This window comes from Amborella trichopoda, chromosome 4 (assembly GCF_054954075.1).
Source record: "Amborella trichopoda isolate Santa Cruz 75 chromosome 4, AtrichopodaSantaCruz75HAP2 v2.0, whole genome shotgun sequence".
Taxonomy (NCBI): Eukaryota; Viridiplantae; Streptophyta; class Magnoliopsida; order Amborellales; family Amborellaceae; genus Amborella; species Amborella trichopoda.
The window spans coordinates 7571384-7643472 of record NC_142339.1 but is presented as its reverse complement, the minus strand read 5'-3'; the positions used below and the strand labels follow the sequence as shown (position 1 = coordinate 7643472).

At 34.6% G+C, this 72089-nt stretch overlaps 3 protein-coding genes across 10 annotated transcripts; 2 read left to right on the top strand and 1 right to left on the bottom strand.

Annotated features, from left to right (window-relative positions):
- Positions 1-10786: 10786 nt before the first annotated feature.
- Positions 10787-19103, top strand: LOC18439574 (heat stress transcription factor A-1). The gene is made up of 2 exons (XM_006849722.4): positions 10787-11421; positions 17516-19103. The coding sequence occupies exons 1-2, from the start codon at positions 11206-11208 to the stop codon at positions 18833-18835; spliced, it is 1536 nt and encodes a 511-aa protein (XP_006849785.2). The 5' UTR covers positions 10787-11205; the 3' UTR covers positions 18836-19103.
- A 12815-nt stretch (positions 19104-31918) lies between these two features.
- VIT1 (vacuolar iron transporter 1) lies at positions 31919-36136 on the top strand. The gene is made up of 4 exons (XM_006849721.4): positions 31919-32315; positions 34145-34230; positions 34630-34744; positions 35574-36136. The coding sequence occupies exons 1-4, from the start codon at positions 32068-32070 to the stop codon at positions 35875-35877; spliced, it is 753 nt and encodes a 250-aa protein (XP_006849784.3). The 5' UTR covers positions 31919-32067; the 3' UTR covers positions 35878-36136.
- Positions 36137-37432: 1296 nt separating this feature from the next.
- LOC18439568 (Zn-dependent exopeptidases superfamily protein) lies at positions 37433-58954 on the bottom strand. 8 transcript variants are annotated; one of them, XM_088864725.1, is made up of 16 exons: positions 58625-58954; positions 55083-55196; positions 54508-54625; positions 52572-52651; positions 52362-52438; positions 52103-52250; positions 45813-45884; positions 45627-45700; positions 43502-43639; positions 43316-43387; positions 41281-41400; positions 40717-40788; positions 40289-40429; positions 39233-39317; positions 38461-38902; positions 37433-37806 (listed from the first exon to the last, which is right to left on the bottom strand). In XM_088864725.1, the coding sequence occupies exons 9-16, from the start codon at positions 43565-43567 to the stop codon at positions 37542-37544; spliced, it is 1263 nt and encodes a 420-aa protein (XP_088720851.1). In that variant the 5' UTR covers positions 43568-43639; positions 45627-45700; positions 45813-45884; positions 52103-52250; positions 52362-52438; positions 52572-52651; positions 54508-54625; positions 55083-55196; positions 58625-58954; the 3' UTR covers positions 37433-37541. The 8 variants fall into 8 exon arrangements, with proteins under 8 accessions (XP_088720851.1, XP_088720846.1, XP_088720850.1 ...); XM_088864720.1 differs by having other exon boundaries at positions 43502-43634; XM_088864724.1 differs by having other exon boundaries at positions 52159-52250.
- Between the last annotated feature and the right edge of the window lie 13135 nt (positions 58955-72089).

The window sequence follows — 72089 nt, the reverse complement described above, 5'->3', positions numbered from 1 at the left end:
ACCTATTTGCACCCATCTTTAAGATGGATGCTTTATACCTCGAGGATCGCAAATTTAGAAATGCGGCCCCCGCCACATGAAACAATTTTCCAATAAGTAAAATCAGGGCATGACAAAAGAAAGACGAACATGAGGTAGCACATATTGGAGTACATAATGGTCCCGTAGGACAAAATTATACATATGATCCCATAGCTGGTTCACCTAGTAAGGGGGTTTTCTGATTGTGATATCTTATTATTTAAAAAATTAATATTGAAGGCAAAATCCCCAAACCCGATATCCATTAAAAACTGATTATAATGTGCTTTTTTCCCTTTCTATTTTTAAGGATCATTGTGTTATATGAAGATGATTTGAGAGTTTTGGGGTCCAAAAAAATCTACTATGTGCTCAAGCTAGCTGACCAAATATATGATGTGTTCTTGTTGTACGCGTTAATATTGTCCCATTTTAATTTATTTTAATCTTTGTCTATGTAGATTTTTAAATATTTTTCAAGTTTGAAAATAATCTGGTACGTACTGAGATGAAACCTTCTTGTTCTTGGATGTACCTATGGTGTTGACCAGAAAGAAGTTGTACGGAGAAGAAAAGAGCAGGTTTAATTGAAGAAACCTGGCCTCGTTAATACATAGGTGTTGCTGGATCAAAAGTGCCCCTCCCAGCTGAATTACCATTCATTAAATAGAATAACTCACGTACAAGATATGAGCCAAAAACTCAGCTCCCACTAACAACTAACAACCCACTAAAACAAACTAACAACACATTAAAATAACTCACTAAATCAGCTCAAACTAACAACCCACGAAAGACTTCTAACATGACTCCATACTCATCCATGCGAGCCTTATTCATAACAACAAAAAGACACGTAACATTTTCTCCCCCCTTAACATTTTGGAAATTGCTTCATCATAGCTTTGAGGTCATCCCAGGTGGCTTATGCAAGTGACATTCCTTGACAATGGATAATAATTTGTTTCTTCCTCTTGTGTATTATTTGGTCAAGGACTGCTTGAGGCTTTGAATGGAGTGTCTTATTGTCTTCACGCACTGATAGAAGCTCAGTTTGGACCAAGGTGTCATCTCCCACCTTCTTCTTCAATAGGGACACATGGAACACCAGATGGATGCGTGATTCTTCTGGCAAGTCTAATTTGTATGCAACAACTCCTATCCTTTTCACAATTTGGTATGATCCATAATACCTTGGAGATAACTTGAAGTCTTTTATGAGTGACAATGTTGCGTGCCTATAGGGCTGAAGTTTGAGATAGACCCCGTCCCCTTCTTCAAATTCTCTCCCAATGATGACAGTCATACACCTTCTTCATGCGGCTCTGTGCTTCCTTGAGTGTGACCCTTAACTCCTTAATCTTTTGATCCCGGTCTAACAGCTGTCTTTCAACTGATTCAGCCTTAGTAGTGCCCGAAACATATGTCAACAATGATGGTGGTGGTCGACCATAAACCACCTCAAACAGAGTTGTCTTTACTGCTGAATGCCAACTGGTATTGTAGCAATAGTCTGCTCATGAAATCCACCTTCCCCACTCCTTAGGATTTGAACTAGTGAAGCACCTCAAATACATCTCCATTGTTCAATTCACCACTTCTCTTTACCCATCAATTTGGGGATAGTAAGCGGAACTATACTTGAAGTTTGTACCATTGAGGCAAAACAATTATGACTAAAAGTTATTGGTAAAAGTAGGATCTCGTTTACATACGATTGTTCTAGGCATACCATGCAACTTGAACACTTGATCAAAGAAGATTTGGGTAACTATGGTGGTGTACAGGTGAGATAGGGGAATGAAGTGCGCATACCCTAATAGTCGGTCCACCACTACAAGTACAACCGACTTGCCTTTTGAAACGGGCAACCCTTCTACAAAATCCATCGATCTATCTTCCCATACTTGTCGTGGAATAGGCAGAGATTGGAGTAGCCTAGCAGGAGAGACTTGCTCTGTCTTGTGATGCTAACATGTGTCACACTGAGCAATGAATTTTTTGATTTTATCTCTCATACCAGGCCAATAGAAGCTGGTTCGTATCCTCTGGAGGGTCTTATGATAACCCTCATGAGTGCTGCCGTGAAACTGATCAATGATATCGTCCATCAGCATGGAGTTCCCAGCAAGATAAACTCTATCTTTAAAGAAGATAAACCCTTATATTGCCATGGGCCCACTGCCTGATCCTCTTTAATACGTTGAATCAATACCTGTAGAATCAGATTTGCACTAGTCTCCTCTTTCACTGCTGCGACCCAGTTGGCGACAAGTTGAGAGACAGCGGCCAGTTTCCCCTTTGCAACTACATCCCAATCTTCATTTTCTTCCCTCTTGGACACGCGTCGGCTACTATATTCTCCTTCCCCTTTTTGTACTCCACAATGAAGTCATAACTCATCAACTTGTACAACCACATCCGTTGTGTTGAAGATGTAATTTTCTGAGCCCACAAATATTGTAAACTTCTTTGGTCTGTCCTCACTACAAACTGCCTTCCTAGTAAATATGAATGCCACTTCTGTACGACCAACATCAATGCCAACATCTCCTTCTCATAGGTAGACAATAGTAAGTTCCTCCATGGCAAAGCTTGACTATAAAAGGAAATTGGTCGTTCTTGCATCAATACAGTTCCTACCTGCGATCCACTTGCATCACATTCACCAATAAATTTCTTGGAGAAGTCTTGAAGAGTTAGAACGGGGGCCTTAATTATGGCTTCCTTCAATTTTTGGAATGCTTCTGCAGCTGATGGGGTCCACTTGTACGAATCATTTTTTAGCATGTGAGTGAGTGACCTAGCTATTTTTCCATAATTTTGAATGAACTTCAAGTAGTAACCCGTTAAATAAAGAAACCCTCTCATACCTTTGAGATCAACTGCCACTCCTGCCTTACAAATTATATGACCGAGGTAGTGAACCTCACTTTGGCCAAACTGACATTTCTCCTTCTTGACAAACAACTTGTTAGACTATAAGGTAGGCAATGCAATTTTTAAATGCTTGAAATGCTCTTCCCATGATGCAATATATATTAAGATATCATCAAAAAATACTAAGATGAATTTTCACAAGTAATTTTGGAATACCTGATTCATTAAGGACTGGAAGTTTGATAGTACATTGGTAAGTTCGAAAGGCATTACAAGAAATTTATAGTGGTTATGGTGCGTTTGAAATGCCATTTTCTTTGTGCTTTCCGGCACCACTTGAATTTAATGATATCCAAAACGCAAATCCAAATTTGAAAACACATGTGCTCCGTTCAACTCGTTCAGTAACTTGTCAATTATTAGAATTGAGAACCGATCCTTGATAGTGACCCTGTTAAAGGCACAATAATTTAAGCACATACGCCACGACCCATCATGCTTCTTAACTAGTATTACAGGTGAGAAATAAGGATAGCTGTTAGGGCGGATTTGCTTCGAAGTAAGTATTTCGGCCACCAACTTCTCAATCTCTACCTTCTGGTAATGTGGGTTCTGGTAAGCTTTGGTACACACCGGCTTGCTTCTTGCCTTCAATGGAATCCTATGATCATGTGATCGTGGAGGTGGTAGTCCTTTGGGCTCCTCGATCATGTCCTGAAATTCTTCCAAAATACGTTGCAACCGGGTAGGTTGATTTTCGTCATTAATCATAGGAAGTGGAGTCCCAATCGAATATAAGTGTAGCAACATCCCCTTCTTATTTTTCCTTGCTTCACGATTGAACTTGTGATCTTCAATTACCTCATCATTGAATGAGGTGACTCCCTCAAGAGTTACTTCTTTCCAGCCACCTTGAAGGTCTTCAATAACCTTGCAAAGTCCCACATAATGGGGCCAAATATTATTAACCACTAGGCATCTAAGACAACTTTATAGCATTCCAACATAAGTAAATAAAAATCCACGTTAACTGGGACACCTTGCAAAATTAACTTAATGTCTGAGAACTTACTGGGGCTAGGAAGTTTCTCCCCCTGATGCCACCATCACCTCAAAACGGCTACCACTTGTTGGTTGCAGACCCACCTTTTTTGCAAGCGTTTGACTCATAAAATTACGAGTGATTCCCGACTCTATCAAAACCATGACCACAATATGGCTTAAGCTGCCTTTCACACGCATGGTTTCAAGAGCTCGTATTTCGCAGATTACATGCAGACAGATCTCGGGAAGCTCACAAAACTCTTCTAGAACGTCTTCCGCCGGGCCTGGTTTATCATTGTCATCTTCCCTTCATAGCAGCCCTTGATCAAGAACAACTTCTTACAATGATGTTTAGGTACAAACTTCTCATTACAATTAAAGCACAATCCTTAGCTCGCCTCTCTTGCATCTCAACAAGTGACAATCACCAAACCGGAAGTACATGGCCATTATTGGTTGTTTCCCTTGCTGATTATAGGAGTTTTCTTTACGTCAGTCAGTGTGCCAGCTCGCCATTGAGAGAAGTTGTGGGCTTCATAAAGGCAGGCCAACCCAATAGCACTATAGAGGGCCGTAGGACGCCCAGCCAAAATGTTCGCTTTGATGTTGTCCTTCAACCCACTAATGAAGCAGCTAACCTGGCGATCGGGCAGGAGATACCCCACCTTAGTTAAAAGCTTCTCAAATTGGGTTTGGTAGTCTCAAACGTTCCCAGCTTGTTGCAACTTAGTCAATTCTCCAAAGAAATCTTGGAGTTGAGTGGGTTCATACCTGGTATGCACCCCATTACAAAAATTTTGCCAAGACGTCTCGCGTACTTTTTGTTTGAAGATTTAGTACCACAACTGGGCGTCACCATCCAGATGGAAGGATGCAAGAGCCACACGCTCTTCTTCCGGTATTTGATGAAACTGAAAAAATTGTTCCACCATGCAAGTCCAGCTCATCGTGTTCTCGTTGCCATTAAAGTGGGGAAAGTCGAGCTTAACAAGCTTTGGAACGAAGGACTGTTGCCTTACATGTTGACTGTTTCCATTGGTGTTCCCAGATTCTTCACCATGGTTCGAGAGTGGAGTTCTAGAGTTCTAGAGTTCTCTCCTTTCTCAGGTTTGGTAGTACCGAAATACGAACTAAGCTTTTTGAATAACTCATTAAACTTGTCTATGATCTACTGCTGACCAACGTTTAGAGAGCTCACCTTACCTTCCAACTTCTCCACTCGCTGATCCATGCCTTTGCTCTGGTACCACAATGGTATGTCCTGAGGTGAAACCTTCTTTTTCTTGGATATACCTATGGTGCTGACCACAAAAGAAGTTGTACAGAGAAGAAAAGAGCAAGTTTAATTGAGGAAACCTGGCCTCGTTAACACATAAGTGTTGCTGGTTCAAAAGTGCCCATCTCAACTGGATTACCATTCATTAAATAGAATAACGTGCTTACAAGATATGAGCCAAAAAATTCAGTTCCCACTAACAACTAACAATCCACTAAAACAAACTAACAACCTATTAAAACAACCCACTAAATCAGCTCAAACTAACAACCCATAAAAGACTTCCAACATGACTCCATAATCATCCATGCGAGCCTTATTCATAACAACAAAAAGACACACAACATAATCTTGGACATACGTAAATTTCTAATTTTAAAAAGAAATTACAAAAAATTATCAAACTACACCTATGAGGTTGAACCATTTCACGTCTTATTCATACATTTTTATCTATTTTCAAATTGCCCATCACACTTTTAATCAAATTTCAGATAGTCATCAAATGACACATCAAAATCATCATCGTCGTTTGCTATTTGGGATCGTCTATATGGATATTATTCTACCATTTCGCTCTTCACTCAATTTGTGAGTTACCATATCTCTTCTCACTACTTGCATCCATGCCCTTTTAGCCATTTGCCCTCTTAAAGTCTTCCACTTGAACTACATAACCTCTCATAAACGGTGTTGTTTTAGGTCGACACTGCACATGATCAGACCATCTAAGTCTACTTTTCTTCATTTTATTGCCTATTAGAGTTACCGTTTAAGTCTCATCAGATGTATTATTCCAAAAAATGACATATCAAAAATAATTCTTGAAATTTATCAAATAAACACATAGTAAATTGCTAAATAGCTCAAATATCAGGTATATTATGATAAATTTCCCAAAACTTTATGAGATTCTATATTATAGAACAATTTATCTTGAAAGTCACCCTCGTGGTAGTGCAAGAACAAGAAAGTCCAAATTTATAGTTTTAAGGTGAAAAGCCAAAGTTTCCCCTCTTAGCAACACTCACATGTCAATAGTCAAAATAAAAAACCATATAGCCACTTTTAACTGTTTTATCACCGTCGGATGGTGGTGAAGAGGGGGACCTCCACCTAAATGCTTTTGGTTATTCCAATTTTTCTCCATCACCATACGTCCCATGATTAAATGGTGATTAAACTCATGGCCATCAACTCTTCATACTTTATAGTCAATATGGATCATAATATACATGACACGGTTTCTATGAGTCCATGTAAAAATGAGTCACCTCTTAAAAATCTATTTTCGAGATGGATTTTTTAACTTAATTTTCAAGGACCTGTAATCTCTAACATGGAGATCATGGATATTAAAAAATAAATGAATTTTGAAAATAATAATTCTATTAAAAAACATTTAAACGGTTGGTTTCAATTATTTATATATGGACTGCATGAAACAATTTTTCTAATATACATCCATACTGCTCTATGTTGATGGTTGAAGGGTGCTCATAGTAATTTATTCAACTAAAAGGTAAAAACATGCATAAAATATCCATTCTATCATAAAATAGGGATAGCATAGCATAGTGTGGATGGTGGAAGGATGCTCAATAGACAACAATTCAGATTTTACTTAGCCCTATCAAAGTGTCAAAAAGTTATGAAATTGTCTACAAACCATTTACCTTTTGTATAGGGAGGTCACAAGTATTTTTGTCTCTTAGATTTCAAAATGGGTGGTTGTAAGAGTCTCATTGATTAGACATAAAATTTCAAAAAAAAATTATCAGACTTCATGACTCACCCCAAATCATCCAATTTGAAATCTAATGAGTGAGAATAGTTGTGATCTCCTGCTGCTTTTGTGAACAATCACAAAAGTTATTATGTTTTTATTTTTTTTTCATATTACAAATTGTATTAAGTTAAATATTAGAGGGTAGATAAATTCACACAAGGTGTACTCAACAAAAAAGGATTTTTTAACAAAAATTGACTAGAAACCCCTAAATATTTTAGGGTTATTCTGGTATATTTTTAATTCAAAATTATCTTTTACTGTTTTTATTGTTGAGCTCTATAAAAATAGATCTATGCCCAAATTTTTATGCTGAATAAATTTATAAAACTGAAAATAATAAATAAATAAATTCGTAGCTCTTGGACATGACCTAATTGACTATGAATGCTTAGAAAAGTGCTAGTGTTTTGAAATCAAAATTATCTTTTACTATTTTTATTGGTGAGCTCTATATCTATGCTCAAAATTTCATTATGAATAAATTTATAAAAAAATAAAAAATAAAATAAAATCTTAACACTTAGATATGATCTGATTGAATATGAATGGTTAGAAAAGTGCGTGTATCCTTCCATTCTCTACCTGCCATTCTCTACATCACGTAGACAAGGTACTTTCCCATATAATAACCTTCTAATACTAAATAGGAGTTATTACCATAGTTAGCAAGTTGGCGTATAAAACGCGACTTTTAAAAAAATACGGAGTTTTTTTTAAGAACGTTTAAAACTGTGACTTTTTTAAAAGGTTGGCAAAAATACACCATTTTTTCATGTAAACGTTTAAAACGCGCCTTATCGATCTTTATGAAAAATCGGTCCAAAACCACTTTGCCTTTTCACATGTATTCTTTTTCCCCTAAAAGATGAATTTTTTTTTCCTATTTTATGTAGTTTTTATTTCCATGCTTTCTAAAAAGTATATTATTTCCTAAAAAAAAAAAATTCCCTAAAAAAATAAATTTTTATCCCCAAGTATATTGTTAAGATTTATTATTTTAGGGTTTATGCTCAAATCTATTGAATCAAATTAGAATAAAATACCATAAAAACCATTGAATAAAAAATCTTCAAATTTTGACTTGGCAAAATTCCACCAAAACATCCATCCAAATTAGGGCTTAAAGATTATCACAATTTATACGTCTTAAATACCTAAAACAAAAGCTTAAAAAAAAAAAAAAAAAACAGATTAGAGCTCCACCCCCAAACTTATTTCTTGATTGGAAATCTTTGATTAGTAAATCCCTAAAACAAAATATTAAAAAAAAAAATCAGATTAGAGATCAATCCCCAAACCTAATTTATGACTGGAAATCTTGGATTACGGTTTATGTCAACCGTATTCTTCATCTTCTCTGAGATTTTATTTCATTTTGTTTCTATGTGCGTATGCATACTCTCTCTCTCACTCTGGGTTTCTTTATGGAATATTTTGTATTTGCTTCTTGTCTTCTTGTTCTGTGTTTCTTCTTGATCTACTATGTTTGTTGCTCATCTAACCAAAAAAGGTGTACATCTTCGCATTGCATAACTATGGTTATAAAGGGACAGTCACATACATAAAGAGAAATGAATATACCCAACTCAATTCTACTTATCTCACATTGTCGCCTTTTTTTTTTTTTTTTTTTTTTTTTGCGTTATGTACTAAGTATGTGTGGCGTTTGTTAAAGCATTTAATGAGAAAATTCATATCGTACATTTATCACCAACTTATCATTTTATTTTATTTTTTACTTAATTTTATTTTAATTTCTACTTAATTTTATTTTAAACATGTCCGTTTTTTTCACTCCAATTTTTTGAGCCTAGTCTGATATATTTGTGATATTTTTACATAAAGTATTTTTGTCGATCCGTATTTTTGACACAATTTTTTAATCCGAATTTTTAAAATAAAAAAGATTTATTTCTGATTTTATAGTGAGCCGATATATTAATCTTCCCCGACTTTCTAACTATGGTTATGACTAAAGTTTTTTCTATATGATTAGAAGCTCAGCTCTTCTTATTATAAAATAATAATTAAACAGTTCTAGAGTAGATCACAAAATTTGGGGTGCTCTCTTTTTTTTTTTTTTTTTGGTAATTCAGTGGGGAAGATACTTATCATGGGTACAAGGAGGTTAGAAGTGCTAGTGGCCGTGAGATTTAAAATCGTCCGATTAGGTATATGGCTATTGACCAAACCTAAAGTTTATATAGAAGCATCTATGCAACGCCTATGGGTGAAATGCTACAGTGATTTCGCCCATAGGCCAAGTGTGCGTTTTTCGACCGCCACGGACTTAGCATGTCTGTGGCGGTTAAAAAATTCACGCCGTACCGCAACGGATGGCGCCGTCCATTGCGTGTCCGTTCAATAAACCGCCACGGACATAGCAAGTCGTGCAGAGACGAAACATTGTAGCATTTTACCTATAGGCATTTTTTAGGTTTTTCCTATATATATATATATATATATATATATATATATATATATATATATATATATATATATATATATATATATATATATATATATATACTTTTGGTACATGGAGGACACCATTACTTATAACCATCTTATTTGAAATCTGATAGCTTAAGTGTTTCACAAAGTATGAGAAATTTTATTTTGAACTTTGAGCTTCGTCAATGAAAAAAATGCAGCCATCCAATTTTACATCCAATAGTCAAGATTATTTGTGACCACCTTGTACAAAAGGTAAATGGTCTCATTATATACTTTTCCATATATATCGATCTTTGTAATACATTTTAAGCATTAAGATGTGACATTGATGGTTTAAAGCAAAGTTTTAAAAATCAGTAATCTAGATCAAGATGGTTGATTAAGATCCTGCTAAGTATTAGGAACTAGCCAGTTTTCTTCATGAACTAGCCTTTTCTAACCATTTATTTGGCAGAACTAGCCAATTTCGTTATTCACTAATTTTTTTAAATTTTTTTGATTTGCTAGTTCAATAGTTTGCATAGCCTATCTACACTGCCGATTTGAACTGATTTTCTTAGGGGGCGATCTTGGTCACCGATATGTATTTTAAACATTAATTTAAGGGTGTGGTCTACACAAGGTTGCAACTTTAAACAATCAAATTAAGGTGTGCCTCTAAATTTTATCATAAGATGTAATTTTGATGCCAAAATTCTTAGGACAACTTTAAAATTTATTTTTATCTCTACTTACAAAATTTTAAACTCTAAAAATGTTTCAAATCAAGCACATATATATAAATACATGAAAATCTTGAAATTGAACGATCCAGATAATTTGTTGCAAAATGTACTACTTTTTAAACTCCATTTTTTTTTCTTTTTTCAAAACCATACATTTCGATATCGAGATAATCAATTAGAGAGTTTTTTAACATTAAAAACTGACATTTTTTTTTATGGAATTTTGAGATGCATCTTAATTCTATGTTTTCAAATTACAACCTTACATAAACTTTTTCCATAACTTAATGTGATTATGACCATGTACCAAATGAAAATGGTCTCATACTATAGAACAATTGTTTCATGCTGCCCAGAGCTATAAAACATCCATTTCAAAGATAGATAAAAATAGCCGTTCAAAAACAATTATAACTAACAAATGTTTTTTTTAAAATAATTATTATTTTATTTTTAATTATTTTTTTTCATATTCATAATCTTCATGCCGAAGATTATATATTCTCCAAAAATTAAAATCAAATTATATTTAACAATATATTTATTGCCAAGCTCGCATATTTACAATATGCGGCTGGCCGCATACCGACCACGTCCAATAATATACTATATCATCGTAACGGTATGAAGTGATCGCCCCGCGGGAGTACGTGAAAGACCCTCGAAACGCAACGCGAAGACTAGCATTCACGGATACGCGTCGCTTGAAAGGCCACGTTGCTTCTCTGTATCAGGTGCCGCCGACTCCTTCCCCACCCCCCCCTCTTCTCTCCTCTCTGAGCGGCTAGGGCTTCAAAACCTGAACCTCTTTTGCTTTGCCGCCAAATTTCAAACCCTAATTTGTAGCAGTTGTCTTTCTTTCTCTCTGAACTAGAGATCCGATGTGTGGTTAGTGGTCAATAATTCAAATTTCAATCTTCTGCTTTTCCCCTTTCTCTCTAAAAGAATAACCAAAATTCTCCTCTCTCTACATCCTCTAAATCTCCGGTTTTTGCCCTAGTTTGTGAGTGATGGGTATGGAAAAGCCAAACGACATTGCAATTCCTCCGTTTTTGACCAAGACCTATGATATGGTAGATGAACCAACTACAAATTCAATGGTGTCCTGGTCCCCAAGTGGCACTAGCTTCGTCATATGGGATCCACCTGCTTTTTCCCAAAACCTTCTACCAAAGCACTTCAAACACAGGAATTTCGCGAGTTTTGTCCGTCAATTGAACACATATGTAAGTGCTCCTTGTTTTTTTCAATTATTTGGGTAAATCACGTGTAAGTGCTCTCCCTCTTCATCGTTGTGGAAATTCGCACTGGATTTGTGATTATTGATAGGTGGATATTTTACCTGAATGTCTTTAGCTGTATTCGAGGTTTTATACGTGACTTGATTCGAATATGTTGTGTTTGTGAACAATAAAGAAAATTTCGTGGTTGTTGTGACTTGTGAATTATGTTAGTGGACACCAATGTATTTCTTGTATCTTACGCTTGAAAGCTTTATGCTAAAATTTGAAATTACAAGGGAGAAAGAAATATGAGAAAATATCTGTAAAAGAAAACTCGAAGTAAACTCTATTAATTTTAATCCAAGGCATAAAATGATATTTGTAGCAGAAAACCAGACATGAAAACGAAAAAACCGAAAAATTGAAAAGAAATCTAAAAACTTGTACCAAAATCACAATGAACAATAATGGCCGAACAATAGGAAACAGAAGAAACTAAAAGGGAAGCAATCAAAAGGAGAATCGAGAAAGGTGTAATAATAAATGAAAGAAAAATATTAACAATAAATATCAGAAATTTTTTAATTGAAGCTAAAAGGGAGAAATAGGGCGTACAGAACTTTGCACATTGACAAGCACAATTGCACTTGTGTGTAGCGTGGATTTATATTTATGTGCACAGGACTCTATCTCTCTCTCTCTCTCTCTCTCTCTCTCTCTCTCTCTTTCTCTGTGTGTCTCTCTCTAGACTGTCTTTTTAGATGTACAATTCTCCTTCCCTCTCATATGTTGATGCATAGATGTGGATACATGCATATACATAGGTCTAGATACATGTGACAACTACTTTGTTGATTACAAAGCTGCTTTTTTTTTTTTGAATCACCATTACATGGGATGGACTTTATATGAAGTTCTACTCTTTTAATATCCATCTTGACATGATTTGCGGGGACAAGTTCCTCTCATTAGATCTCTATTACGCAATATTGTTTAGGTGATACATTTAAATAGTTGCAGACAGTTGAGTTTGGTGAATCAATGTGGGATGCTTTTAATCTAATATGAGGGACTAATATGATGAGTGGAGAGATTATGGAATGACTATAGAGTGTGAAATAAATCAAATTGGGGGGCATGTCTTAGGACATAGATTGCCACAGTCACGCATTCGAGCAAGAGCCTTTCTTTGATATGGAAATATAGGGCCGGAATCTATGTGTTATCAGGAGATGTTTCTAATGCTATTATGAGGGACTGGATTGTTTTTCAATCTAGTTTCCATGTCTTTGACTGCAGTTTGCCTTCCTGAGCTCAAATGGGTATGGGCCAAATGGATTATCTTCTTGGATCACTCTTCCTACCTAAAAGGAGGTACAAATGCTATCATTCCCAACAAAGAAGTTTCATGTCCTGTATTTTCACATTTTTCGAAAAGTTCCATGTTCTATTCAAATGCCTAAGTGCCATTTGTTGATACTATTTAGGGGAAGACAAGTCCAAGACCTAGAAAAGGAGTCTATTTGAAAAAAACTTAATGACATTATTTTCTCTGGGATGTGTTTGCATACAAATCCCCATAATGCTACTTTCCATAAGGACATTAGGCATTTGAAATGATAGAAAAATTTCAAACCATTGATGAACTCATGTTGACAAACGCATTAGGTAACATTGGATCACCAGATAGGGATGTGCAACACCAAGGAGAAGTGCTCACTAAGATTCTACTCCAGATCCAAGTGCTTCTCTTGTTTTTTCCATTACTTGGCTAAGAGAAAAAAAGCTGTGCACCTTATGGAGTGCTCTTCTAAATAAGGTGCTCTTCTAAATAAAATTCAAACTAGTTGAGTTGATTGAGAGGACAAGTCAATGATAGCTGAGTAATTGATCCAAATGCATGGGAGATACTTATAAGAACACATTTGCTCTAGCTGCTTAATAAATGCTATGTGATGCAAGCCTTCGCTGCCTATGAAGATAGGCACTTGTAACAATTAGATTCCAAGAAAAATTGTTGCATGTCAACTTGCAAGAAGAAGATTATATGTACCACTACCCAGGCCTTCTAAGTAATTGCTGTGGGGTGTAGTATACATTTTGAGTAAAGCTATCCATGGGTTTGGGCATTCTTCAGGGATTAGTTTGAGATCATTAGAGCAACATTTACAATGCTTGGGTTTAGGAGAAACAATTTGAACTAATCAATTTTTGTGAGGAGGCAAGGGTTGACAGTATTATTAGTATTTGTTGATGACTTGTAGTTAAGGGACAATTTAGAAAGCAAAGGGACAATTTAGAAAGCAGAGAACTTTGGGCTTATGTGAAAATAGAATTTGACATAAAGGATATGTGAAAAGTTGAACTAATGAGATCAATTGAGGGTATTTTTATTTCCCATACTTCAGATCTCTCTAAGAAAACGGATGAGTTTTGATTCTTTCCCGATGTATTCACCTAATTCAACTCTTAACTCTATCTAATGGAACACATTGAAGGGACATGAGGGTACGGACAATTAGCTGGAAATCTTAATTCTTTCAGCAGTATTGATCTCCAAGTCACTTCTGTGCAGCAGTGTGCTTATGTACCGCTTTTGATACATATGAGGGGTGTCTATGGAATATCGAGGTGGCTTAATAGAAATCCAGGTCATTGTGTCTTAATTTCAGATGAAAAGAATCTTCTTCTTTTAAGATACATTGATACCAAATGGGCTAGTGCTTTGCATGATTAGTAGTTAACTTGAGGTGTTTTGTGCTTTTTTGAAGCGATTAACTGTTATGTGTTTTGTGCTTTTCTTAGAGGCAACCTTGAAACTTGGAAAAGTAAGAGACTCTGTTCAATCTATTGCCGAGGCAGAGTAAAGGGCTATGGCCTCTTACGCATGTAAAATGGTATATCTATAAGCCTTGATGAAGGAGATTGGTATTATGGTTGAGTACCCTATGAAAATGCATTCTGTTAATCCTATAGTCATACACATACCTGCATCCCTTGTTCCATTCGCAGACAAATGTTATAGAATTGATTAAATAGACGCTCGTTAGAAAGGTAAATCGTCCTTCCCTCTAGAGAAAGGATGATCAACTAGTGGATATATTCCCCATAGTTTGGAAACCAGGAGATTGCAATACCTCTTGGCAAGTTGGAATGGAGATCCATGCGTCAACTTGAGGTGTAGAGTTAAGAGTACCTATATTGTTTTTGAGGATCTTTTTGTCTTCCATTGCATTCTTGTGCCCTTTAAATTTTAGTATGTAATTTAACTAAGCCTTGTCTTTCTCCTATCGTGAGGGCATTTTCTTTTCTTCTCTTTTTTAGTTTCTTTTTTTTTTTTTATTGAGGAGAAGGCGGGGGGAATGTGGGGGAAGGTAACCGGGTAGCTCAGCTGGGCTCCAACCTGCAACCTCAATGTCACATATTGATTGTGCTGTCAAGTCGAGCTGTCAAGTCGAGCTATAGATTGAACCCAAAAAAAAGCACTGTTCTGTGCATAAAAAAATTCAACTTCAGATGTTTTATATACCCCACATTGGGTTCACGACTCACAGTGTAAGACAAAAATACAGAACACAAGTGTTTGTGTGTCATCATCATTTTTAGTCTTCATTGTGCACTGTTGGTTTCTTCCTACATCACATCCTCCTATATAGATCATCTGCGATGCTGTATTGCCCTCTCTGCCTTGGAATTACGATTATTTTCACCCTCTAAGATTTCATTCCTAGAGAAAAGACTCCTAATAGGTGCCTCTAGTTTAGGCAATTATAAGTGGCAGCCCCCCTCCCCTCTTGCCCCAAAACAACAAAGAAAAAAAGAAAACGAAAAAAAACTCCCCTACCATATTGACTGACACCCCCATCCTTCTGTTATGTTCTACCATTTCTAATACATCTATAATAAGCTCCTCTTATACATCATCATATTTTTCTATCTCTATTCTAGCCACATGAGCATGCTTAGGCCATTTGTCCATCTTATGTAACCCCGCCCTGCACCCTCATCCCAAAACAAGAAAAAAACCAAAAAAAAACCTTCTTGCACAAGGAAAATGCTAATATCAGAGAAACTAAAAAAGAGAAGAGAGAGAAAAGAGGAAACTGAAAGGACTCATTTGTCCGTACACCAACATCCAACTACTATTTAATCTAAAGACCCGGTCTGGTGGTCCGACAAATCTGTGACTGAGGACATTTCTAAAGACCCCCAAATATAGCCAGAAAGGACCTAGAGTGTACATAAAAGAGGTGAAAGAAAGAAACTGAAGATCATGTTTAATATCCTTATGATGGGTGTGAGCATGAAAGAGCTGGGCAGAAATCAGTTGGAAACAATTAAAACCAGTGAAACAACAAGCTGAGGATTAAATCCCAGTGCAGGTATAGCTCAGCTTATTTGGAAGCTGGGAGAATTTCTTTAAATATTTGGGAATCTAGCGAAAACATCTTTGCTATGAAATATTATAAACCCTTTTGTTTATTTTATAGTTATTTGTATGGAATTGTGTCATGGAACAATATTTTGTCAAATAAAAGGAAAAAACAAAAAGAACTCTGGAATGAAAAAGTTACACAAATCACTGTGTGTGGATGCAAAAATTGGTCAAGGACACCTTGATTGAACAATGGACAAGTTATATTTTTGATGATCTAGACATGGAGGAATATTTAGTTGCTACCTTCTTGATTGATCTAGATGTGGAAGATTATTCAGTTGCGACGATGAAATTGGAAGCAAAGTGCCATTACAAAGTCAGAAAAACTAAAAAAAGAGTGTGCCATATGCTAGTCGGTTTTTTCATGATAGGAAAAGTTTCATTGGGACAAGTATAGCTTTACAGAGATCCATTGTGGCACAAGATATGATATTCATGTATTTTACTTCAGAAGAGAAGGTGTCTTACTCTTTCCAAAAGCAAGTGAAGCAATGCGGTTTATGTCTCACAAAATAGCCAGCAATTCCAAGGATGTGCACAAGGAGAGAAGCATGCTTATTTCTTATTTACCATGTGTGTATATACAAGTTGTCTCTGTATTTCTTTCCTTCCCTTGTGCATTGTACTATTATATCTTGTTTTGTCACACTCTTATCTACAAGTTGTCTCTGTATTTCTTTCCTTCCCTTGTGCATTGTACTATTATATCTTGTTTTGTCACACTCTTATCTACAAGTTGTGTCTCTGTATTCTTTCCTTCCCTTGTGCATCCTCATAGAATAATGAACTGGATGGATGCTTCATCATTCTTCCACACATAAGAAATATTGGTGTTTCTGTTTCAGACTTTTTGTTCTATAAACTGTTCGTAGGGACATGGAATAATCTAGGGATCTGGCTAACTCAGTGATCATTCTAACACATCCTCAATTATCAATGTACCATTAGAGGTCTTAATCATGTCCAATTGCCTTCTACATTTAGTGGACTTACGAAGGAAGATGTAGAACCTCGAGGAGGCCTTGGATTTTACCTCCATTGAGTTGACAATCCAAATCAATCTTGCATGTGCCGCCTTGACTCCCCCAAGCACCTTTCTGATCGGTATCTGAGAAACCCTCACAGCTTCCACTGAGAGAGGCTTTGCTGCCTCCTAGAATTTTCTCCAGCATTGCATTGATATATTTCTAGCCTTATCTTGATCTAGTTGTTCGAAGTAATTCATGGCCATTATTAGTTATTCAGAATTGTGTAATAGGGTGACAGTGAATTAAAGGGAGGAATGTAGTTCTTGTTTGATCAATATAGTGATGCATGTAAGGTTAAGATCGACGCCTGGTTCAAATGACAGGCGCTGTTTTCTCCTTGTTATGTCATTATTTTAAGAATGAAATAACAGTCCAAGGAGTTCATTTTTTTCATTCTCTTTCTGTTGTTTTCTCATTTCTTTTATATCTGTGTGTATAGCATGGCATGACGCTCGGTTTGTTGCAAATAATGATTCTTTATAACTGAGTTCCGGTTCTTTTCTTTTGATGAATGAGTTCCTTATAAATTGGTGTGGAGACATTCTCAATTGTATTGGATCTCGTTTCTTCTTTTTGGTCGATTCTTGCTGTTCATCTCATTGATTGTTTGCTTCTGATATTGTTGGACCAGGGTTTTAGGAAAGTTGATCCAGACCGCTGGGAATTTGCAAATGAAGGATTTCTTAGGGGACAAAAACATCTATTGAAGAGCATCTCCAGAAGAAAATCCCCTAACAATACAGAACAAAAACAGTCTCAAGGAAAAAACACACTAAGCGGACACAATACTGAACAAAAACAATCTCAAAAAAAGTGCATGCCCAATGGAGCATGTACTGACGTCCAAAAGTTTGATTGTTTGGAGCTCATGGAGGAAATAGAGATTCTCAAAAGGGCCAAGAACTCTCTTACTCAAGAAATGTTGAGGTTGAGCCAAGAACACAAGACCACTGAGCACGAATTGCATACATTTAAGCAGCGTCTCAAAGACATGGAACTTCACCAGCAACAAATGATCTCATTCTTCGTCAAGGCCATGCAAAACCCAGGCTTTTTTGCACAAATTTTGCAACAAAATGAGAACTGGCAAATTGTGGAAGTTAACAAGAAAAGGAGGCTGCCCCTGAATACCCAAAGTACCCCTCCTCTTGATGGACAGATGGTGAAGTACCAACCCCTTATCAATGAGGCAGCGAGGGCTATGCTTATGCAGTTAATGAATACCGACTGGTCCCATAAACTCGATACTTCCTCAAATGGCCAAGAGAATTTTGTGATCAATCTCCCTTCTTTGCCTTCTTTACCTACTATTGATGCTCTCCCTGACTTGATGGGGTCCACATCTTCGAGCCAAGTGTCTCAAATACAAGAAAAGGAGCCAAATGGGATTCGACCAACAATGTCAGGAATTGTTGATTCAATGGGAAGTTCATTAGATCGAGATTCTTTGGTGGGGTCCCCATCTTCAATTCAAGTGCCGCAAGTACAAGAGGCAGTGCCAAATGGTAGCTACCCAACAATATCAGGAAGCCTTGATTCAACGAACAGAATGATTGTGGATCGTACTTCGTGGTCACATGGAGATTCTTTGGGGGAGTCCAAATTTCCGAGCCAAATGTCCCTAGTACAAGAGGAGTTCAATGGAAACCACCCAACAGGATCAGGAAACCTTGATTCCTTTGACAAAATGGTCATGGATAATTCTTTGGAACTGGATGGAGATGATGGGATGCCTAATTTGCCGGGCATAAATGATGTCTTTTGGGAACAGTTTTTTGCTGAAAACCCGTTCTCAGAAGATGCTATGGAGATGGAGGATGAGGTTCATGAGATTGAAGATGGTGAGGAGTTTGATTTGATAGAGAGAGGGAGTGGTGGGGATACGGCTCGAAAGTTGGAACACCTGACCAAACAGTTGGAGTTGCTCACTTCTGAAAAGAACGCAAGTTAAATGGATCTCAAGATCTTACTTGAGGTTTTCCTTCGAAGTTTTGTGCTTGCTGGTTAGCATTTTATAAAAACGAAAATGCGAAGGAAAACTTCACTTTTGGCCTATTTTACTCGGCTCTATATGATATGGTCCAAGTTACGCTGTTCAGCTGTTGAAAATATGTACATACAGATATCCTTTTATTAGGAGATTCAGAAAGATACAATTTTTTAGCTTCTCTAGGACATTACTGAGCCCATTATTAAAGATTATCCTCAAGATTAATGCACACTACTCTTCATAGTCTTAAGTTTTGAAAATCCACTTATCTGGATTGGGAATCAGCATGGACCGAACTGGTTCCGAAAAACTACCAATACCACCCCACCCTTCCCTCACCTCCCCCCCCCCCCCCTGCCCAAAAAAGAGAAAAAAGAAAATGAAAAGAAAAATCGTTCATATTTTTTTTTCTTTTAAACTTCTTTGATGTTGTCTTAGGTATCCCAAAAACCTTTTTCTGTTTTTTATTTTTAAATATCTTCTAGATCAGATCAATTTGAATCGGCGATATAACATAGATCAGTGGGGCAGATGATTCACCCCACTTTTGCAGGTTTTGAAACACTGACAATGATTTTAAAGTTGTGGGTTCTAATTTACAAATTCAATGTCCATTTCTAATTTTCTCAAAATTGCCATCATTGACTTGGAGCGAGGTCTACAAATTTTTAAAAAGTATATGTTACTTGGTATGTATATTTTATGCCAGGTCAGGCCAACCCCAACCCGAAGCGATAGGGTCATGCCGGACGTAGACCCATACCCGACCTGTTATGTCCCACATATAAACCTAGACGAAGTTCGGATTGACCGACTTGATTACCACCCCAAGTTTTTTTAAGATTTTTATTTTTTGTGCCATGAACAGTGACATGTCAAACTAGGGATAATTGGATGGTTGGGGATTTGTCATTTATTATGCACAAAATCCAAAATAAATTTAAAAGTTCAAAATAAATTTTTTAAAATATTGCGATACTTTAATCTAGTGAATTTTACATTTAATAGCTAAATGATTATAAGCTCTTTGCAAAAAATAAAGAATAGAAAATAAAAAATAAAAAATAATAAAATAAAATCTTATGGTACACAATCCCTTATTAATAATACAAAACCAGTTCCATTGGGGATCTTTGGGATCTGTGTATATTAGTGGGGGTTATTTATGGGAGCTGTGTAAATTGTGGAATTGAGAACATTTTCAATGACATTTCATTTTATTGAAGAGAGAAAGAAGTCAAAAACACAAAATGAAGATCGACTGAAGTCATGGCAACGAGAATATTTAAAGGGTGCGGTTTGTAAGAACCAAGGCTCTACGCGCTTTCAAATAGTGTAGGGAAATGTAGTTTTCATACTGAAAATTTTTGTGATTGCTTTAAAAGATATTTTTATCTCTAATTATAAATTTCCGAATTTTAAAAATAGTGTAGATTGAGCAGATCTATGAACACTTGAAAATCTTGAAAATTGACCAAAATGTATCACGAAATGCAAACTGTCAAAAAATTGAAATCCATTTTTTTCTTTTGTCTATGCATCGTGATGTCGAGATGATCAAGTTGAGGATATTTGAGCATCAAAAGAACCTCTTCTAGTGAAATTTTTTAGAGTTAATTTGATTGTTTAGAACCTCTTCTCTATATAAACTTTTTCTATATTTAAGTCATTTTTAGAAACCTTGCGAAATGTATCTTTGGGAAATTATCAAATTACCCATAAGAGATGAACACAACATTTTTTACATATCTTTTCATTTAATTTTAGAATACTTATAAAAAAACGTATGGAATTGAATTGGAATGGTTGAGGATGATTAAAATGTTGAATAGTTCACCTCTTAAAGGCATTTTGGTAAATTTCCCTTCTTTTTTCTTGATATATTATCTTTCCCACTATTAAGAGAATATATGTTACTGAGTTTAATACTTTTTTTAATGCTATTCGAGTTTAATCACAAATGAGTCATGCTTGTGTTTTCTCCTTCTTTTTTCTTTCCTTTGGTTTTTTTTTTTCTTATCCTTCTTCCTGCTCCTTCTTTCTTTCTTCTTCTTCCGATCTTTCTTTCTTTTTCTCTTTTGTTTCATACCCATTTAGTTCTGTCAATATATATATATATATATATATAAATAAATAAAATTATCATAAAAAAAAGAAGATAATTCCATGGACACCGATTCATTGACAAGATACAATATCGCTGGAAAATGCAACGTGCCCCGGACTTTAATTTGCTTTATCTACTAGGGCATAGGTAATGTTTCAAGTGGGCATAGCTTCATATATCGGAGCTCGAACTAGTGAAGGGGGTTGATAATGTCAAAATTCGCCAGATTGGTGGTCAAATTGGTGATCAAATTGGAGAGATCCTTCTTTGAAGAACTTATTTGTGCAAAATAAAGTTGCAGTAATCCACCCAATTCAATTCCTAAAATCCAAGGTCATGAAACCCTAACTTCCCACAACCATAGTAATCATGACATCCTAAACTAACTCTTATTAAGAACATGCCCTAAGTAATAAAAAATTCCAGAAAGAACATGCCCTAGGTAAAATCGCTATTGAAGCTCAAAAAAGCTTCTCATATTCAAGCAAACATCTCAAGAGACGAATGCACTTCAACTAGTACTCTAATCCAGGCCACCAACTCTAAGTTTCAGGCCTGGGAGATCGGCTTCCAAGTAAGTAATTCATTCTTTTTCTCCTTAATTTTCAATGTACTTTCCTTCTTTGAGTGTTTCCTTTAGTTTTCATGGTTTCCTAATGTTTTTAACGCCATCTCATGTGCTCCCTATCCACAGTTTATGAGAAGAGATTCTGTCTTTAAGGACTCATCTTCCCATATACTGTTGTAGATAGCCAAATTTGAAATTGGCTAATTTCCATAAAATCATTCCCCATTTCTAAAACCCTAAATTCCCTAAAACTGGTAATCTTTTACCCTTTTCACCTAAAGCCAAGATTTTAAACCCATCTAATACTCTAAATTAGTTATCTTTAGATACCTAAAGTCATAACCTTTTAAACTCCTTAATACTCATTCAAATTACACTAAAACTTGGCCCCAAATTGTAGAGGAAATCATAAGCTTTCCAATAGTCTAAAAATCATTCAGGTCTGACATAAAAATTATGACCGAAAAAGTTTGTTAGCAGAAATCCTATTTTGGTCCCTGCGACACGGAGTGCGTCTTTGGGCGATGCGATATTCGTTGTTGCCTAATCTGGGTCTTTATTTGCTCTGATAATCTTGGTGGTTCTTGCTGGATGAATCTTTGATCTTCTTAAACTTTTTTTGAAACTTCTGGATGAACCAATCTAAACTTCTTGAAACTTAAACTAATCCATAGAGATAAACCTAGATAATTCCCAATCCCATTGGAACTACCCAAAGTGAGTCCTACACTTCTTGAAACTTAGACTAATCTTTTAAGATAAACCTAGATAATTCCCAATCCAATTGGATCCAGCCAAAGTGAGTCCTATACAAATTCCATAACTTCTCATAAATGATTATTCAAATTTATAGAAAAAATCCCTTAGAAATGAGAGAACCTAGAAAATCTTAGAGAATTCTTATGAAAATACCTAAAATTTCCCTAAGCTGACTTGAAGCCTAGAAATCCTAGCATAAACCTTAGACCTAGGAAACCCTTGAGAGGCCTAGGTGATAGCCAATTCTCTACAAAATCCTAATGTCCAAAACGTTCAAGACCCTAGGATAAATATGCGTTAGGAATTTTTCATTCAAGCAAAGCTCTAGGGTTCAAAGATGAAGCCATTTCAACTGCCAGTCTAATCCGGGCCACCAACTCTAGGTGTTGGACCATAGGGACTAGATTCTTATTATTTTTCTTTAGTTTATTTTCTTGTTTCTCGGTTTCTTGATGGATTTTGCATAATTCCTAATTGGCTCTACTGGCGGTTCCTAGAGAAGGTTGATCTTTTGAAATCAAGATTCTCTTTGAACTCTAATTGACGGTTCCCACATATCGCTATCAAATTTAATTGTTTAAATTTAAAGCATAAATTTGGGGAGGTTTCATTAGAGATTTGAATAGATTTGCACTGTAACCATGTGTAATGTAATTCCATAGTCCCCACTCTATTCTATTAGTTTTTAATGATTCCATTTAAAGCATGAATAAGAAAAAAGGTAAAAGTTTATATAAGGTTGCAACCTTAAAATGTAGAATTAAGGAATTCATTGGGAAAGGTTGTTTAATGTTGGCAAACCATCAAATTGATCATCTCGACATTAAGATGTGAGAGTATAAAAAAAAAAAAAAAATTGAGTCCCAAAAGTAGTACATCTTGCAACACATTATCTAGACCGTTCATTTTCAAAATTTTCATAGGTTTACATATCTACTTGATTTTAACCATTTTTAGAATTTTAAAATTTTATAATTAGATATAAAAATATATTTTTAGATAATTCTGAGAATATTTTATACCAAAATTACATATTATGATAAAATTTAAAAGTGCACCTTAATTGAATTGTTGAAAGATACAACCTTATAGAAACCACATCCCAGATAAAATTACACCTAATATCTTCTCGAGATTTGGCTGTAATAAAGTTCTTCAACATTCCTCTTCAAAAGTGAATGCATATATCATGAAAGGTGGGGTCCTCGTATCCAGGGCCAATTGATGCTACCACATCCAATGATTTAACATAGAAAGAGTTGACAATATTGAAAGGTATAACTGCATCCTACTTGCATCAACATGCACTACATTCTCTAAGCCCCTTCTGCCCACGTAACAAAACCCCTTTCCTCTTCCCTTTTGAAGAAGTATTAGATACACATTCTTGGCTTTATTTATTTATTTATTTATTTTAATTTTTTTTTTGAGAGTAAGTTAGTGGGTGAGAAGACCGCTACCTATTTTTTATTAATTAGAAATAGAGAAGATACAAATCATTGAGTTACTAAAGCAATTGAGCCAAATCATTAGTTAAAGACAACAAAATGAAATCCGACTGTCTAGTACGCCAAACTGTAGCAACAGAGAGACCTATCTCCTTCTTGATAAATGTATCTGCTACTATGTTAGCCTCACGGTAACAGTGTAAAATGCTCTACCTATGTTTTGAGAATCAGATACACATTCATGTGATTGTAAAACCTTCTTCTTCTTAATAATACATAACGGTATGCACCTCGACTAAAAGTTGGAGCTTATTTTTGGGCTTTGCGCCAGGTTTGGCCGTGCTCAACCATTCACAACCCTAGCTAAGTTAAGGTTAACCTTTAAAAGGTAAGATGAATCATATCAGAGTGTAACTGCATTTAAATAGGATTATAACTTTTACTATAATTATCATTAACAATATGGCTGGATATTGACCAAGCCCAGGTTGGTTGGGCGAGGCTCCGCTGCCTAGAGACCTATCTGGAGGGTTCAACCACTTTGGCCCTAAATGGGTCGCTTCGGGCCGAAACTCGCCAAAGCTAGGACCTCTTTCTCTCACGCCCTAAGCTGCAGGTCAAACCAGGCCATGACTATGGAATCCTAACTCAGCCTTGGCCCTACCAGAACTACTAGGGCCCAGGAAGCTAGCCCAATAAGAGAGCCCAGGCCTTGATGTTCTAGGGCCATGATACCAAGGATATTCCAGATATTTTTTAAAAAATATTGGCTATTTTTGTTATGAAAAAATATACAATTATATATTTTTATCTTTTAAACAAAGTGATCACGATTAATTCTGATTGGATGTGAGATTATGTGACCAAATTTAAAGTTTAAAGCAAATTTTTTCGAACTGTGCAACATGCCCAAACTATCAAATTTCGTGCATTTGAGTTCTTCCTTGAGAGAGAGAGTGTTTCACCTGGGCTCTCTCTCTCTAAATCACATAGTCAAATGGGCTTTCTTACCCTTCAAATTTTCTTTCTATTATATCACATTTTATAAAAGGTGTAGCGACAAAAACAGGTTATTCATTTTGTTTATTTAGAGTAGACATTCACATTGAATAACATGAAGACAAAGTGACTATTAATACCTTAGGTATGTTATTCGTTATCTTTATGTCAGTGTACACTGGGGTATACGGTACGCTTTATGCCTCGCATTTATTTATCTATTATATATTAAACGAGAGAATTATCTTGTTTATTTTTTTTGTTACGTGTCCCACGATATTAATAACTCTCTTTTCCTCACATCTCTTTCATACCCATATATATCATTTCATGTATTTTTTTTCCAATCTTTTTTATATCCGTATATATCATTTCATCCCATTCTTTTTTTTCTTTTAAACATCCATCGTTTCTCTTTATTTCCTAATAACTCCAAGTCCTCCACATTTCTCTCTCTTCTCTCCTCCCCCTATTAATATCTCTCTCTTCTCTCCCCCTATATTAATCTCTCTCCTTTCTCCTCTCCTTATAATAATCGTAATATAATGCAACAACATTCAAAAGCCATGTTAAACCCATTTGTTTAACACCAATTTTTAAATATACGTTGTTTTCGATATAATGAATGATCACAAAAAAAAAAAAAATTGACAATGCACCCCAAAATATATTTTTTGAGCGCAACTAATATAGGTCTAGATCTCGAAATTCACCAAATAGATGGTCGAAATTCATTATTGGAGGGCGTTCATTGTGACTATATCTTGGGTACAAATTGAATTTTATTTTTTTAGTATTGATTATTGGGACGAAAGGAGTGGATGTGCAAAATTTGGGGTCATACAAATGTATTAAATATGGTTTTCTAAAAGTGTGGTTGCATTATATTGCTATACAACAGTTGCATAAAATCATTCCCCATTAATAACTATTTCTCCTTTAATTTCTTTTAATTTACTCTTTTCCCCATCTCCCTCCCATATTTACTCTCTCTCTTTTTACTACATGCATAAAAAGCTATAAATATATGTAACTCTTTTTTTAATGTGGACATAAATATAGGGAACTCTTTTTTTAGTGTAATGTTTTTATGCAACTCTCTTCTTCCTACGTGCATAAAAGGTATAAATATAAGTAATTTTTTCTTTAGTTTTATGTAACTATTTTTTTGTGGGCAAGCTTTCTATGCTTCCCCTACAGCATAGAAGTTCTATCCTCCCCTTTATCCAACCGTCCATTATGAATGGAGGGCTAAGATTGCCCCAATCACAATGTCACGTCTCTACACTATTTTATTTTTAATTTTTTTTCTATAAACTATTTTGACACTAAATTTTGGATGTCCATTTCTCTATTAAACTCGCACTAGTGAAAAATATAAAGAAAATATTTTCAATAAAATAAATGACCAAAATACCCTTAAAAGTTTCAAGGGTATTTTGGTCATTATGTTTTATCGAAAATTTATTTTTAATATTTTTTTATAGGTACGCCCAATGAGAAGATGGCAAGTACCAAATTTTTATATTTATACAATTTGTATAAAACAAATTAAAAATAAAATATTTTGAGACATTGGATCTAAGATCAAATGGTGAGTGACTCTCTTGATCAAAACTGGACGGCTGGATGATAGAGGGAGGATAGAATTCCTATGCTATAGGGCAAGCATCAAAACCTTTCCCTTTTTGAATATGATGCTTCTCAATATCTCTCTTTCTATTTAATTTACTCTCTCTACCTCCCACTTTTTTCTCTCCTCTCTATTTAATTTACTCTCTACCTCCCACGTTTATCTTTACTTTCCACCTTTCTCTATCCTACTATGTAACAAGCTATTCATGCATATCTACCTCTTAAGTTTCTCTCTCCTCCCACCTTTCTCTCTCCCACTATGTAAGAGGTAATTAATGTCTCTCTAAGTTATTTATAATTCCTTCATTCGATATCGTCTATAACCTCTCTCCTTTGTCACTCATATCTCTCTCCTTAAATCTCTTCCTCAATATCTCAATCCCTATCTCGCTTTAGGAAAAACTCTATATCTCTCTCTCGCCCATAATTTCTCTTCTCTCTTATTCATCTCCCCCTCCTTAAAAATCTTTCTCTCAAATTCTTTCTTCATAAAGCTTTCTTTAGAAACAACCTCTCCTATCATATCTCACTTAAAAGACTAAAACCCTCACGTTTTTATGATTATTTGAATATTCAATTGTAACTGTAACTACAATATTATATTTTTAGCAAAAAAATATGTGATAAAGTATATATAAAATTTAATTCTTTTTTTGGGAGATATTTGGGTAATTTTTATTTTCTAATTATGAATTTTGATCACATCTTCTCTACTTTTCTCTCACTATTTTTCATTTCCACTATATCAAATTTTATTCCTCTATTTAAAATTATTCCGTCTCCCGATAATCGTATTTTATCACAAATAGCATACCTGAATTATTTATTTATTGCATGGTTTTTAAAAAATCATAATTATTTCATAAAGTTATTCAATAGTGGGGATAAATTCAATGATCTCTAAGACCATGTTTTATTGAAAATATTTTTCAATGATAAACATGTTTTAATGAATGTCACGTGCAACACACATGCATATTACTAGTATTATTTATGGGTTGGTACGCTTAAAATGATATTGATATGAAATTTGGGTTTTAGTGTCATTTTTATAATTAGAATTAAATAAAAATAAATAGAAACAGTTTTAATAAAAAAATTATTGATTAAAATAAATTTATGGGTATTTTAATTATTTTATTTATCATTTTTTTAATTATTTTCATGCAGTTCTATTTATGAAAATAAATCTATATTCTAAAATTCAGATAAAATTTAAATAAAAAAAAAAAGAAAGAAATGAAATCAATCATTGGCCATTAGATATGGCCCTGTAAAATCTCAACTAGTGGAAGAGTGATGATGCACCTTTTCCTCATGTGGGGATACTGTTTCACTCATTTATAATAAGTTCTTATTCAATAATGAAAATAAGTATTTTTTTTTAAAAAAAAAAATGAAAATAAGTATTTTTTTAAAAAAATTAATAATGAAAATAAGCTATTATATGCCCCTTTCTTTTGTATAATGAGGTGTGCAAGTGGGCCGGGCCTCATGGGGCTTGATTCGAACCCTTCATGGAGCGTGTCATGTAAAGCTGGGGACGAATTCTTGGTGGGTCTATGGGCCTTAATACTAAGGCTCGGTAGGGCCATACAGATATGTAATTTATAAATGCACATAATTCAATAAAAATTGCATAATAAAAATTAGTTAATGTATAGAATTCGTGATTAACATAATGTAATTTGTATATGATGTAAATGAGCTGTTGCTTACCTAGTTTTTTTCGTAGGAGAAAGTTTGTATAAGGTTTCAGCATTAAACTGTAGAAGTACAAGTGCACCTCAAAAATCCACTTGAAAGGGTTTTCCTGATGTCTAAAAATATTATAATTAATCATCTTGATCTCGAGATGTATGTATGCTAAAAGAAGATGATTTCAAATATTAAATGTAGTGTATCTTGTAACACATGATCTAGATCGTCCATTTTCATAAATTTTAATTGTTTATAGATTTGCTTGATTTAGACTATTTTTGGATATTTATATTTATCTTAAACCATCATAAGGATTTCTAGTACCGAAACCGCATCTTTTAACAAGATTTAAAGGTTTGCCTTACTTTAATTGTTTAAAGTTGATACCTTAAACAAATTGTATCCTTCTTATATTCTGTCTTAATAGAACAAAAATAATTATCTAATTTTATTTTTATACAAAATAATATGTATAAAAATAAGAAAGTTACATAAGCATTTTTTAGTGATATTTACAAAATATCCCGAAAAATTAAATTTTACAATGATCTTCCTTTTCTTTCCATCTATTTATTTTTCCAAAATACCCATTACTTTGGTCTTCTCTTTCCAAAAGTTGTGTTGAAGTTGGTTTTTTTTAAAAAATTAAAAGAATAAAATATTAGGTGTTGAGAGTTCCAAATATATTTATGTCTTAATAAAGGTTGGTAGTACAATACCAAACAAAATTATTCTTTTAAGAAATGTTTGGTACTATTGTCGTTCTCTTTCTCTTATGTTTGGTATTGGGGGTAGGAAAAACGTCATGTCTAATATTGAGAGTTTCGAAGATAACATTTTAAAAAATAATATTGTTTGGTACTCTTTGTATTAAACTTTATCAAAGGTAAGAATAATTTATTCAACTTCAACACAATTTGGAACTTAAAAGTTTCAAATGGGCATTTTGGGAAAAAATACATGGAAAAGATAAGGTGCACCAAATTAGAGTTTAAAATTTTTGGGACTTTCTCCAAACAGTCCTAAAAGAAAGAATACTCATAAGAGACGAACTACTTAATATTCTATCTATTTGGGCTGCTATTCCAGTGCAAGATCATGTGTTTTTTATAGGTATGTTGAAATTAAATAAAAAATATGAAAGTGTTAAATTTATGAAAATATTAAATTATTTATCTCTCATGAATAATTTGATAAATTTTTAAATAAAAAATATTTTCTTTTTTTTTATTAATCTACCTAGGCTTTTCTAAAACGACAAAAAATTAAACCTTCCAGTTGATCTTAGTTGGGCCAGAGGCGTGCATTCACCCCTTAATCCCGGGTAAATGTATAAAATGAGACCATTTATTTTTGGGTGCAGTTTCTATAAGGTGCAACCTTAAACAATCCAATTAAGGCGCACCTCCAAATTTTATCATAACATGTAATTTTGTTGTAAAATATTCTTAAGATTATCTTAAAATATATTTTTATATCAATTAAAAAAATGTAAACTCAAAAAATAGTTAAAATCAAGGACATCTATAAAACACATGAAAATCTTGAAAATGGACGATCTAGATAATGTGTTGCAAGATGCACTATTTTTGATACATAAATTTTTTTTTATATATCCATACATCTCGATGTCGAGATAATTAAGTAGAGGGTTTTTCAACATTAAAACAGCCTTTCCAATAGATTTTTGAGGCGTATCTGTAATTCTACATTTTAAAGGTCCAACCTTATATAAACTTTTCCCTTTATTTTTTTCTAGTAGATAACACAAGTATAAATGCCATGATAGGTAGAAGAATGACAAAAGCACTTCAGAGAGAAAAACAAATCAATAATATATTTTAATATAAAATGTAAGCAAAGAGAGGTGAAATTAAAAATAAATCAAAAAACAAAGGAAAATCAATAATATAATTTTAATGTACTTGTGTAATGTTAGATGGAACTTAAAAATTATTTCTACATCCTAAAACATTATATCAAAATATCATAGTTTTGAGCACTTAGAAATTCATTGTAAAAATTTTGAAAAATAATCATAAGCATATTTTATAATATAGAAATTTACTTAAAATAACTTCAATTTTTATATTTTAACGAAAATCAATAATATAATTTTGATGTACTTATGTAAGGGTGTGATTTATATAAGGTTGCAACCTTAAACAATCCAATTAAGGCGCACCTCAAAATTTTATCATAACAAGTAATTTTGGCTTAAAAAATTCTTAGAATTATCTCAAAATCTATTTTTATATCTAATTATAAAATTTTAAACTCAAAAAATGGATAAAATTAAGTAGATCTTTAAACATATGAAAATCTTGAAAATGGACGGTTTAAATAATGTGTTGCAAGATGCACTATTTTTAGAACACACACACACACACACACACACACACACACACACACACACACACACACACACACACACACACACACACACACATATATATATATATATATATATATATATATATATATATATACATCTTGTTGTCGAGATGATCAATTAGAGGGTTTTTCAACCTTATATAAACTTTTTCTCTTATTATGTAATGTTAGATAGAACTTAAAAATTATTTCTACATCCTAAAACATTATATCAAAATATCACAGTTTTGAGCACTTAAAAATTCATTATAAAAAATTTGAAAAATAATCATAAGCATATTTTATAATATAGAAAATTTGCTTAAAAGAACTTCAATTTTTATATTTTCAAATCCCTCTCTCTCTCTAAACCTTCCACTCTCTCTTTCCCCTCTCTCCTTTCTTTTTCTCTCCATATCAATAGGATTTTTTATCGTACTAACTAATTTAGTTATTAGATTAGAAAAAATAAATTTATTTAAAATAAACATTATAGCTTCTAAAAGAAGTACTGGATTAAGATAAGGAAATCCATCTAAAATACAACCCTAAACTCTTTCTCTAAATTTTAAGATCTCTTAAGCTCATCTATCTCTTTGATTTTCTTTCCATTTTTCCTATTCTTCCGACGTTTACTCTCTTTCAATATCCTCTCCACTTCTCTCAAGGTAGGGGTTCTCTCTCCCCCCTTAATTATATATCCCCTTCATTCTCCCTCTTCCTCTCTCTCTTTCTCTCAATTCTACTTCATGTACTCTATTTCTCTCTCTCATAGTCTTATCCAGTATCTCTCTTTCTTCTACAGGTTATTTTATTTCTCTTTATATCTTTTAAATATGGGCACAGTTCGGATAAAGCCCACTTAAAAAATTTTATTTAAAAAGATTTGTTTTTATGTTTAAATATTTTTAAATTAATCATCTCGTCATCAAAACTCACGAGAAAAAAATAGATTTCAAATTTTGGAGTAGTGCATCTTGTGATGCATTTTTAAACCTTCAATTTTCAAGATTTTCATAACAAATCTTCACTATTTTTGAAGCTTTAGATCTTATAATTAAATATAAAAACATATTTTAAGACAATCACAAAAATTTCTCATGTTCAAACCACGCTTTATATTGATTGTTTATTTAAAATTTGAATGAAAAACTATGAGCAACTCCAATTAAGATAATTAAAAAACGGGATTCCTTTTTTGGTTCGCAAAATTGAAATTTTCTTCCCAATGGAGGGTAACTCGAAATTTCCGAAGAAATTCAAGGGCGTTTCTATTAGAAAAGGACGAAAAGACCCCATCCAGCACCGGCACACAATAAAGAAACCCTAGATAAACCTGTCCCATCTCCATTGATCACACGTTCTCTTTCTTCCCCCATTAACCATTCTCTCTCTCTCTCTCTCTCTCTCTCTCTCTTTTCCTTTTCCTGGCCTTATTATTTGTCCTTGTTTTCGTCCACTTTCTTATGAAAAAGGCCGCCACTGCTGGGATTACCTGGTTTTTCTTTAGAGAGAGAAAGAGAAGGGAGGAGAGGGCAGTGAGAGAGAGAAGGGAGGAGAGGGTAGTGAGAGAGAGAAAGGAAGTAGAGTTTTTAGAGAGAGAATGGCAGGAGAGAGAGAAGGATCAGGGTTGGAGGAAGGGCTTGTGTCGAGAGAGAAGCAACCGCACATGGAGAAGCATTTCAGAGCGGGGGAGGTGGTGAGGGACGTTATAATGGGGGTTTCCGACGGCCTCACCGTGCCCTTTGCGTTGGCCGCCGGTCTCTCAGCCGCCAATGCTCCCTCTTCCATTATCCTCACAGCCGGACTCGCTGAGATAGCTGCAGGCGCCATCTCCATGGGGCTCGGCGGGTACTCCCTCTCTCTCTCTCTCTCTCTCTCTCTGTATCATTATATTTCTCTCTTTCTACGCATTTGCTACACTCTCTAGATCCAAACTTGTTTCTATGTAGTCTCTGTGCGTATATATTTTCAGAAACTCATTTCTCTCTCTAATAGAGGGCTTTCCCCTACGTTCTTTTTTGTGTATTTTTGTTATTGCATTCATTTGTTAGTTCTTTTGTGTGGACTTTTGTTATTGAATTCATTTGTTAATGACTAAGTTCCTGTACTTGTTTAATATAAGTCTTTTCACACTTTATTTTTGGAAAATTAAATTCTTTGTTGGGCTTTACCAAAATCATTAAATCACCAGGAAAGCCTTCATCGTACAACCCTTTTCCACTCTCTAGGAGGATGCTCCATAGTTTATGTAACGCTCGTCTTAATGTGTGCAATAACTGATGTGACCACATGCGTCTTCCCCATACATGCGATTCTCTCTCCTTCTAAACGTCAACTTAGTGAGGGCAGCTTAATGGTTCCCACGTGTTGGGCGCGTGTCGTCGAATGTTTAATCTCCATCTCATGACTAAGGAACGGGCCCGGACCCGGAACTGATCCGGACCAAAAGTTGGGGAGAAAGCGATTGTAGAATTAAGGTAGCTATTTTTGTGGCGGAAAACTCTTTAATTGATCATCTGGACTATAGAAATGAAAAAGATTTCAAATCTAAAAGAACATATTATTATCTGGACTGTCTATACTTGTAAATGCATATATTCAATTGGAATGCATGTCCAAAAAAATGAGCAGCGGTCTCTTCTTTTCTTTTCTTTTTTTTTTCCTTTTGCGCATCCAAATTATCAGATTTTAGATCAAGTAATTAATTGTGACCTCCATTTATGAAAGGTAAATGTTCTATGCAATCCCTTTCTTTTATAAGTGTGTCTGGATGGACACATACGCATGGTTCAGTTCAGTATGTGTGAGAAAGGGGTGCACATTCGGTGCAGTGCGGTGGGTCTCTAGCGTCTAGAAACGTTAGAGAGATGCATCCACAAAGAAAAAGTTGGAGAGACAAAAAGGGGTGGTCCTTCGTGGCCATAGCCTCCTTTTTCCTCTTTCGGACACTTCTATTTTGACCCCCATATCTTTATTTCTACAAGGATAAAAAACCCCTAAACTTTTATTGGGATGGATCCAAAGGTTGACCTGAAAAGGACCCTTGGTACAGGAAGAATCCCGATACAACATGCTCTACTCTTATTCTCAATAAGTGACAAGCACCATCCAATCCCCTATAATTTCGTTAGAAATTTGAGCTTCTTGATAGTCTGACTTGTGACACGAGAGAATAAAATTGCCATTCTCTCTTTAAAATACCATTAAATAAAAGGAGTACGATAGGATACTTATGTATACGAGTATTTTTTTTAAGGTACTCAATATTTTCATAGGCTTCGTATCTTTATATTCCACCATATTCCACCATGTAGTAATTTTTCTGTCTAGAGGTATTTTAGGTAATGAATTAGGGATAGCATAAAAATTATTGGTAGAAAGAGAAGTATTTATTAACTTTAGTGAACCTAAAGTGCTCCATCATCCATATAGAGCCACCATTGCTTCTTAACCACCAGTAAGATGGTTTTAGATTCTTATAGAAATATCTAATTCTACCCATCCTAAAGACAAAAAATATTATTATTAAAAAAAATTTGTATTATAAAACAAGTACAATGAACATAAACAAATATTAAGTACATTAATGAAATACTCATATGTATGAGTACCTTAACATAACCCCAAATAAAATGGAGTATCGGTTTTAATTTTTGGTGGTTTGATATGGCTTTTAGGTACCTTGCAGCAAAGAGTGAAGCCGATCATTACAATCGTGAATTGAAAAGGGAGCAAGAGGAAATTATAAATGTCCCAGAAACAGGTACTTTGACAAAGTCTCTCTTTTCTTGGTTGATTTAATTATTTACCAGTTTTACTTTAATTTATCAAATACGATAAGAGGTGAAGTAATTAATATTTAACCCGTTTACAACTATTTCAAGTTATAACTATGTGTCTTTTAATGGGGTGTTTTGAAATTAAATTAACAGATATGAGTAGAATGTTAAATATTTCTTTAATTTTCTACCCCATTTTGTATCTATATATGATTTGACTCTCTTGTGTTTGTTTCAAAATGGTTTGGAGCTCTTAGTCCTAGACATGTGTCCTAGACATATGTTAATAATCGAAAATGATTTTCTCTTTTTAGTGTTCGAACCCCCAAAGGGAAATGCCACAGTTTTAATGTATATTTTCAAAATGAGTTTGCTTGTAACAGAAGCCGCAGAGATTGCAGATATATTGTCTGAGTACGGGCTTGAACCAGATGAGTATAGACCGGTTGTTGATGCCCTTCGGAAAAATCCACAAGCATGGCTTGAATTCATGATGAAGTGAGTTTTTAGTTTGTTTCATTTATTTTCCTGTGCAAATAATTGTCTCAGTTTGTATCCCAATCCATGAACAAACCAAGCCAAGTATGCCTCTTTTGTTTTTGTATTCATTTTCTTTAGAGTATGTTTGATAGGTGTGAAAAATATTTATCTTGAAAGTATTTCCATATGAAAGAACTCTCCCATATGATTGGGTGTGGGAGATTTTTTCATATCTGCTTTGAGACCGATTCGTGTTAAAAAATTATCATAACTAATCAGTTGGGGGAGTTTTTTTTTTTTTGGTAATTTAGTGGGGAAGACAGGCCTCTACCCATTTTTTTTTTTCAATAGATTAGGGAGTTACATTTTGAATGTGTTAATTGAAGATGTTAGCGGTAGGAATGGATACCACAATATGGTAATTGGATGTCGGGATGCTACCACCACGACTCCAGCCCTTTTCTTAAGGGAGTTCTTTTATGTGAAAATACTTTCAAGAAAATGTTTCACATGTAATACACGCCCTTATTAAGGGCTATGCTATTTTCAAGCAAGGTCCACTTATGACCATACAACATGGTCATGAGGGTCATCACCAATCAATGGAGTGGACGGTGATGGAGATTGGTGAGATCCACTGTTCCTCCAACTGATAACCCTTACGACCCTGCGATTACCGTGATCTATGGATCATACTATACTTTCCATTCACACAAGACCCCCTACTTCTGTCCTGATAACTTCCACTAAGAAAGGAAAGAGCTAAAAATACACAAATACCAATCCATCTTCACATTTTTCTAATATGACTGGTTTTTTTTTTTCCCAATTTTTTTTTGGGCCATAGGTTCGAGTTAGGCTTGGAGAAACCGGAACCAAGAAGAGCAGTAGAGAGTGCCATCACCATTGCATTGGCCTACATAGTCGGTGGCCTAGTTCCCCTTCTCCCTTACTTCTTCATCCGTGCTGCAAAGGATGCCATGCTTGCCTCAGTAGCTGTTACCCTAATCGCACTCATCTTCTTCGGCTACGTGAAGGGAAGGCTTACGGGAAACACCCCCATACGCTCCGCCCTGCAAACCGCTTTGATAGGGGCTGCAGCCTCGGCTGCAGCTTTTTCCATAGCTCGAATTGTGCAACCACAGTCCTGAATACATTGGGGTGTTAAGTTAGAATTTGAATCAAAGAATAAGTAAAAGTGGGGATTAGGAGGGTGAAGGTGATATGAGATCAAGATCCTGGACAAGTGCATTCGTATTGGCAAGCTGGGGCATGAACAAAGCTAGCTTCAGTTTCCACCAGTGTTTAGGACAAGCTCCATGAGCTAGTTTCCATTATATATTTTGAGGAATGTTACTGTGATGTAAATTTATGGTTGCTTAGTGAAATTGTTTTCATCGTTGTTTTTCACTTTATCTGAGAATCACGTTTTAGTTAATGTAATTATCAAAGCCTATCTTGTACTAGCTTGAAGAATACCCAATCCATTACCTAAAGCCGCGGTTCAAAATAAAATGTTAATTCAAATTGAGAATCGCTAATTCATATCGGATTCAGCAGATAGTCAAAGCCAATTCTTACACACAATTGCAAATCAACTTAATCGCCCAACTGTCGGAGAACCCCGGGAATTCATTTCTTCAAATCTCTGCCGATTCTCATACAGAATTGCAAATAGATTTGATATTTTAATAAATCGCCCAATTAAGAAAATCGTGGCATTTCATTTCATCAAATTGCAAATCTGGGTAATCCCATTTTGTGTAATATTTTAAAGGAAAAGTACACAATGAGACCATTTACCTTTGATAAAAAGCAATCTCAATTAATTTTAACCATTGGATGTAATATTGGACGACTACATTTATTCTATTGAACAAATTCAAACTTCAAAAAAAAAAATCTCAAACTTTGTGACACTATCAAGCTATTAAACTTCACATCGGATGGTTGTAACTAATTGTGACCTCCTTGTATCAAAGATAAATAGTTTCATTATACACATTCCCTACCTCGAAGCTATTAGATTTCACATAGGATGGTTGTAACTAATTGTAACATCCTTGTATCAAATATCCTTGTATCAAATGTAAATGGTCTCATTTTATACATTTCATATTCTAAATGTATTTTTTAATTAGAATTGTCTACAAAGAGACAATTTATCTTATCATATGTAAACAATCTCATTCTATACTATCTTATCAAATGTAAACAATCTCATTCTATACATTCTTTATTCTAAATGTATTTTTTAATTAGCATTGTCTACAAAGAGAATTTATCATGTACATAAAAGTCACAATCAGTTTTGAGATGGGTGGTAAAATCCAAAAAATTCTTTTTTGAAACTTTTTGTGTCTAATCAATGATACTCTTACAACCACTTATTTTGAAATATAAAAGACAAAAATAATTGTGACCTCCATGTACAAAAGATAAATAATCCTTAAACAACCCCTTTTCTATTTCTTTTTAAATACGAGAGTACAACTGATATGAATTGGCAATTTGAAATTAGTACAATGGAAGCCGATCCAATACCCGAGGTTTTCAATTCCCACCTAAAATAACCTAAGTTTCTGCATAGAACTTTGTTGAATACTTTCCTTTTTTATTTCATTTTAGTTTTGCCACTTTCTGAACTTCATCGTATTCTCTAATCCGAAAGAAGTAAATGGTGGAGGTAAAATAAAAGGGAGATGCTTTTCAGAAAATCCAACAAAATACAATATAGGAAAAGCCATTCAACTCCATAGCTGTATGAATCCCTTCCCCAAATACAAAAAGCAAAATCTCTAAATCTCTCTCTCTCTCAATCATGCTTGAGGACTTTCATGAGAGTGGCTCGGGTAAAAACTATCGCAACGTATGAAGCAAAGGTCACCCCAATTCCAGCCAGCAAAACATTGAGGTCGTAAGCCCTGCTCTGTACTGTGTAAACCCTAAGCCCAATGGTATTCCAATAGCTTTCTGTCCACACAGGGTCCACTTCCCCCATTTCATCCCCATGACTTGCTGGAACCACACTCCAATAACCTGACTCAAACTTCAAGCGAGTTGAATAAGCTGGTACATACCTACGAACATAGCAAAACAATCACCAAATTCGCAAATAGTTAATGAAACTATTTGTTTTGGATAGATCAACAGGGAAGGGGTCCCCTACCCTTGAAAAGATCGGAACTCAAACAAGTTAATCAAACAAGAGAGAGAGAGAGAGAGAGAGTCAGGATTTGGTATTTTTGGTGATTCTGTTGCATACCCACGTTTTGTCTAAAACAATTTGGTCCCTCATTTAATCTGAGGGTTTATCGTAGTAAAGTAAGTGTAATATCGTCAGTTTTTCTCCTTATCTTTTACTTTTTTCCTTTAATCTGGTTTTTCTATTTTTTTTCTCCTAATCTTGCATTTTACCAAATGATCAAAATTGTCATTCATTTGGTATGAAAGTACTGTTCAACAACAGAAGAAGCGCAACATGCACAAAAAAATTTCATAAAACCGAGTGGACTAAAATACTCAAAACAGTTGCCAAAAGTAACAGAGTTCAAAATTTGGAGAAGGGTGAAAAACAACAACCACAAAATTTCATGGACAAAGTAAAACGTTTGTTTCGTTTTTATTGAGTTAAAATTTCACAAACAAAACTTCAAACAAGATCATAATTTCGAATAATCCAGATGAGAATCACTTACTTCATAAGACAGAACCATAATCAAAGAAGTGAATACCTTGTGGTAGAGAGCACACACACTCCCCTGCCACCCACTTCAGCGCCAACGCACACTTCATCCACGCCCTCGCAACCTTGTGAGCAATCCGAATTGCTACCATTTTCTCTTGGGGTAGAGGTCCTATCTGCTAAAAAGTTCCAAACAAACCTAGACGTATCATCTGCATATTGTTGGGGTGGCGCCTCCGGTGAACTGATCATAACCCCAACATAGTGATTGGGGCAAATCTGCGAAGGAGAGATGTATTTGGCCACCAATTCACAAGAAAGTCCTGGTTCACAAGTCAATAGGCATCCCACAAGGTCATTAACAAGAGTGATGTTGATGCTAATGGATTGAAGAGTCGGAGTGCTAAGTTTTGACCCCTCGGTAGCAAGTATGTAAAGTGCCCTAGCAACCAAAGATGCGGCTGCCACTATTGATGAAGAGTTAATATTTGCTGCACAGCAAGAAGATGAAAAAAAGAGGGTATTAATCTCAAAGAGGAAAGTAGTAGCAGTGAAGAGTACCAAGATATTTTTAATAGAAGCATACGATGCTTCAATGGAGTATGGATGACAACAGTTCATTTGAGTCTTCATCATCTGATGAAATGATGGGCTGTGATTGAGAATGAGAGTCAACAGAACAGGACATGAGCCACATGGAGACTCCACGCTCTTCACAACTTCCATCATTTCAATGATGGCTAGTTCCGAATCGACAATTGTCTTCCATAAGACATGGGACTGTTTTGATTTGCAAAGAATTTCAAGAAATAGTGGCGCACAAGCATCATCCGGGTGGCTGTGGTAGAATTTGTTGGAAAAAGCTGTGTCAAATTCCTCAACAACAACCCCTGATATTGAAGAGTTCTGTAAATAAGAAAGAGTGTATCAGGGAACAAAGCGTTGAAGTTCTGGTCAGAACTAGCAAGAGAGGGTGACCCGTTAAATTTTGAGAAACTAACATTTAGTTCTATTATCCTAGATTAGAATCTATGCCAGGGAATTTTCCAGTCAACAGAAAAAGTGCCAGGCTTATCTATTTAAGCAACATGTCAGATTATCAGGATATACTTATTTTCCAAGCAACAGTAAATCACAAAAAAGGTCTGTACCTGTTTGGCTCATAAAATCAGCACATTTCATTTCCAACTACAGAATATTATCTCAAAAAAAAAAACTACAGAATATATTAGGTACATAATGAATGGGGTTTAGAGAGCTCCAAAGTACACCCGCAGCATGAACACACCAACCATTAGTTCTTTAAGTTTTTCATACTTCCAATATTTCATAGAAAAACATCATAATGTCCACAATTCAAGTAGCACATTATAAGCTCACAGTTTCCAACTTATTGGTGGTATAGGACACTCATTGTTAAATGCCCTTGGTTTTGCCAAAAGGGACAGAATTTCACCTCAGAGCCATTATAAAAATTTGATAAATTACTGTCGCTATTGAGCTTTTTTGAAAAAAACTTGAGGATGGTGAATAAACAGTTGAATGACAAACACGAAAGGGTGTAATAAGTATTAAACACAAAATCACAAAAGGTGGTCAAACTTAGAAATCATGATTGCGATAATTAGAAATGAAAGTCTATTACTACGATGAAGAACATAGTAAGTTTTATTAATATGCAAAACCTTTGAGTTACCTCAGTAAATATTCAACAACAAAAGTTAAAAACATACTGGAAGCAGAACATCCCGGAAATATCCTGGAATAACAAAACTGTTTCACTAATAGAATATTAAAAGGGATGGTTCCGGTACTGCCTGAATAGAACAACCTGGATGGAGCTAGTATAATGATACTTCATATAACAATAGCATTACCTTTTTCATGAAAGACATCAAAGATGATGGAGGAATGCCGGGATTTGAAGAGCTTGCATTTTTTATCTGAATGCTCTCAGTATTAAATGAGCCGGCTGCCAGTTGTAAAGCATTCAGTGTATCCATTGTTGCTGAAGAATTCTACATAGGAAAAATAAGATAAATACACCATGATCTACGTGCAGTATGTTATATATTCAACTGGTCATTGAGTAATTCAAAATGACATTCTGGCTTAATGTTGTTGCAAGTTAAAACTATACATATGAGCATGCATGAGTGCATACACACACAAACATACATAGAGGATGCACTCTAGGGCAATCCTAGTGAGGATTAAATGAGCGATGTCAAGAAACATGTGAGCACATGACAAAACCTACACCAACATAAAAGCCTCAGAATTCAGAATGCATTAATTTTTTCACCTCTCCAGAATGAGCAAAAAAAGTTGCGACCCCTTCTGTCATGCCTTTCCCAACTGATCCAATTTCCAGGACCTAAGAAAGGGAAAACCAACACAGTTACAAAGTACATTAAAATATTTGTTTTTTGAGATCCCTTACTAACAAGAAATAACTATAAAAGGATTCACTTCCAGCTGCATAATATTTGGCTTTGACTAACTTACATACTAGTGCCACTACAGAGACTATCCAATAACTTACATACTAAAGCATTGTTACACAAAGGTTTTCAAAAGAAAATGATAACTCACAATTACAATAGTTGTTCTAATGGTAGCAGACTGTTGCAGTAAACACTCTAAACGATGCATAGTTTTTAAAAATAACAGCCATTATGCAAGTTGTGACAATCACTATAACACTAACAACCCTTGGCTGTCATCATGGATTAGAACAGACTTTAAAATCTTACTTAAAACAGTGTGCATATTCTAAATGATGCCAGAAATGAATACATACAGAGATAAAAAAGATGATGTAGAAAAAGAAAAAAATATAGAAGACATCTTAAAAAGTGAAAGGTACCTGCTCAATCAAAGTGATGTTAAGACCATCAACCGACTGTCCAACATTATCAAGTTCAGCAAGAAACCTACGGCTGCCAAGATAACCCCAAGCTTCTCCTGTGAATACCATGAAAACGAGCTGCATAGAAAAATAGTAAGCATCAATAATTGGATGTTTAATAGCATACAAGATATGGATGGGTTATCATCATATGAGATGAACGGACAAATATCAAGATAGCAACAAACTATCATATTCACGTATTGTTCAAGATTCAAGAAGAAAACACTGCACATAGGAGTGCAACTACATACATTGCTAAATATAACATCCGAACTAGGTGGTTCAAAGTGATCCCAAACTGCTGAAAAACATTGACAACTAAAAATAAGTCTCATTCACTCACAGCTGAGTAATATGACAGTTCTCAGAAACCATGATTGAATGAACCTATGGTTATCAACAAGCCAAGCCAGCTCGAAGTTATCAATTTGGTGCATAATGAGTCAAGCTTGTGCAATGTTCGATAAGCCAAGTCAAGCTGACCACTAGCTGATTTATTAAACAAGCCAAGCTCAATCTCGACAAGAGCTTGAATAAAAATAATGTAGAGAAACTTGAGGAACAATAAAAACAGCAAGAACAAAAGCAAAACACAAGCACAATTCAAAGAAATCTAGGGTTTCTTCTCCACACCCAAGTTAGAGTTGCAAAAGCCTAAACTTTTTTTTTTTTTTTCTTTCTTTCAAGTTCTAAAAATCATGTGGATGACCCCCTCAAGGCCCCACACACTTTTTTACATATTATAATTTAATGTTCCAAGTACAAAAATTGTCCAAAAAAATAATACATTGACCCATATATCCTAACTTAAACTTAAAATTGGTAATGACAGTTTTTTACCCCTGTGAATAGTACTCATGAACAGTACTTGTGAATAGTACTCATGAAATAAATAAAAAATATATATAAAAGCCCTAGAATTCCTAAAAAACTAAAACCCTTAGAAATAAACCCTAATCCTAAAAATATAATATAAATCCTTTGAAATTGAATAAAAATATAAAATAAGAATAATTTTACTCTCCATCAAAAAAATTATATATACATAAAATAAGAATAATTTTGCTCTCCATCAAAAAATTATATATACACTGTATAAAATGTACACAATATATACTACAGTTAACACTTCCAAAAAACAATGTATACAATATATACCAAAAAAAAAATGAAATACTTTGTACATCGTGTAATATGGATATTATATTGTATATTGCACCATTTATGGGCTTGTCCTGGGATTGTTTATGATTTGAGTACATTTGTGGGTGTGTTTGAGTGAAAATGTAAGGCCAAGCCAAGATCAAGCTGGTCCTCTACGCATGCAAGCCACGTTTCATATGCAAGCTTGGCTTGGCTCACTCAATGACACCCCTAAATGGACCATACCCACTGGATGAGGAGGAGAACATGTTGCTCCATACGGTTATAGTTATAAAAACGTTTAAACAAATAATAGACCCAACTGAAATATATTACAGGACTTTGTACTAAATAAAAATGTGATCGACTGGATTCAACTCTCTGCACACATTCTCCATTTTGAAAGTTGTGTATGATAGAAGTAAAATCTTTTCAATTATGGCCATTATACAAATTCCTTCACTTTACACTTCTCTTAGTCTCTACACCCTTTCCAGAATATGTATTCCTACAATATATCAACACAATCTAATAAGATTCCAATATGGCATAAAATGAGAACGTGTTAGTGGTGTCAAAGATCTTAACAGCTTCACACCATACAACATGATTTATTTCCTTACATATTTAAGGCCAAAGAAACTCAAGACATTGAAGCAGGTTTTGTCAAGGGATGGTACTCCTGGACTTCAATCTAATAGAAAAAAATGACAGGTACATATAGACCTTGATGTTGCTGCTAAAATGATAGCCTTAAATCAACATATCATGAAAATAGTCACATATGCCCAATCCTCAACCACCAAGAAACGAGTTGTGTAAAGAGAAAATGTTTAAAAAGAATTACTTGTTTCCTTAAATCATTGACACCATCAATATGGGAAAGAGCATCCACTGCAGCCAGCAAGGCAATCAATCCCTACAATAAATTCAAAGGTCAGTCAATCATTTTGGCAGGAGCTCATCAAACAAAACCACAATATATATAAGAATCAATGGACAATTGAAACTGAAATCTAAAACCATAACTTACAGACAACGAGGAATCTGCTCCAAGACTTTTGTCCCGAAAAAGAGATGCAGAATCCACTGATGCCATAGCAAATATAATTGGTTTTGCAGGGCTCGATGAGGAAATGTTAATAGGTGGTAGTGAAGACCAGACACTGCCCTTCAGGTGTCAGAAAAAATCAACTCTAGGTTAAAATTAAGGACAATGCAACAGCAATAAATTTTACTTTTTGCCAAGTAATGGAAACTCAATGTTTGTTTGAAGAATTGGTCAATGTCAGCCTTAAAATGAAAGCACGTCAAACTGAATCCAATCCACAAAGGACTTCCAAAAACACTAATAAACAACGGAGTTCAACTTTTTTATTGCAAAGATGCCAGATTGACTTCTATATTGAAGAGTTTCTCAGAAGGGATCTTTTAAAATGGCTCTTTCTAAATAATGCACAGCCTTAGTTGGTATGTATGTGACAAGTAAAGACATAATCAGCCTAGCATATCAAATTTATGCAACTTAATGTATACAGTTATGCTTCTTTCTTTACCCAAAGAAAAATAAAACCAGTGGTTCATGAAAATGCAGATATGTCCAACTTGCATAAGTCTAAGGCACTGGACATTCACCTGCTAAAATCTAAAATTCATTGACATACTTGCCATTGTTAAACAAAACTCCATTAGTTGGTCATGATAATGTCTGAAAGTCTTCCCTTCTCACAGTTCTCTCAAACAAGGAAAAGTACTAAAGATTGACATAAGAGATTCCATATCCATTGAATCTAGATCAAACCAAAGGGAATAAACTCCCAGAATCTAAGCTATGATAGGGTATGAAGTCTTATCACTGGAAAAGTAGCACCCATATGCAACTGAGAGTTCTCCTTCAAGGATTTTCCGCTTTTAATAAGGATCTCTGAGCTGACAAATCACCTACTCTATGGAATTAATTGTTAATAGACTATGATTTGCAAAGCAAATCAACTACTAATCACAGCACCCCATATTCTCCATTAAAATCAAATTGTGAAAATACTAAATAATGACCGAATATCACCTATTACCAAGTCTACTGATGCAATTTATTACTCAACACTTCCTCACCACATATGACAATTGCCAACTTACATCCTGCACCCTTACACCCTACAATGAAGAAAAGGGGAAGGAGAAATAAATGTCCCACCTGTCCTAACCTTATCTCATGGACAAAGAACACAAGCTTCCTATGTATGCCTTGTGACCTAAAGTATGCACAATGGCTATATACTTTGTTTTTGAAACTCACAATGGCCATATATTTCAACTTAAAAAGGATCTGGAAATATATTTATCTAACGACCCTTCTCCCAAAGCACACACATGGGCGCACATGCAAATACACAAACAAACAAACAAACAAAAAGATAAAGTAAATAAATAAATAGGATGGAAACAACTGCTTGTCTGCAGGGAACCTGAGAAAACATTAACTTAGATTTCAAAGAATGCATCAAATGGAAAATCAACAAGAATGGTTAAAAGCAAACCAATACAAGCCAAGAAAGAAACAGATAAAACAAATTAATCCATTAGCCATCAGTTTTACAGAAGAAAGGGTAGCTCTCTGCCATGGAACTGATACTCTTTTACAATTTATAAATTGTAAAACTTCCACTCTTTTATATACAATCCACTCTGATGGATGACTTACCACAAGTTCAGATAATTATATAACTGAAATAGATGGGATTGTGGGCCATTTCATAGATTAAAATATCCAACTATAATAAATAATCACACATGGCCTAAGAAGGGTGAGGACCTTAAACTTTCCCTTAACCCGTCTAAAGCCTAGGTAAAGGAGGTGGGATATATAAGGTAGTCAGCCAATGCAAATATTTTACCAAAATTTTACATGAATCCTGAATCTATATTATCTGCTTATGCTAAGGCGTCGGATATATGGAACTTGATAGAACGAATGGCTACCCAGGATTCGTGTAGCCAATCCCAAATAGTTGGAAAATGCTTCGATGATGATGATGATCAATAAATAATCACACACTAACCTCATGCTTCTGATACTTTGCTTATCCTAGAAAAAATAAAAGTGATTTCTCTTAAGTATAAGCTTGAAAACATATAATGCATGAATGAACTGATCTCACCTGTATCCACCCAAAGGGAGGCAGGACCGCTCCTTCAGACAAGATTCTGAATTGTGAGTTCCACTTTTCGTTGTCTATGCCAAACCAGTTGGAAAATGTGAAAGAGATGCAAGGCACAACTGAACGTCAATTCACATGACACAAAGATAAGAACTTTGCAAACAGTCAGCAGGTGTAGCCTCTTACCTGCATAATCAGGTCAAACTCTGCAACATCCACAGGATAGTCTTTGATGCTATTCTCATTCTTTGCAGCAACCTGGTCAAATGATGTAATAAACAAGCAGATCAAGAACAGCAAAGACAATGTCGTAGACCAGTATACAATATACATGAACGAGAAGATTATACAGCAAAAACGAATCCCACTAACGAATCTATGATATGTGTGTGTGTGCATGTAGATAGATAGATAGGGACAAGATCAAACAATTGGTCAAACCACCTTACAAAATCATTTAAGCAGTCAAATGACCCTATTTAGCATTAGGAGTGTTAAATCTTAAGTTTCATTTCAATCAGATGCCTCTTCAAAGAGTACATTGAAAAATAACAAAATTGCCCCTTGTTTCAGGAATGGGAACCCTAAACAAGTAGGGGCATTTTAGTAATTTGGCTCCACCTACATAGCTTGAGCAAGATGACATCAATGACCTCAGTTGTTCAAGGTTAGAAACATGAAAAAAGATTTTACAATGGAAAACACTGAGTTCTATGTTGCTAACCCCAAACAACCAAAGGTATTGTCGACATTTGGCAGTTCAATGTTACTAACCTTGGACAACTGGGCTGTTATTGTCATTGAACCTAGGTCCACTTAAGCGGACCGAAACCAAATTGCCATCGCTTGTTCAGGGTTCCCAATCTTGAAGATGTGCAATTTGGCCACTCTTTAACACGTGTTTTGAGGCACCTAATTGAAATGGAACTTGAAACTAACACGATAAATGTCAAATTGGGATGAGCTGACTATCTTAACGATCTTGAAAGGTAGTTTAACCAGAATTGTTCATACATATACATGCATACGTCAATATGTGTATGTGTATGTGTGTGTATATATATATACGTCAAGATTCTGCACTTGTAGGAGCATACTGTCAATTTACTCCCCTCATGTAAAAACCCAATCTAGGAGTCATTTTAGGACACCAAATTTTGCAGGTGTAACCTCTTCAACCTAGTGGACAACCCCAATCTAAGACTCGATGGAGACTGTCTAAATTTTGGAGAGTAAGATCAAACTGTTGAAGAACTCGTAAGTCCAAATTCTTCTTTGGAAAATAGTCATCTTGTGATTCTAGGTAGATATCAAAATTTCATATCGAATCCTCCCACGTAACAGTTTCACTCATGGGAGCAAGCATACGATATGTTCCCACATGCGCAGGCATGCATGCCCAATTACACACATGCAGGAGCATAACATACGTGCACACGCACACGCGTACACACACGCAAGATAGCATAACATACACATGCACACACTCGAGTGTGCACACTCATGCACGCACTCATGCATACAGCACGCACACGCACACACACACACATACAGACATATATAATGGGTGTGATTTGCATAAGGCGTCGACCTTAAACAATCAAAGTAAGGTGCACTTCTAAATCTTTCGAAAAGATGCAATACATGTATCATAAACCTTTACAATGACCTAAAAATATATTTTCACCACTAATTATGAAATTTAAAGTTTTAAAAACGGTTTCTGCCAGTGTTTGAAAACTCGCCGAGTCGAGCCGGACTCGCCCGGTTCGACTCGGGAATCGCCTGCTATCGAGCCGGTTCCACGAAAAAACCGGGAATCGCCCGTGTCCAGAGAGAACCGGGCGATTCCGAATAGTGAATCGCGAGTCTCAAAGAAAAAACCGGTATTTTTTTTGGGTTTACACGTGGCAACCTCACATGAGTGACACGTCGCCACCGCACGAGAGTGACGCGTGGCCACACGTGGTAACTCATCTCACGTTTGCCTCCCTCACGTTTCTACAGGCATAACAGAAAGTCTAATACACATGACTTTATAGAGAACCAAGCAACACTCATCCTTCGATGTGGGATAATTCTCACAAAAAGTCATTAAAGCAATATCATTGAATATATATTATTATGGAAGCTAGAAGAATCACATGTGGCGACATGGCCATGTTGGTTGACAACACCGAATTTTGGGTGTATGTCTTGAGTTCGAACCCCATAGCAAACACCAAAAAATATTTTGAGTTCGAACCCCTTAGCGCACAACAAATTTTTTTTTTTTTTGAGTTCGAACCCCTTAGCGCACAACCAAAAAATACAAAAAAAATTTTGTTGTCAAAAAAATAAACAAAAGCAGAAAATACTGTTATAAAAAAATAGAAAAAATATAAATACAAGGCTTTTCAAGATAAAGATAAAAAAGATAATACAACATTTTTTTATTTTTCTTGTAAAAAAAATACAATTTGTTGTCAAAAAAAATAAACAAAGGAAAAAATATTATTGTAAAAAAATAGAAAAAATATAAAATAAAAGGCTTTTCAAGATAAAGATAAAAAAGATAATACAACATTTTTTTATTTTTCTTGTAAAAAAAATACAAGGTAATATAACAAGTATTTCTTGCAAAAAAAATAAAACAAAAGGCATAAAAAAATAAAATGTACATTGGCAGCATCATTTTTTTATTTTTCTTGTAAAAAAAAATAAAAAGTAATACAAGTAAAAAGAAATGTAGTACAACATCTTTTTCTTTTGTCAAAAAAAAAAGACATTCTTTTGTCAAAAAAAAAAGACAAAGATAATCAACAAGTATCATATTTTTCTTGTAAAAAAAAATAAAAGATAACACAATAAGTATTTCTTGTCAAAAAAATAAAAGGTATTTCTTCATACAACCAAGGAATAAATGGTCTAATTATATTTTTTATTTTTATAACAAGATGGTCTTTAACATAAATTTAGTAATATTAATTTAAAGATAGGATTCATACAATGAGGCCATTTGAAATATCTCTCTTTCTACTAACAATCTCTTCCACTAATTTATTCTAGAAACCTAAAAAATTAAAGAAAATTGGTACGCATTCTAATAATTTCTACATTGATAACCAAATCTTTTATTTTATTTATTAATTTTTGTATTATAAATCATGTAGTGTATTATTTTTCTTACAGTTGTCAATAATACATTTTAAATTAGAAGATATTATAAAATATTTTGGATTTGTTATTATTTATATAATAAAATAATTATAAAATATTGTTGGTATATAATATTATAGTTAGTTAAGTTGTAATAATTTGGGTTTTATTAGCGGATTAGGGTTTTTTGCCAATTCGAAATTTTAGTGGCCAAATTTTCATCGATTTAGTCAACTCTTTATTGTAGTCCATATATGATTATATAATTAATCCATGATAATTCTATGATTTCTTTTGTGTGATGTAAATTTAATGGTCAACATAAGTTCATACAGGGAAAGAACATCTCAATATTCACAAATTGATGAAAAAAATGAAAGTTAATAATGTAGTACCCTCATTTCTTATTGGATTCCTAAAAAACAACATTTATAATGAATTTTAATAATTTTTTCGGATTTTTTTGAAGCTTTAATTCGACCGATTCAGCCTATTCCTGATCCGGATTGCCGATTCACCGATCCGGATCGGTTTTTGAGGTGCCCGATCTGGGTCACCGATCCGCTTTTTAAACCATTGGTTTCTACCATTGCCGATCCCAAGCCCTAATGAGAAAAGAGGAGGCTTGTGTTAGGGTGACAGCCATCAGAAAAGTTTTGCCCACATCCCTATCATGAATCTTGTTGGCGGAAAAGGATTACTATCGCCAACCTTAAATAGTTGGAATAAGGCTCAGATGGTGATGCGGATGGAAGTCTAGACAATTTTTTAAAATGGACGGTCTAGACAATTTGTTACGAGATGCACCTTTTTTAGGACTTGGAATCATTTTTTTCATATCCATCCATCTCGAGGTCGAGATGATCAATTGTAGGATATTTCGACGTTGAAACAAGATTTTAGAGTAGATTTTTTAGGTGCACCTTACTTCTACAGTATAAGATTAACACCTTATATAAACTTCTTAAACTTCTTTTGTATGTAAAACATCCCCCTATATGTATCTATTATACATTATGCGAGAAGGTGATCCCATTTATTTATTTTTAGAATGCCAATGATTCCTTTTATTCTTGCGACAATGTCTTTTTGAATGCTGATTTTGCCCCACTAATTTTTACGGTACACCGATTTTGTCACATATCTCTTTTTACATTTTGTAGGATAGAATTTTTTTCTCTTTTCCCGTTGTTTAGAAATATTAGCACTTTTTTATATGGGAACTTATGTGGAAACTATCAATCATAGAAATAAAGAGAATTCCAACTTATAGAATAAAAACAAATTATAATATAAAATAACATATAAAGCCCAACATATAATATATAAATATTTTATTAAATGACATAATATTAAATTTAAGTATTTTTTATAATGTTTTACTACAATATTAAATAAAATTAATTTGTCTTATTTTCTTTCTGGATGGTGGGTTTCATGTAGATAGAAAAAGTGATGGAAAGTCTTTTTCATGGCATGTTATCTTATTTATCAATGTGATGTTTATTAGTTACCTATATCTAGCATGTAGATATAGATAATTATCTCAAATTTTAAAATAAAATAATGTAAACTTCCCAATTCTTGGGAAATTTTTAGCTAATGCATTGGGATCTTTTAAGAACTTATTAATTATTATTATATGTAAATATTATAATATTAAAAATTATTGGATGTGGTTTGTATAGAGCCGAGGCTTTAAACAATCAAATTTGAGCCCACCTTCAAATAGTGTCGAGAAATAATGTTTCGATACTGGAAATCTTTGTGATAGCTTTAAAATATATTTTCATTTCTAATTATAAAATTTAAAGCTTCAAAAATAGTGTACATCGAGCAGATCTATGAAAACTTGAAAATTGACGATCCAAAAATGCGTTACAAGATGCACCACTTCCAAAACTTGAAATCCATTTCTTTCTCATATCCATGCATCTTGATGCCGAGATGATCAATTTGAGGATATTTGGGTATCAAAACAACCCGTTTAGTGAAATTTTTGAGGTGGGCTCTAATTTGATTGTTTAGAGTCTCGGCTCTATATACACTTTTTCCAAAATTATTACATAAACATTACTAACAATATTAATATTATAACTATTGCACAAATAATTAGAACCATGATTAAATATCATGACTATCTTATAAAATACTATTAAGAATAACAAACATATATTACTATGGAAAAAGCTGGGATTAGCCCACTAACTCATATGAACATATGAGCCCAACGGCCCAGATTGAATCTGGGCCGATCTGACGACCACGGATGTCCGGTAATGTTTGAATTTTATTTTGTTTTCTATAAATCCAAATCACTTGAAATTTTAGACGTGTTTATAAAAAATAGGTGAATCTTGGAAAAAAATCAAAAAAATATTTTACATAAAATAAATTGACCAAAATACCCCCGAAAAGTTTTGGGGGGTATTTTGGTCATTTTATTTTTTGAAAATAATTTTTTTTATATTTTTATTAGGTGCGCCTTGATGAGAGGAACACACCGAAAATTTCAAGTGATTTGGATTTGTGGAAAATAAAATAAAATTCAAACACTACCGGACATTTGTGATCGTCAGATCGGCCCAAATTCAATCTGAGCCATTGGGCTCATATGTTCATATGAGCTAGTGGGCTAATCCCAGCTTTTTCCTATTACTATAAATTTGGAAGTTATAATTATATTATTATTAACCTATAATTGCATAATTATACTTATTTACATAATTATTGAATTAATTATAATTTATTTAATTAGCTATATCAAACTTTTATCTGTTATTTATAAAATATAACATAAATAACTTACTCATTTTCCGACCCAATGTCCAAAATTCAATTACATAGCATTAAGAGATAGATAAAGTAATATTTTCTCATTCACCACATTACGTCTAATATATAGTTGAATTAATTATGATTTACATAATTAGCTATATCAGACTTTTATCTGTTAGCTATATCAAACTTTTATCTGTTATTTATAAAATGTAACATAAATAACTTACTCTTTTTGCTAACCAATGTCTAAAATTCAATTACATACCATAAAGAGAGACAAAGTCATATTTTCTCATTCACCACATTACAACTCATAAATTTCTGTGAGACCTGCAAAAAAGGTGTGTTTTACTAGTGTGTGTGTGTGTATATGTAAATATATATAGATACATACACACACACACACATACATACATACATATACACACACATACATACATACACATATGTATGAATACATATATAGAGGGAGAGAGAGAGAGAGTTCACAGACAGATGCCATAATGTCTCAAGATTAGACAAAATCCCTTCCAAATCAACAGGACTACATAACATACCTTCCACATAAGCCGACTCAAGTCAAAGGGAAAGAAGAATACAGAGATCTTTTTACCTCCCTCAAGATCAATGTGCTATTCCGAGAAAGTAGAAACACAGGAAACGCATAGTGGTTCTGCATAATATTTGATCCCTGCAAAGACTCATCTGAAATTAAACCATTAAAATAGATGAACCGACTGGTTCTACCAATTAAGTACTGTTGTTACTACCGTTGTTATTCTATAGAAACCTCAATATGATTGATTCAATACTCACAATAGGATTCCATTCATAGGTGACATTCTTGTAGGGTGCAAACTCAGCCTGTGGAAACTTTTCAACTGGCGAGAAACCTACAGGGAAAAGATACTTTTCCACAGTGACGATAAATGATTGAAATCTGTCTCCATTGAACGGATATGCTCATAGAGAAGAAACATTTCTGAATTCCAAGAAGAGATAGGAGGTATACTATAATACACTGACCTGTTCCATTTTGGTAATAGGTGCCAGATTCAATCAAAACACCCGCTACCCTCTGTGCATAGGGCAAATCAGATGATACCCTGAAATGGGGAAACAAAAGGAAATGATCCTTCTATAGTTACTTGATACAAAGAGCATATTCAACTCAAGGCAAAGCCACATATGATGTTTACAAAACCAAATGTCCAATTCTGGTAAGCATCATAACAAAAATAAGAAAGAACATCATACAATTAAACACCAAGAGTTTTATCCGTAGTTAAAGACACTGTAACAAGCGTAGCATCCCCAATCTAGAATCCTAATTGAGATTCAGAAAGGGAAAATGGATCTGTTTCCTCAAACAACAATGAATTGCAGAGAAGTTGGGATCGGGTTTGCTCAAATACCCATGTTCTTGTTTCCTAGGGATTGCATCCTTGTATTGAAAACTGTGGTCTTGCATAGTTCAAAACTGAAACTATCAGAAAGAAAAATTGTGAATCCCTCTTCAACTCCAAACTCTTGTAATGAGCGGCCATTCTGATAAATTTGTTACTCTAAATCATGAATATGTTCTAATGCAAACAAATATGTCCCATATAAACTTAGTTACTAAGGCTGCCCAGAATAATTTATGTAATATCCAACCCCATGAAAGTTGAGTGCAAGATTTTAGAATAACATATATAAGCAAGACTGTGGAACAAATAAGGGTGAAGACCTTAAACTGTCCCTTAACCCATCCCAAACCTGGGTAAAGGAGGTGGTAGGCAGAAACGTAAAACTTTGCCACACCTTATCATGAATCTTGAAAGAATGGAGAGACAGGACTCATGTAGCTGACCCCAAATAACTCGGATAAGGCTTGACGATCACTGTGTAGAGACAGGACTCATAAGCAAAACTGTATCCACATTGATGCCTCAACGATCACTACCTAGATTCACCCAAAGTCAGCCTACAAGATTCATTTGCTTGCATGTATCAGGACATGAATACAGTTTACCCACTTTTGGTGCAACATGGGATACCTTGGTTGAGTGAAATTCAGGGCAATATACTCCAAACCCAAGCACACTTAGTTCTAACATAGTGAGGCGCAGAGGTGGTTCTCATTCAAAAGCACCTCTTCTGGGCATGAACTTCAAAGTATAGGCCCGATTAGCCGGAATGTCAACAAGTACTATTTAGTAATCAACAAATTCAATGTCGAATGCCATCTCAATACTAATTTTCAAGGAAAATCCACAATGATCCATCCATAATCACCTATTCAACAACTTATTTAAAGAATCAACTATAACAGTATTATGGTAAAGGGGTAACACGCCAGTTGGTCACTCTATCTAAGACCTTTTCTACTCCAGACATGGTCTCACATTTTATTGAGAAAGAGAAATACGTCATCCAATTGATACACCACCCACCACATCGAATTTTCCACAGGATATAGCATAGAAAGCCCTAGTTAGCCCCACTTCAGAAAGTCATAAGCTTCCTTAACAGTCTAAAATATACAATACCAATCCATTGAACTTGGTGATAATAAAAAAAAATTTCCACTTGAAATGAAGGCATCAAAGAACCATCTACAGAACCTCTATGCAGAAATTTATATTTCTTACTAATGCTACTGTTAAATGGAACTAATAAGAAAACCATCTAATTCAATCTCATGCAATTTATTCATTAATATTTTGTGCTTAAGGTTTCATAAGATAAATCTCATCTTCTGAATTTGTTATCCAATTGCCAGACCCTTTCCAAAGGCCTCCCATTGCATCAAGTGCTTGATCAGCCAGTTGTCTTATAATAAACATATAACAAAGTCAGGTTCCCAGTACTGAACAATTGAAAGACAACTCAAATATCACATGTATGTCATGATAAATAAGCCCAACACAGAACAAGATTAAATAATGGAAAGGAAATATGCAAGACATAAGGAAGACACCTGTTGAAGAAACCAATAATATCATCTGATGGCACCAGAATTGCAGATGGGCGACTGAGACTTTCATTAATGCTCTGGTACTTTACAATGGGTGCAACCACCTTTTCATGACCAGGGTCTGCAGAAGAGAACATAATTATAAAGCACAACCTTCTTACAGTTGTTCCCAAAGAATAATAATACATGTTACCACACAAATAAACATGTACATATAGACATTGGTAGTAATGACGAGAAGTTCTTGATAGCAAACCACTCTAATCTATGTAAATAAAATGGTTGTGCAAATGACAAATACCCCAAATTTTCCCAGATATATCAAGGACTAGTAAATAATTTTCCAAGAATGCCAAACCAAGTATTATCTTCATAGACAACCATTAGGCCCCAGACAGTGGGTGCTCAAAAATCTGTGTTATTCCTAAAATATTGTTACATAACTCCAGGAAGTTACAAAATTCACAAAATATGTCGATTAAATATGCAATTCTGCAAAGGTAATATCATGACACGCGCATCATCAAATGCCTTTCTCTATTTTCTGGACAAAGAGATTAAATGTTCGTGATGCCTACTTGCGCAGCCAATTTCACCAGAGAGGTTGAGAAGGCGCACACAAGGGTAACCATCAACGACTATATACATTGCCTTCACAAGATCAGGTACTGATTCCAATGAGCTGGAGCTCCCTAAATTCGTCAAAAACAAAAAGAAGAAAAATATGTAAGAACAGTGGTTTTAATAATAACTATTTGCATCATGCATGGTATCATGTGCATATCTAAAAGCAAACGAAGAAAAGTGAATAACCAAATCAATCAAATAAAACATTGACTCAAGCATTAAACCTTTGACGAAGAGCAACTAATGCACCAATTTCTACAATGGAAATATAACGAATTGCTAGAATATGTTCCTTAAAAATAATAACTTATGAAGAACCCCCATTCCACACCAGTGATATGCAGGTTTGTGAAGGAAAGCTGCTATGAAACATGGTCGTCAGATCCACAGCCCATATGCAGCAATCACGACAAGAGGCATCCATATCAGTGTTAAAAAGATAATAACCCAACTTAAAGAGAGCAAACAATATCAATTCCACAAACCAACTAACATTTTGCATGGTTTCCTTCTAGGAATGAACATAAAGAATGGTGGGTGGAATTTAGAACAAAGGAGGAACACCAAATGAACAAGACTATTTTTAGTGACTTGAGGAGAAAGGGCAAGGTCCTAGGGGAGATTATCAAATCAGACAAAAGTAACAGAATCCACTCTCTCAATGGAGGTTAAGGCTAGCATAGAGGTACTAGAAACTTACCCTCAGCTTCATAAGAAAAGAAGAGATTGATTGGCACTAGAGATCATGGTTAAATGGCAGAAGATACTCTGGAAGGAATATACTGTCTATGTACTCCCTTGGATCAAACTCAGTCTGGGAATAATTTTAGGACCACAAACTTCAACTATGTAACCTCTTCAATATATAGACTAACTTCAACAAAAAATACACCAAAGTGCACTCTCTATAAAGTTGAAAAAAGTCTCAAAATAGAACTAAGACCATCTTAGTTTTGGATAATGAAGAAAAGTAAAAAAAAAAATTCCCTCTAAAAATAATCATCTAGTGACTATTAGGTGGTTTGCAAAATTTTAGATTAAAAAATAAATACATAAATAAACACCCAAGTAGGTATTCGGACAAGGGAGCACATATATAGTATGCTCCACAGGAGCATAGTATATGCACTATGGAAAGAAACCCAGAGTTATGATTGTCAGCGAAAGAAAAAGAGTTTTTGGAAAGGATACATTTCAATAAGAATACAACTGTAAAACTTTTGGAGAGGATATATTTCAATGAGTCACATCGGAGGAAATAGTGGGCTTCCATCCCTCACTATCTTACGTAGAAGGGAGATAACCTAAAATGGTTTTAGATCACTAACATCCCAAGGGAAACATGGAAAACAAATCTTCAAGGAGAATGAAATCCAGGATGCAATTTTTGCATTGGGTAGAAAAATAGAAACCTGATTGTCAATGTTACATAATGCACTTTAACAAAAAAACTAAGATACAGTACAAAGGGACATCTCCACAAGAACAGTGAGAGGAGCAAATTTGGGGTATTTTGGACGATACAATACATTGCATGGGTTTGGACAGATTACTACAATGATCGATAACACAATGCATCTCCGTGATTTCTTCTCAATTACAGTGAATCACTCCCTTAAGAAACCCTTTGAACAATTCTCAAGCATCAGGGCAAGTTGACCACCCTTTCCCTTTCTCTGTTTTCCGTGGGAAGCATTTAGGATATTTTTTCACAAGAAGACCAGCTTAGGTCTTATTCTATTCAAGGTGACCTGGAAACAATACGGTGATAGAACTTCATTGTGCAGGTGAAGAATATCACTAGTTTGTGAAAGCTCCCCAAATTAGGTGAAGAATCCAAGGATGACAAATACTTTCCCTTTCTTTTCTTTTTTAATCAACGATGAATTCATATTTTATAAAACAATCTTTGAACAAAGGACAGAACTGAGAGCACCATTATGGATTTTGGATGATTGCAACCTAATTGAAGTTCATAAATGACAGGCCATGGAGAAAGGAAGAAGCAATTTCCAAAAGATATCATGAGATTTTGTATATGTAATCCCATGAGGAGTCTTTAGGATACAAGGATACACAAAATAAATAAATAAATAAATATATATATATATATATATATATATATATATGGAAAATGTTGAGATTAGCACACTAGCTCATTTGAACATATGAGCTCATAGAAAACCATATTTTTGGCATTTGTATGACCCCAAACTTTGCACACACATTCTCTTCATCCTCATAATCAATCCTACGAAAAAAAAATTCAATTTTCACCCTAGATATGGTCAAAATCAGTACCCATCCAACAATGAATCTTGACCATCCATTTGGTGAATTTCAAGATCTAGGCCTTAACAAATTCAAAATCACTTTTTTCTCTTTTAGCATTATTAATCTAATGATGATAACACCATATAAAATTTTTGGGAATAAAATAATCCTTCTGAAGCCTATATCTAACCATCTCAATAAAATGGACAGCTTATATTAATTGGGCTAAAATGAAAACTTTCTAGAGCATTTTTTTCAAAATTTTATTTTTTGTGATTGTTCTTCAAAATGAAAAGAGTGTACATTTAAAAATTCATGTCAAACAAATATCTTTAACATGGTTTTTGAAGATGGTTGCATTATACTACTATACAACCGTTGCATGAAATCATTCTCCTATATATAGATAGATAGAGAGACAGAACCAGTACTTGGAAGAATTAGTCCATATATTCTACAGTAAAGTTGCAGTTATTAAAGCAACTTTTCCAAAATGTACTGGCTTATTATTATACAACCATCTTCTAGCCCAATTGTGTCCACACGTAGATACACAACATAAAACACAGAGTGCACCCTGTACATAAGAGTGGAATTTAAATATTGCAGTAAAAGTTTTCTCCTAGTATTAAAGCATGCACATAGTGGAATTTAAATACCTAGTTTGGAGTAGAAGACAAATGCGTTACCCTCCTTTCCAAAAATTATATAGGTATGCTTAGTTTCAGAATATTTAAACTCTTAGGATGATACTGCACCAAGTTCACGGATAGCAAAGAAGACATGCAATTCTCCAGAATTATCACTAAACTTCTTTGAATTGCAGTGCGAACAGAATACATGTATGCTATAAATTTACAACCTGCCAAATCAGAAAAAAAAAACCAACCCTTTTCTGAAGAGGAAGGCAACAAGTTTGGAGTTTTGACATATTTAATTTACCTATTTCCACAAAAATAATAATAATAATAATAATAATAATAATAATCATTATTATTATTATTATTATTATTATTGACCTAAAAGAACGATGAAAAGAAAGCAATGACTTCCGTTTTTAAACCATTTACAACAACATCAGATAAGCAAACTTACTTCCCCATAGAAAACGCAGAAACCTCCTAAATTGGCCCATACCCGCTAGGGTAGGAATAGCTACCATTTCAAGTAAAAGGCTCTTAACATCTATAAAAAAATTTACGTAATCAAGCTTGCGTACCATGCAAGCAGCAGCAAGAGCTCAACATAAGAGCCAGGAGCAAGTGAAGATAGCCTCTGGCCATGGAAAGAAGAATCAGAGACCAGAGACCAGAAACCTATTTCGAGTTCATAAAAACAAGAAATTCAATGCCTGAGAAATCCAAACTTCGAAAAGGATTTCCTCTTTCGAAATGATGATGATCCTAAAATCCTAACTTCACTCCAATTCCAAAAGTACTCAGAAACCAGAAACCCTAGCGGCGTCCATCAATGACCGCAAAGCGGAAATTTAGGGTTTCCGGCGTCGCGTTGTTATTTGAGCAGTTTCTTTGATCATTTGGAAGACATTGAGTAATTGAAGGTTTTTTCGCCCTTTTTAGTTTCAGAGTCACAAAGACAGGAAAAAGTTTCCCGACAACGTGAGAGCTCTTTTAATTGTTGGGATTTCACGATGGCACATCTCACGGTCGAAAATTAGTCTTGTAATTTTTTTAAAATTTTTTTAAATAAGATATGTATTTGAGTGTAAGTTTTGTAATAAATATCAGCAGTTAAGACTTATGGCCAACAAAAATCTAAAAGAGAGTATTTTTTTTATAGATTACATCAAGAAAAATAAAAAGATTGATGAAAATGTTGCACATATAGTTAGAATTGGGTACATGAATTGGAGATGTATGAGTAGAGTTTTATATGATCACTGCATATCAACTAAGCTGAAGATGAAGTTCTACAAGACAACCATGAGATCAGCTTCGCCTTATGGGACAGAATGTTGGGTAATCAAGAAACAACATTATCATAGGATGAGTGTAGTAGAGAAGAAAATATTGAGATGGATGAGTGATATGACAGTAAATGATAATTTTCAGAATGAATATATTCGAGGGAGCTTAGAGGTGGCTCCTATTAGTGATGAGATGAGGGAAGTAAACTTAGGTTGACTAATTATGTGCAACGCATACCTATTACAATACTAGTAAGGAGGTGTGATTTGCTTCAAGTGTAAAGCTTTAAAAGGGCAAGAGAAATGTCCAAAAAGACAGAGAAATGAAGTAGTGAGAAAAAATATAGAGACTTATACTCTTACAGAGAATATAGCACTTGATAGAGCATAATGGCATAACAAGTTTGTGCAGTCAATCCTAAATAATTGGGATAAGGGTATGATAATAATATTTATAAGAGTTTTATATTTTTATAAATATAATTAAATAATAATGATTAAAAATATTTTAAATATTAAAAAGAAAAGTGACCTTTACCCCTTCCCAAAATTTCCATTCCTATTAACCCATTGGATTCACCAAAACCCCTTGTACCTCCCCAATAGTAAACTTAATAACCGTTAGCCTCCCAATTTGTTTTTCTTTGTTCTTTTTACGAATTTGATCTTTTTGCTTTACAAAAGGCCAAATCCATCAATTAGTCAACTCCCTTCCCTTTCTCTTGTTGCCCAAAGCTAATCTTTCCTCCGTCAACCCACTCTACAAATTTAGACTTGAACAGGAAATGAAACTTTCTTTAATATCATGGCCTATTTTACAAATGCATCAATATCTTTTGAATTTCGAAAATGAATAATCAAGATCTTTATTACAATTGTTAATGGATTATTATTATTTATTTATTAAAACTTTATCAAAATACTTTTTAATAATTAATATGTTGTTGTTTTTGTTATTGTTATCATCATCATCATCAATAAAATTTGTATATCAAGTCACAAAAAAAAAAAATCCCAAAGTTTTAAACTTGACAGGGTAGGAGGGATTTTGGTAATCCCAAGGGGCTATCCCTAAATTTATTATGATTAATATTTCTTATTCAAAATATTCGTTTACTATTTTTATGCATTCGTAATTATAAAAATGAAGCTATAGCCTAAATTTTATATTTATATTAGTTTAAAATAAAAAGTAATAATAAAATTCAATGTTGTCCCTTTGATGACAGTGGTTCAATCTCTCTCTCAAAAAAAAAAAAAAAAAAAAAGAGAGAGAGAGAAAGTTGTTTGAGATTCACCCCTTGCATTATCTTCTGATTGATATTTGAATAGTTAGATCTCATTATTTTTAGAATTAATTATATTTGAGGTTTTTCTTTTTCAGTGACATTTCTTATTCGTAAGTTATTGCGGATTTTATGTGACCATTATCATGCATGGCTTTATTTGTGTATTTTTTTACTCTGGAATCGATTTGTGTTTCACATTTTAATGAAATTTTTTTTTGTTTTTTTTTTGATATTTTCTTATCCATCGCATTGTTGTTCTGTGCCAGGCTTTTATTTCTCTATTAATTTGCCACAAAACTAGTATAAGAGTGTTTTGCTATGAAATATTCTATCTATCAATTCATTGGTTGTCAATTTTTTTTTTGGATCAGTAGATTGTCCAGTTTTATAGCTAATTTTCTTGAATAGAAATTCAAAATATTTTGTTTCTGAATATTTATTTTATTGGATCAGTTGATTGTCCATTTCTTATCTGAATTCTTTTCCTTAATTTCATTTTCTTATGCAATAGAATGTAGGTACTCTCTCTCTCTCTCTCTCTCTCTCTCTCTCTCTCTCTCTCTCTCTCTCTCTCTCTCTCTCTCTCTCTCTCTCTCTTTCTCTGATTTGAATCAAATATCATCAAATGGCAGCTTTGTTTTTATGTATTAGAAAATTTTAGTACCATTCCAAATCTGTAATTTATTTAGTTTTTTGCTGACACTCATGCGTAAGTAGTAATGGACGGAGATCCTCTCAATGAAGGCATTTGTTGATTAAAGTTTTCTAATTTTTCTCAATCTATCGCCTTCTCACAAAGATTAAATGATGTGGGGGGCACACACTCTTGGGCTTGGACAAGTCTATTGTTTGCTCTTATTGGTAGCATCCAGGATGACCAGTTATATGATTAGTTTCTTTCCTTCCTTTGTTCTTATTTTCTTTTACCCTACCTTTTAAGTCTGAGTTTATGAATATGGTTGTTATGATGAAAAGACCTCCAATGGCGATTGATTGTAATGTACTTTTTGATAGGCTAAGTTAATGTGCAATCTACCTCCTTCCATAATTTCGTGAAGGATATTGGCAGCCTCTCATGCATTTGCCTTTTTGGAATGCATAACTTGACTTCTGGTTCTTGAGTAATGCATGCATTTTTCTTTCTGCTCGCATATGTGTGCTCGAATGCACGTGTATGTCTTTGATTAAGTATTTGTGAGCATTTATTTTACAATTTCGTTATAACAATCATAAGTTACTTTGCTGCATTTTTGAAGGAAGTTGAATTAATTTATGTCGAATGAATGTGTAGAAGACCGGCACTTTTGGAAACTTTTATATGTGTGATATTGGACATGTAAATGTACTAAACAACATATTACTATATTTGTTCGGTTGTTTATGTGTGTGTACATTTACACGTCCAATATCACACATATAAAAGTTTCCAAACGTGCTGGTATTCTACACATTCATTCGATATAAATTAATTCAACTTCCTTCAAAAATGTAGCAAAGTAATTTATGATTGCTATAATGAAATTGTAAAATAAACGCTCACAAATACTCAATTAAAGACATACATGTGCTTTAGAGTACACGTATGCGAGCAAAAAGAAAAATGCATGCATCACTAAAGAACCAGAATATCCAAAAAGGCAAATGCATGAGAGGCGGCCAATATCCTTCACAAAATTATGGCAGGAGACAGATTGCACATTAACTTAGCCTATCAACAAGTACATTACAATCAATCTCCATTTGAGGTCTTTCATAACAACCATATTCATAAACTCAGACTTAAACAGTAGGGTAAAAAAAAATAAGAACAAAGGAATGAAAGAAACTAATCATATAACTGGTCATCCTGGATATATATATATATATATTTCATTTTCTTCATTTGTATGCACCATGTGCTATCCTTTCTGGAGTTGAGATGGCAAGTGGAAAGAACTTGTGATTCATGGTGAAATAAATTAGTTATTTGGAGCCAAATTTGGATGATTTGTTTAATAAAAAACCTACAGCTAATTTTCTAGACTGTTTCGCTCATTTGGCAAATTTCAGGTGCCTGTGAATTTCTTTAATCATGATCGTTTCTGTTTATAGAAGCTAACCAAGAAATAACTTGTTTCATGGATCAGCATGGGGTGGGAGATCAGAGAACAAATGTTTCTTTTGGATCTTTTATCTTCTCTTAAGAAATTGAAGTTTTAGGTTCTCAAACATCAAACAGTGTTTGAAAACTCGGTGACTTGGGCTCGAACTCACCCAAGTTAATTGGGACTCAGCAGGTTGCTAAGTCCAGCTCAAAAACCATAAGAAATGTCAGAGAATCACTGGGTCATGGGCCCTTGTTTGTTATTTTCACAAAGACTTGGTTGAATCAAATTGCTTATTCGAGAAAGGACCCTGGCGAGTCGCTACCCATTTCTGGGTTTTAAATCAATGATATGTAGAGAATGAAGATTAAGATAAGGTAGAATGAAGATTAATATATAGCCTTTAGTTTATTCAAAAAATTAATGTACTTTTTTATTTTTTTGCAGTTAAAAGTAGACTATTCTCTAGGTTTAGGATGATGTCAAACTTAAAAATGACAGTATGTTGGAATAGTGTATTTTTGGAACTAATAACTTTCAATGGGGGATTTTGGGAATCAAATATGGCACACGAACACCCCTCCTAGTCTACTGTTAGTATAATTATATCGAGCTTAAGGAGGTGGAACTTATGCCCAAACACAATGGCTGTGATCCCAACACCCCATTTAGGCTTGAAAGCAAACATGAGCCATCTTTCCACATAACATTACTGCATGTGTTGTATTCCTCCCCTTTCGATTGTTTTGTCTTTGATTTCCTGTAGTCTCGAACTTTGCTTTGGTAATCCTTTACTCTTCTTGTTAGTGAGGCATAAAGTAGAGGTAGATGTTTGGTATTCACTAAGATAGGGTACACTTTTTTTAGTTGCTAAATAAGCATTCCAAACATATCTAGAGTGTAGAAACCAATTCTTACTCGAGGACATTTGTTTTAATTCGACAAGGTTTAGGAACCAATCAACACCACCTTCTCTTGATCTGTCAAGATTAGTAACCCCTTCCCATGGTCAGTCAAGATCAAGGATATTGTCACCACCTACCATATTTCTTGGCTTCTTCTATGAAAAATTTCTATCTCTATCCATGAGCTTGTGACACCCTCTCTGATGATCTCTTCCAATGAGATATCTTGGCCCTTAGCTGCAGTCCATTCCTCCTTTGTCTTACTCCACTCTGACCCTGGACCACCATGAGATGGGATGGCCCTTCTTTTGGAGACTCTTCACTTGCCTTTTTTACCTCCTAAACGATTACTGCGGGTGACTACTAGTACTTGCTATGACTGAAATGTAGTTTCAGATAGCCAAACAGACATTTTGGCTACGTTAGAGAGACATGCCCATGATTTACTGGTTGTGCACCTCATTGTGCGAATGGTGCTATGAGAATTCCTGAAATTACAAATTTAGGCATTAAGTTCCTAACAACAATTTTGATTTTTGCTCGATAAGTACTAAGTGTTTTCATTTTTCTATTCGGTAACCTTGAGCTAGACTACTTATGATAAGTTAAGAATCACAGACTGAGGGAAGTCTCAGTATGTTAACCTCAATACAACTGTTTTCCATCTTTTACATAGTTGTCTATGGTGTGGTCCATTGGTTGTAAGAATCCTATTTTCACCATAAAAGTCTACTAAAAAGGCCTAGAACCTTGGTGGATTGTAACTGCAGCAATATCTGTAATGGCAGCAATGCCTGAGGAGTTTTGCTCTCCAATGCACATCTTTGTGATGAGAGAACATCACATGTCTATTAATAGGAAAATGTCAACTAAAGTGTTGAGAAGATAGCCGTGAACTAATGGAAACTGGCATTGATGATATCATTTGGATATCTGGGGAGGTGGCATGGTGCTTCCTCTATAATGATTTGGCCATTATGGAAATAAAGTTTATTGAATTTGAATACTAACCGTTTTCACTGCATTATTTGCAACTTTTGGTACTCAAGTTCATCAACAAGGGAAAGCCTCAGGCTGTCTGCAAGTATTGGCTTTCTTGCTTCTCTGGAAATTGGAGTCTTCTTTTTCTCTTTGGCTATGCTGCCATGTACTACTGCATGCTCTATCTTTTCAAGCATGTCTCAAAGCTGTCAAAAATGATGCAAACGTTCATTGAATTTCTTATCTCCCATCTTTTAGTAGCCTCTGTAACAATCTTAAACTTAAAAATAAAAAATAAAACATAAATAAATTATTATTATTATAATATATTATTAACCCACATCATACATGAGGTGTTTAGAACGTGTTACATTAACACTTCGAGCCCACGTCCCTAGAGGACGTGGCACAAGAAACAAAAGGAAGGACTATCATTTTTTTTTTTTTTGTATGGATGGTCTTTAAGGACCAAATTATTTGTATGGACAATCAAAGGTAAAAGGTTTTTTTTTTTTTTTGGTAGGATTGTTACAACCCCTCTCTCTTTTGGGGATCAATGTTAAAGTCTCAAGGCCCTATAATCTTGACTCAAACAAGATAAAAGGTTCATGACGAATTATGAATCCGCCCCGCCTCTCCCTCCCTCTCGTTGACATTGTGATTTAATTCGCACTCTTTTCATAACTCTTTAAGGATACAATTCGCACTCCGTCACGATACAAAGCAAACTCTTTAAGGATACAATATCATTCCCAGCTGAAAGGGCTCATAGGGCGGCGGAGGTTAAGTTGGAGTTAACAAGGTTAGCAGATAAGAGGAACTGTACTGGTTCCAATGATATCGACTTAAGTGGTTTAAGGATGGGAAGAGGGACATGATATTTGTCATAAGATAGCAGAGTGAAGAAGGGGTCAAATGCTATCTTCCAAATGATTGATGGTAGTAGGTCTTTTTATGATTCCGGCAAAATCAATGGCTCCAATCATTCAGTTCTGCAAAAAGTTGTTCTCATCCCAATCCCAACAAAGCACCACCCCTGCTAATCTTAACTTTAGATCTCTCTCCTTATTTTCCCGGAGAGGCCTTTCTTTGAGTGCAAGATTCACAAAGTTATACAGGTATGTTTGGTTTGTGGGAAAGTGGGAAAAGCATATGAGAGTTTCCCTAGAAAAGATTGCATGTTGTTACATGATTACATGTCCATAACTCCTATCCCATGTTGTTACAGATCATAAAATTATAAGGGTCGGAAAATAAAGTGGGGCATCTGCTTTGGAATTGCACCAGGCGCTAGGTTCATCTCTATTGTATGTCAATGGAGTGAACCGTAGGTTTGTTGTCTTATGTGTAGCCTACAACTAGAATATGCCCTTTTTTTCCGATATCCATTATTTTAAGTAGATTAGGAGTTAGCTTTTTGAAAATTAATGTCGGATGGTGGTAGTGGAGGGAATGAAAACCACACCACGGTGATTGGGTGTGGGCATGCACCCAATGCCCCTTTCCTAGATAGTGAGGATTACAATGGAAGAAAAGGGGTAATCTAGGTGGAACTCGTATGAGAGAGAGATGGAAAGGGGATAGAGAGAGAATAGGTAGATTGGGTAAGGGTGTCAATGGACCCGACTGAACCCAGGACCCGATGGGTAGACCCGACCTCGAGATCGAGTATGGGTCCAAATTTTAGACCCAAATACTATTCGAGACCCGAACCAACCTGTACCGTAGTCATAGGGTACATGATGGCAATCATGTGCCTTTAGGTGTATGCTAGGTATTATTCATGTTGTCACATGGTATCATTTATAGTATTATTGGCAAAAAAAAAAGAAGAAGAAGCTCATAGTCATGGGGTATATGCTGGTAAAAAAAGGGCCAAAAAAAAATTGCTTATGGTCATAGGGTGGCAATGGATCCAACCAGACCTGGGACCCATCAGGTACTTAACCCGTTGCCACCCCCAAGATTGAATGTAATGAAATTTAATTAGTGGTTGCCACATTGGAAGGGTATGGGGTCATGAAAAAAAGAAAAAAAAAGAAAAAAGAAAAAGTTATTAGAGAATCATGCCTTTTCATTATCTTCTTTTTGAAATATAAATAGTTAGACCTTTTTGTTAGGGATGAAATTTCTATGGCTGAGGCTTTATGAGCTTTATGAAAACAAAATAAGAGCCTCACGTAAAATCCTCATTTGGAAAGCACTTTTGGTAACGGAAATTTCCATAATGGATCTAAATCAATTTCCAACACTTTCGGTAACAAAAATCTCCATGATGGATCTAAATCAATTTCCAACATGGATAATAGTTAAAACACTACCAAAAAAACACCGATAATAAAATTTGAAACTCAAAAAATGGTATAGATATTGCGGATCTATGAAAACTTAATTTTACGGTGAAATTAATGGTCTCAATAATTTGTTACGATATGTATGCTTTTTAGACCTTAAAATCTTATTTTTTTCTATTTTTTCACAACTAATATTTTCAAGCCGAGATGATCGATGTAGAGGTTTTCAAATGCTTGACTTGTAATTTTTGTTTTTGATGATATAGGAGGTAAGGCTTTACTTATAGGGTGGTTTTATTAAGATTGGAGAGAGCAAACATGAGAATGGAAAATGGAGAGAGAAGAAGAGAGGTTTTCTTTTGCCATATTAAGATTGGAGAGAGCAAATATGAGAATGGAAAATGGAGAGAGAAGCAGAGAGATAAAACAAGATAATGGAGAGGGAAGAAGAGAGATAACACATGGTTCAAGCCGAAGCCTTGCGTCGGCGGATCCAAAGCCCAATGGCTACATCTTCACTGATTGGATAAAAGATTATTCTTAGAGATAGAGGAAAATAATATGAGGCTTATCACCAATAAGCAACTTGACCAACTGATCAAGTAATTTGACTTGATTTATCTTCAACACTCCCCCTCAAGTTGGTGTCTTCAAGTTGGTGTTAGTGCACAGCGTAAAGCAATGCCCAACTTACCAAACTGAAATTGGAACTCCCCTTCAGGTTGGTGTCCTCAAGTTTGATGGGCGATGCCCAACTTGCCAAACTAAAATTGCCTAACTTGCGAAACTAAAATTGAATTGAAAGGTTTTTTTGCTCCGCTCTTTCGAGTTGATGTTTTCTTTTTTTGCTCCGCTCTTTCGAGTTCAAACTGAAATTGGAACTGAAAGGATTTTTTACTCCGCTCTTTCGAGTTGATGTTTTCTTTTTTTGCTCCTCTCTTTTGAGTTCAAACTGAAATTGGAACTGAAAGGATTTTTTACTCCGCTCTTTCAAGTTGATGTTTTCTTTTGCACAACACTGGGGTTGGATTTTTTACTCCGCTCTTTCGAGTTGATGTTTTCTTTTGCATGGCACTGGGGTTGATGTTTTCTTTTGTACGGCACTGGGGCAGAGGTTTTCGTGCGCGAAGGTTTTTTTGCCCGACAATGGGGCCGAAGGTTTGGGGACATAGGTTTTCTTTTGCATAGAACGACACTTAGGGGCCACTTGGGCTGGAGGCTTTCGTTTGCATGGCACGACACTTGGGGTGGACACTTGGGGCCGGAGGTTTTCTTTTGCACGGCGAGGTTTTCTTTTGCACGGCGTGGCACGACACTTGGAGCCGGAGGTTTTCTTTTGCTGATAGAATATTAAGATTGGAGAGAGCAAACATGACAATGGAAAATGGAAAATGGAAAATGGAGAGAGAAGAAGAGAGGTTTTCTTTTGCTGCTATGATACCATATTAAGATTGGATGGAAAATGGAGAGAGAAGAAGAGAGGTTTTCTTTTGCTGCTATGATACCATATTAAGATTGGAGAGAGCAAACATGATAATGAAAAATAGAGAGAGAAGAAGAGAGATAACACAAGATAATCGAGAGAGATGAGACTTATCATCAATAACCAACTTGACAGTAATTTAACTTTTCTATCTTCAACAGGTTTTGGAACCGGAGGTTTTCTTTTGCTGATACCATATTAAGATTGGAGAGAGCAAACATGAGAATGGAAAATGGAGAGAGAAGAAGAGAGGTTTTATTTTACTGCTATGATACCATATTAAGATTGGAGAGAGCAAACATGATAATGAAAAATAGAGAGAGAAGGAGAGAGATAACACAAGATAATGGAGAGAGATGAGGCTTATCACCAATAACCAACTTGACCAAGCAATTTAACTTGGTCTATCTTCAACAGGTTTCTATAAGGTTGCAATCTTAAACAATCCAATTATGGCGCACCTCCTAATTTTATCATAAGATACACTTTCGATGTAAAAAAATATTAGGATTATCTGAAAACCTATTTTATATCTAATTCTAAAATTTTAAACTTCAAAAATGATTAAAATCAAGTAGATCTATAAATATATGAAAACCTTGAAAATGGACGGTCTAGATAATGTGTTGCAAGATGCATTATTTCTGATACTCAAAATCTTTTTTTTTTTTTTCATATTCATATATCTCAATGTCGAGATGATCAGTTAGAGAATTTTTCAACATTAAAACAACCTTTTCCGATGGAGTTTTGAAGTGCATCTGTGATTCAAGGTTGCAACCTTATATAAACTTTTTCCTTACTTATATAAGACCTTTTACCTTTTGTTATTAGAACTCGCTTATATTTGAGGTTATTTTTCCCATTTCTCTCTTATTCGTCGGATATGGGGGAATATATGTGATCTCTTTCATGGATACTTTTGTGCGCTTTTCTACTCTGGAATAGATTTGTGTTTCACATTGACCGCAAATGTTTTTGGTTTTCTTTTATCAAATGCATTGCCACTGTAAAGTTATTTATGTGTCTAGTTTTTTTTTTGGATTGGTATATTGTCGAGTTCTATAGCTAACTTTCTTGAATAGAAATTTAAAATATCTTACTTCTGAAATAATTTGTTTTATTGGATCGGTTCATTGTCCATTTTATCTCTAAATGGTTGCCCCTATTTCAATTTCTTATGCAAAAATAAATAGGATCAAAGGACTCTCTATCTCTCTCTTTTTAATAGAAACATCATTACGTGACTGCTTTGTTTTGTATGTTTTGGAAAATTTCAGTTTCATTCTAAATCTCTAATTTATTTATTTATTGTTGATGCATGCGTGAGTGGTAATGGACAACAATCCTCTAAGTGGAAAAATATACAAAAGAGTCTATTTATTTTTGGTAGCAGGCTATCACAATCACTCTTGTCCATTAGATTTCAAATTGAATGGTGGTAAAAGTGTCATTGACCAGAATCAAAGCTCCAAATTTTTTTTTTTTTTTTTGAATTATGTGACACACCCCAAGTTATCCAATTTAATATCTCATAGTTAGGAGTAAGTGTGATCTCCTTGTACTAAAAATAAATGATCTTATAGTATACAATTCCCCTCTCAATAAAGGCTTTTGGTGGTTATAATTTTCTACTCTTTCTCAATCTATCACCTTCTCACCAACATTGAATGACGTGTGGTGCTCATACTTTTGGGCTTAGACAAGTTGAATGATATGTGGTACTCATACTTTGGGGCTTAGACAAGTCTATTGTTTGCTCTTATTGCTATCTTCTATGATGATTACTTACTTTTCTTTGTTTTATTTCTTTGCCCCCCTTTTGGTCTTAGACAAGTCTATTGTTTGCTCTTATTGCTAAATTCCAGGATGATTACTTACTTTTCTTTGTTTTATTTCTTTGCCCCACTTTTGGTCTTAGACAAGTCTATTGTTTGCTCTTATTGCTATCTTCTAGGATGATTACTTACTTTTCTTTGTTTTATTTCTTTGCCCCACTTTTTAAACTCCATTGTAGGTTAATTCTATTGTAGTTACATAGTGATAGGCTAAGTTAACGTGCCCTTTGTCTGCTTCTTGAGCTTGATTTTGAGGTTATTTTGGGCATTTGAATATATAATGTAAGGGGCATTTTTGGAAATATATGTGAAGGGCAATTTTGAAATGATATACTAAAATTTTGTAGAGTTCCAAGTCACAATTCCAAGATTGAGAGAGAAGAGTCCCAAGCATGCAATGCATGCAAATTTGAATTTGGAATGTTGAAGTCTAAAATTTTCTTTTTCTTGTAAATTCGTCTAAGTACATAGGGTGTATGTTAAGAGAGGGAAAACTTTACTAAAAGGTGTAGCACCCGGAGAGAGAGCCGAGAGGTTTGTGACCATCCTGAGACCTATCAGACACTCTAAAAACTAGTATAAGATAAAAATAGTACTGGAAATACAATTGCCACCCTTAGAAAAGGCCAAGGGACCCTATGATTATGCTTATGCAAATCAATAAACTTGCACATGCATAATACAGATTAAACATGAGCGGAGATTATGGAATTCTCTCAAAACTACATGTATTAGACTAATTGTAAGATGAATTCTTAAGGGCTCTAACACTTGTAACACCTAGGCGACAATGAGCTCCAAGTTTCCTTTACGAAAATTCTGATTTACTAAAGGAATGAAAACATAATTATGAAAATTGACCATTGGAGGAAGTAGAGTGAGATGAAGATAATTTACTTAAAGCAATATGAAATGCTAAATAAAAAATGTGTTACCTTCTATAAGCCCCAAATCAGTAACTCTTTGAAGCACTTGAAGATACATAAATCGATCATAAAGCAAGCAAGCCTTGTAAAATTCCTCTCAAAAGTGTAGCATAATTTTACCATAATCACAAAAAATGTACTTGAAATTTTGTGGGTATGGCCATTTATAGAGTTTTGGAGGGATAACCTATGAAAATTCAAGTGGAAAGGGAATCCAAGGAAACATGGCACGACTTCAAATCATGCCCCAAAGATAAGCCCATTCAAAAAGTGGGCCCCTAGGGCTTCGACACGTGTGTAATAGACCTAGAAATGATTACAAGTGTCCCAATGGCTAGTTGACTAGTCGACGCACCAATCCAAGTCGCTCTCATGTTTAGTTAAAAATATGGCGTGATTTGAAGTTGCACCCTGGTGCATGATTTGAAATCGTGCCCAAGGGTGCAACTTCAAGTAGCAGCTTATTATGCAGAACGTGAGCCCCCAGAGTGGCTACACGTGTGTTGCGAGTGATGAAAACGACGACACGTGTCCCAACAATTAGTTCTTCAAACAGGGCACAACTTGAAGTCATGCGTCATTGCAGGAGAAAGAGGCACGACTTGAAGTTGCGCCCTAGGGCATTATTTGAACTTGGGCACTGCAAGAGAAGGGTGCATGACTTGAAGTTGTGCCCTAAGGTGTTATTTGAACTTAGGCGCCCCAGGGCGTTATTTGAATTTGGTCACAAAATTGTGTGTTTGTTAAAAATGTAGGATGTGGGCCCTACATGTAAGGCACGTGTCACAAAAGTCAGTCAAGTGATGTCAATGATCATGTAAGTAGCAAATAATGGGGTCTGACTTCAAGTAACGCCGTGAAATGGGATGCAACATCAAGTCACGCCTGATCGTTGAAAGCCATAAAAAATAGGACGCGACTTCAAGTAGCGCATTGAAATGAACGCAACTTGAAATG

Coding starts and splice junctions, on each gene's coding strand:
- LOC18439574 (XM_006849722.4), top strand. CDS start 11,206: ATGGGTATGGAAAAGCCAAACGACATTGCAATTCCTCCGTTTTTGACC. Junction 11,422..17,515: donor TCCGTCAATTGAACACATAT/GTAAGTGCTCCT, acceptor TTGTTGGACCAG/GGTTTTAGGAAAGTTGATCC.
- VIT1 (XM_006849721.4), top strand. CDS start 32,068: ATGGCAGGAGAGAGAGAAGGATCAGGGTTGGAGGAAGGGCTTGTGTCG. Junction 34,231..34,629: donor TATAAATGTCCCAGAAACAG/GTACTTTGACAA, acceptor TGCTTGTAACAG/AAGCCGCAGAGATTGCAGAT. Junction 34,745..35,573: donor TGGCTTGAATTCATGATGAA/GTGAGTTTTTAG, acceptor TTTGGGCCATAG/GTTCGAGTTAGGCTTGGAGA.
- LOC18439568 (XM_006849720.4), bottom strand. CDS start 58,688: ATGGCCAGAGGCTATCTTCACTTGCTCCTGGCTCTTATGTTGAGCTCT. Junction 41,401..43,315: donor TCAATGATTTAAGGAAACAA/GTAATTCTTTTT, acceptor TTTTCTATGCAG/CTCGTTTTCATGGTATTCAC. Junction 37,807..38,460: donor TGTGTGCTCTCTACCACAAG/GTATTCACTTCT, acceptor CTATGTTCGTAG/GTATGTACCAGCTTATTCAA.